This window comes from Ursus maritimus, unplaced genomic scaffold (assembly GCF_017311325.1).
Source record: "Ursus maritimus isolate PB19 unplaced genomic scaffold, ASM1731132v1 scaffold_7, whole genome shotgun sequence".
NCBI lineage: Eukaryota > Metazoa > Chordata > Mammalia > Carnivora > Ursidae > Ursus > Ursus maritimus.
This window is the reverse complement of record NW_024426885.1, coordinates 67,367,361-67,437,564: the sequence shown is the minus strand read 5'-3', so window position 1 is coordinate 67,437,564 and position 70,204 is coordinate 67,367,361. Positions and strand designations below refer to the sequence as shown.

General features: G+C 50.5%; 2 protein-coding genes across 5 annotated transcripts in view; one reads left to right on the top strand and one right to left on the bottom strand.

The window, feature by feature from the left end:
- The window catches only part of CUNH1orf198 (chromosome unknown C1orf198 homolog), a 61,679-nt gene extending 49,524 nt beyond the window's left edge, over nucleotides 1–12,155 (top strand). Inside the window, exon 5 of one of the 2 annotated variants that reach the window (XM_040624136.1) lies at nucleotides 11,677–12,155. In XM_040624136.1, coding sequence (XP_040480070.1) covers nucleotides 11,677–11,773 — 97 coding nt within the window. In that variant the 3' untranslated portion in view covers nucleotides 11,774–12,155. Of the gene's footprint in view, nucleotides 1–5,959; nucleotides 6,093–11,676 lie in introns of those variants that run through there. The other variant, XM_040624135.1, reaches the window with a different exon arrangement.
- An 11,839-nt stretch (nucleotides 12,156–23,994) lies between these two features.
- CAPN9 (calpain 9) lies at nucleotides 23,995–65,641 on the bottom strand. 3 transcript variants are annotated; one of them, XM_008689538.2, is made up of 20 exons: nucleotides 64,282–65,641; nucleotides 58,585–58,654; nucleotides 54,891–55,009; nucleotides 53,125–53,258; nucleotides 50,071–50,239; nucleotides 48,997–49,080; nucleotides 46,487–46,572; nucleotides 44,426–44,503; nucleotides 42,914–43,074; nucleotides 41,791–41,948; nucleotides 41,414–41,622; nucleotides 38,581–38,617; nucleotides 37,494–37,574; nucleotides 35,488–35,545; nucleotides 33,872–33,936; nucleotides 33,368–33,436; nucleotides 33,007–33,085; nucleotides 31,169–31,285; nucleotides 28,488–28,552; nucleotides 23,995–25,613 (listed from the first exon to the last, which is right to left on the bottom strand). In XM_008689538.2, the coding sequence occupies exons 1-20, from the start codon at nucleotides 64,492–64,494 to the stop codon at nucleotides 25,587–25,589; spliced, it is 2,079 nt and encodes a 692-aa protein (XP_008687760.2). In that variant the 5' UTR covers nucleotides 64,495–65,641; the 3' UTR covers nucleotides 23,995–25,586. The 3 variants fall into 3 exon arrangements, with proteins under 3 accessions (XP_008687760.2, XP_008687761.2, XP_040480068.1); XM_008689539.2 differs by lacking the exon at nucleotides 44,426–44,503; XM_040624134.1 differs by lacking the exons at nucleotides 54,891–55,009; nucleotides 58,585–58,654.
- Between the last annotated feature and the right edge of the window lie 4,563 nt (nucleotides 65,642–70,204).

Sequence of the window (70,204 nt, the reverse complement as noted above, 5' to 3'; positions counted from 1 at the left end):
TGAAAGCATCCCTGAGCGCTCAGGGCTGGGTGGGGAAGAGTCACACAGACCGAGACTGCTTTCCAGCTGCGTGACCTGGTGGGTTACGGGCCCTTTCTTATACAAAGGTCGCTCTGTGGACCTGAGAGGATGGAGGAGAAGTGTGGTTAATGTGATGCCTGGCACGTAGTCAACGTTCTGCACACGGCAATTCCGTAGCGGTTGCTCAATGGCTCGGGCAAGCAGTGGGAGAAGGGGCCCAAGGGGGTGGCTGCCCCTCCTGGTGCCGGGAAAGACTTCCACACAGCTAGCCATCTTCCTGTCCCAGTCCTGGCCACCACCTCCAAGGCAACGCCCATTCCCTCTAGAGGGCATGACATCACTTTGTGACTCGGTTGCCCTTTGCAGGCTGCTCTGTGGGCGCTTTCCTCAGCTTTCTCCTGCACGCCTCCTTGCTGGGCAGGCTCCCTGCAGTGGGACTGGCAGCCTGCCCTGCCATTTTCCTGACTCCCAAGCGCTGCCTCTATAGACGGGGTGTCAGGTGCCTGCTTGGGGCCATGCTGAGTGTCCCAAAATGTGTCAGCTCCCACCCTCCAGCTGCCTGTCTGCTCAGCTCCTCCCCAGGTGCATTCCGTGCCTGGCAGGGGCCGGAGCTGGGGGCGGGGCCCAGCATTGGTCCCAGTGGACTGGACCCACGGACTCTGGTTTCTGTCTTCCAGCTCTGGCACACTGGCTCTGCTCACCCCAAGCCTCGGCTCTCTTTTACCTTGGGGTCTGCTTGAGGTCTGCTGCTCCACGGGCAGCAGGCAGAACAACGATGGCTTATGGAATCACTCACCTTGCATACCCTGCTGCCCAAACCCAGCCGGGTCCATGCAGGGGTCCTGGGGACAAGTGGCAGCTTCTCCGTTCTTCCTCTCATTGCCAGCACCCCAAGTCCCATGGGACCCTTGGCCATGCAGTGCCATTTAGGAGACTGTGCTATTCCACGAACGACTTGCTTTCTAGAACCAGACCACTCACCACATGCCCTTCATGCCTTCACTTATTTCCCCTGTCAGGGGTGCAGTTGTGAATTGCTTCCATGACCTACAGCCAGCAAATTTGGGTCTCTAAGTGCCGTCTTACTAGTAAATCACATGGGACACATTACTTAACTTTTCTGTTCTCCAGGTCCCTCCTGCAGAATATGGGTAAAACCATAGGTCTGGGAGAACTGAGTGAAAATGCGAAGCCAGCAGGGCCTGGTGCCTGGCAACTGCCTCACACGAGCTAGTGCTGTGAGTGAGTTCGTGTGGAAGCAGCCCAAGAGCGAGCCTCCTGAAACTTCCTTCCCGCTTTGCGACATCTGTATTCACAGCTTAGATTGCCGCTCACAGTTTCGCTGTATCAGGATTTATCTTATGGAGCAAATGCAAACCCAGACCACAGACGGCTCTTGGATACACTGCGGTGTAAGGTTTGTAAGGTGTCCCTTTTTCCCCTAAGGGCCTGCTGTTCTTCGCTCAGCCACCTGTTGTCTGCCCTGAAAAGCAGTTCTGAGAGGTGGTGACTCCTTGAATGGTCTGGATTCAACTTCAGTAAACCTTGGCATAGGTGGGACTCTCTGCTCTCTGTGGTCTTAATAATCATGTCATATCACAAAGGAAATTCCTCTTCCCGCTACCAGTTAAAAGCATCCTTTGCTGGTGTGTCCCCAAGACTCTAAGCTCCTTAGAGGCAGGAACTCTGTCAGGCTTGCAGAACCTGTGGCCTCCAGGGCTGTGTCTGCGTGTCGCTGGTGTCCGTTGTGCCTGCCTCTCTGCTGACAGGCCACTCCAGATCTTCCCTTCCTCTCCCCGCTCGTCCATCAGTCCCCAGAATGGCGGCAGGCTGACTGGCATGGTCTCTGAGGCAGAACAGAAAAGTGCAGGGAGAGGGAGCAGCCTGCACTTCCGTTCCCTGGAGAGCAACGGGGTTTCCCTGGGCCATGTGTGCACTCAGACAGGAGCTCAGCTTGAGCTGGGGATTAGTGCCACAAAGTGAGTCACTGTCCCTAAGCAGGCCTTCGGATATGTGGGAGACATTGTCCATGGAAGGGAAGAGCGATTTGACATAAGTGGCATACCGTTTCCTTGTGACTTCCTTGGGTCTCTTATGGCCAGCTGGAGATGAGGCCTCACGGGGGAGACCTGCTGCACGCTGAGCCCAGCTCCTTCATGGAGGCAGGGGTTCCTAGACGAGCCTGCTGACGTCTGAGCCCCAGCCGACCCTGAGCTGCCTACCTAGGGGCTTGGGACCTCAAGCCATTAATGCAAGCCATAAAGATGGGAGGGGTGGCAGGGCCAGACAGGAGTTCTTGAGACAGGTGTGGAAGAGGCCAAGGTTAGCATGGAGCCAGGGAAGCTCCAGTCCCCCAAGGAAGGGCTTGGGACCTCTGAAGGCTCTCAAATCCAGCAGGCAGATGGATGCAGTGGAAAAGAAAAGAAGGCTCTGGGTTGGGTTACTGAGTCCAGTCCTGCTCCACAAATAATCAGCCATATCTCAGGCTACAGCTACAACCCAACGAAACCAGAGAGGGAGGCCTTTAGCCTGCAGTCCCTCGTCAGTCTTCAGAGAACCTGTGAACTCTAAAACTATAGGCCTTTTTTGTAGGCTCATAATCTTTTCAGATTCTCAAAGGTGTTCCTGACCCCCCAAAAGAAGAATCACTATACAGTGTGATCACTGGGGTTCTTTCCATCACATACATTCTAGATATGTGAATTGTAGGTGCTTGGTCCTGTCCACAGGTTTCTAACATTGATAGAGGTACTGGCTGAATCTGGCCCCAGGCGATATGACTCTCAAGGGACCCTGGGGGTGTGACTCTGAAGGGCCTTGGGGGTGTGATTCTGAAGGGCCTGGGGTGTGATCTGAGGGGACCTGGTGGTGTGACTCTGAGGGGCCCTAGAGGTGTGATTCTGAAGGGCCTGGGGTGTGATCTGAGGGGACCTAGGGGCGTGACTGTGAGGGAACCTAGGAGGTGTGACCCTGAAGGATCCTGGGGGTGTGACTCTGAGGGGGCCCATGTGATAGATTTGACCCCAAGAGGAAGCTGGAAGGGAGGATCTGTTGGACTGCACTTGTATTTCTTCCTTGGGTTGTGGAAGAAAACGCACTCTCCAAAGTGCTGTGCTCTTCCGGAGTAATTGGACACAGATGCTCCTGTTAGAGCCATTTCCTTTTGTTCCTTGGCCACAGGCTCTGGGCGTCTCCTTGGGCAGCAGTGGGGCCCAGCTCTCATCTCCATCATCCTGTTTGCTGGATGTGATCTGGTGTGGTTCTTGTACCACATGGGGGGGGGGGGCTGCCACCTGAGCCCAGGACCCATTGCTAGAGAAGCAAACGCTGCCCATGGTCCTCCCAGCACCCAAGCCACCCTAGCTTCTAGACGCACTGAAATAGCTTTGTCAGTTTTCTCCCTCAAACCTTATTTTTCCCTGCTGTCTTTAGAACAGGGCAGAAATTCATAAACAGGGATAGTTTGGGGCCTGGGGGATTCAGCCTCACCAGCTGGATGAAGTGAGGAACCAGTCTCTGCGGGTGTCACACTTCCTGGGTGGACTCTTTTGTCCCACAGCTCCAACCTTTCGGGGGCAAGACCCTTGGCCAGGCCTCAGTTCCAGGTCAGCCACCAAGATGTGGAGGCAAAAAAGAGAGATACTTAAACCTCCAAAGGCAAATGATCTGAAATGAGTTCCCCAGTCTTTTGGGGAGAAAAGGTCTCCACTTACAGGCATCCCTATAGGCTGTTTCTGGAAATCCAGGCCAGACCAGCCCGTGGGCTGCGAGACTGCCGGCACCCGGCCCTCCCCTGGACCTGCTGCTCCCGGATTCGTGCTCTTGGGCAGCTCATTTTTCTGTATACATTTTGTTTTTCCCCACAACTCTCAGCCCCCACTGAGAACAGGCCTGCCAGTTTGAATATCCTTTTGGCAGGAGAGGTGGAGAGTTTTATGTTTCCACCCAAAGGCCTCACAACTAATACCCTGCCAGACGCTGGGCGGCCTCACCAGCCAGCCGGGACCTAGCTCTCCCGGAGGGCGGAGGCAATATTTTCCCTGGACAAGATGAGAAGAAGGGCTCTTCCGGTGAAGCCCAAGCCTCTGAGCCCTGCGCCATGAACTCCCCCCGCATCACTGACACTGGCCTTTCCGTCGGCCAGACCCAGGCCCGGCCCCGTCACCGGGGAACGAGGAGGAGCCAGGCCTCACAGGAGAATCAGAGAAGAGCGATGGATTCTGCCCTACCTCATGGACAGCATTAGATATATTTTTTAAAGATTTTATTCGTGAGAGAGAGTGAGAGAGAGAGAGCACACACACGAGGAGGGGGAGGGGCAGAGGGAGAAGCAGACCCCCCACTGAGCAGGGAGCCAGATGCAGGGCTCGATCCCAGAACCCCAGGACCACGACCTGAGCTGAAGGCAGACTCTTCACCGACTGAGGACCCAGGCGCCCGGACATCATTAGATCCCAGGTGTCAGGATGCTAGCGATTCCTCTCTTCAAGATCTTTATCAGATCTTTCGCAATGAGGGAGAAAAGAAAATCCACCCAAGATCTCATGATGCCGGGTGGATTTTCTTGTCCCCCTCATTGCGAAAGATCTGGTAAAGATCTTGAAGACATGAATCTCTAGCGTCCTGGCGCCTGGGGCCACCTGACCCAGGGGAGTAATCGTCCCCGATCTCTGTCCAGGGCCTCACAGTTTGCCAGGACAGTGTTTCCTGAGACCTGGACAGAGCTGACGGCAGGCGGGGGGCTTCTACCTGCTCCACGGTGCTGACGGCCCCTCTGGTCACACCCTGCTTATCCGGGAGCTCTTCCCTCCTCACCCACACACGGTCCGCTCTGCGTGGGACCTTCTCGTTTGCCTTCTTTCAATTTGCCGGGTCCTCGGCCTTCCGCTGAATTCCCTGGCTTCTTTCCCTCCATATATGTATTTCCCCCTACTTGAAATTCCTTGGCTGTGGGATCTCCTGCTAAAGCCCTTGGCCCCAAATATCCCCCATGATCTCCTTTTTCCTGCCTCTGGGCTGCTGGGCACAGCGGACCCTTGTCCCTCTCCGTCTTTTTCTTCTCAGGGAAGCCTCGCCTCCCTTCTCATGGCAGCTGGGTCACTGCAGAGTCCCTTCCTCAGCCCCTTGTCCTTCTGTACCCTTCCCTCCACAGGACCTTCCTCTGGCCTTTCTGGAAAGGGAGGCCGCTGCCTGGCCTCAGCTCTCCTCTCCTCCCCCCACTCTCACGGCCACCTGCGGTGTGGTACGGCCAAGCTGTCCAGCTCCTTCAGGAAAGACAAGCCTTCCTCCTCTGTGAGCGCTCCTGTGAGAACCGAATAGCGTGCCACGGGGAAGGGCCTGGCCCCGCAGTAATGGCTGTGTGAGTGACAGCTGCTTTATTCTGGCGACTTCGGAGACGACATTGTCTGTTCAAAGCTTGTCCTGCACATAGTCCCTTAGCTTAACCCTCCCACCCGGGAGGACAGGCTTCTCCTCGTCTCCACACAACCAACCAAATCCAAGCTTCTGGAGAGTGGCTTCGGGCCCCTCCCAGGCAGGCGTGCTTCCCCCGCCCCAGGCCTGAGCTCTGCCCCCACCAACCCACTGCCCACCTTCCACTCCAGGTACTTCAGTCTCCTTATGATCTTACTTGTGTGGCTTTGCATACTTTCCTTTTTTTTTTTTTTTTTGTCATTCCTGCCACCCCAAAGTAAACCAAAACAATGCTCCCTTTTTTCTATTTGAATGTGTAACAGTTATCTACGGCCACAAAACACGGCAGAAAATATCACAATTCGGGGACTTAGAGCAAGAGGCACTCATTTGGCTGATCGTTCTGTGGGTTAAGGTTTGGGGGTCCCAGCAGGCAGTTCTTATCTTGGACCTCCTCACATGTCTACAGTCAGGTGGCATTGGGACATCAGGGTGACCCAGCCACGTGTCTCTCCTCTACCCCCAGGCTAGCCCAGAACGTTCTTTTGGTGGAGAAGAAGCCCAAATGCGTGAGCCCTCTCAAGCCTCCAGATGTGTCCCACTGGCCAACGCAGAGCAAGTCCTATGACGGTCCCGGAGTCTAAGGGGAGGCACTCCAGGTGACAGTGAGAGGAGGGTGAAGGGGGGGCCAGGAGGCAATCAGCCCTCCCCAGACAGCATGTTTTGCAAGTGGCTGGGAGCACCTTCATCTCTCTGTGTTACATGGGTCTGCCTTTCTCACTTGCCTCAGGCTCCAGCTCCTGGGGGGGGGGGGGGTGTGTTTTATTCACCGTCATGTCACCACTGCCGGCCGCCAAGGTCCTCACTGGTGGCTGACTGAATTGAATGTGTTCTCCCATCTCAATCTCAGTCTCAAAGAGCTCATTATGCTCTGCTTTTAAACAGATGTGCTCTCTCACCTGTAGTCAAATGCCTTCCCTTGTCCCCGCTGCCACTCTGAGTTCCCCACTGACCAATGTCACATCTTCATGGTCAAGTCACTGGACTATGTGGTCTGGAACCACCCTTCCTCCTCACCCCCTTGTCCAGACGTAACTGGACTTTTGAAAGCTATTGGGCGCCTTTTACCACATTCAAACCATTCATCAGCATCTCGAAGCCTCTCAGTTGTTAGTAATGAATGGTCGTCTCCTTCTCAAAAGTTTCTCCTTCTGGCAGCCTAGGACTGCGGACAGAGCCTGGCCTTCGGCCTCAGAGAGACCCATCTTGAATCCCAGCTTACTGCCTCCCGGGTCTGTGACTCTTGACCAGGAAAAATGCAGAGTCTGCTCTCCTCTGAGCCTGAACTGCTGTCTCACTCCCACCGCTCACTGGTTCAGCCAGACTCTTGCTAAAGACCCAGAGGTTTTCTGCACTTCTAGAAGACTCTGGACCCCAAGAAGAGGGAAGGGTTGAGTTGAGTGATTGCATTTTTGTTCTGGAAGTAGCGGTAGGAAAAGCAGACTTTAGATTTAAACAGACCAGGATTCAATTCAGATCTCTCTCTTCTCCACCCGACAAAACCCTGGGCCACAGGATATTTCTCATTTCTCTCTGCACAAGTCCTTCTCAATCTCTCGCTCTCTTTTGAAGTTTTTCCTTCCTTCTGTGTCTTAAATTAGGTTCCTTTAAGGTTCTAGCCCCTTTGATGTTCTCTTTTTATGCTCATTTTCTTGTGAAAGTTCGACTTTTCAATAACTTATCTGAATTGGTACCTTCCAAATTCAAATGACCAGCTCTAAAATTCCACTAAGGATCCACTCCTTCATTCCCACATTCTGTCAGAATGATTTCACATTGATATAACGAGCTCAAATCTCAAATGGAAACAGGCTCCCCATCCTGATTTACCCATTTCTGTTAGTGCACCATTTCCCTGCCCTTCCTATGTCCACTTTTCTCTCATGGGCCATCTTGGTTTCCTCCTCTCTGTGATGACTGCTCCTATTTTCCCTCTTCCATCAAGCTTCTGATGGGCATGCCACTTCTACTCTAGAAGGTTGTGGAAACACTAATAAGGAATTCTTTCTGGGTACATTTCTTACCCTCTTCCAGAAACATCACAACTTCCGGATTTATGGAATGAGGAAGTGTGGTACCAATTGTTTTTTTATTTCTCTGGGCTATCTTGTCAGCAAGACTGTGGGCAGGGCCCAGAGAGTTAAGAGGTAAGGGGGTCAGAATTCTCACTTCTCTTTCTTCTCTTTCTTCCTCCTCGAGAATGAAAAGTGGTACCAACCCCACACCCTTTGTGAATGCACAGAGGAAGCCTTGGCCTCTGGCCTTTTGACATCCTCACATGTGTGAAGGAGGGTGGGAATTTTTCCACTCCTGGCCGAGTTCTTTCCAAGAAAATGATCTCATTTATCTTGCTGAAAGGCTTATTTTCACAGTGCACATTTCATTTTCCATTATTTAATAGGCACATAATGTCCTGCAGCTTCCTTCTAAGTGATCTCATGCATGGGGATTATATGTATTGTTCCAATTCATATAGGCACCTCAATAAATCTCCATATATTTCTTTCAGCACTGGTGGTGATGAAAATACGTTGGGCAATGTGTGCCTGTAGTTTGGTTTGTTTGAGGAAAAGTTTTAGTCTGGAAAATAAATACCGTTGACTTAGGAGTGGGGGCTGAGAGGTAGGGCTGGGCAGCAGAAGGTCAGGCACCCCCACTTCAGGCAGGGCTTGACATGGATGGGAGGAGTTGGGGGGAAGACAAGATGTCCACGGAAAGTTATTCGTGGTGCTTGGCAAAGGTGGTAGGGCAGTGTGATGGGTGTAGGGACCGTGCAGCAGGGTTTGCAGCTGGGGAGAGCAATGGGGCCAACTCTGAATAGGACAGAGGAAAGTGGGAACTTACAGGCAGGGAGCAGGGCAGGGAGGGGAGGCCAGTGGATGGAAAATGAAGAGGAAACATCAGGGCAAGGAAGGATTCTGGCTAACCTGACCTAACAGGGTTCTTGCTGAGGGCTGGACGGGCGGTCACCCATCACTCAGTGGGGGTGGAGGAGCCCCATCAGATATCAAGGGTGGGGGATGCTGGAGAAGCTGACCAAGCAGGATTCTTGCTAAAATTGGACAATGCAGAGATGAACACAGAAGTCCAAAAGCCAAGGCCTCGTTGGGAAGAAGATTCTGAAGAAGCTGATTGAGTTTGGTCAAGGAGAGAATCTTTGTCAAAAAGGAAAGTTAGACTCTACAGCTTTGCTATTTACATTGAGAAAGTGATTTTTACCAAAGCTTTCAGAAGCGAGGTCCAAGATCAGAGACAGATGTGTAAGACACCCTGGGAGGCCTTCGGTGCCCTGGATTTGGGGAAGAATATTGACAAATCACGGAAGGAGTCTAAAAATTCAACCTCAGCGGAGTCTGGAATAAAGCTTTACCCAGTCTTGGTCTTGATTGCCAAAGGTTTGCAAATCCAGTGAAGTTCTTGTTCAAGTGCAACTAGCTGGAGGCTACAGCTGTGTTTAAGCAAAATGCACCTGAGAGGTGACAGCCCCTCAGTCTCAGAAATTACCCAGTGAGGGTCTCGTGCACCTTTGTGAACCAAGGGAGGTAAGAGCTTTCTGGAGAATCCAGATCATAATGCCATGATAAGAAATCAAAAACTCCAGGAAACAGTGGTGGCAATTTTTCAGGAAATGGATTTCAACTTTAAAAGCAATAGGAAATGGACTCTGAGAAACAAACTGAGGGCTTCAGAGGGGAGGGGGTTGGGGGAATAGGATAGGCTGGTGATGGGTAGTAAGGAGTGCATGTATTGCATGGTGCACTGGGTGTTATACACAACTAATGAATCATCGAACTTTACATCAAAAACCAGGGATGTACTGTATGGTGACTAACATAATAAAAAAAATATTATTATAAAAAAAAAGCAATAGGAAAAAAAGTTGCAAGTAAGCTCTTATAAACAGGAGAAAAAATTATTAATTAATCAAATTCCCTTGACTCAGTTTCTTGGAAATTGGCCCTAAATCTTCCCAAGAAAGATATTTTTCAAAATCCCCGTCCCCCCACCCCCACCCAAGTGTTCTTCGGAATTGACCCTGACTAAAGTGTTCTTTTACAGTCTGAGTATTTTAAATTTTTTAAAAGGTTTTATTTATTTTTTTAGGGGCTCCTGGGTGGCTCAGTTGTTACGTGTCTGACTTCGGCTCAGGGCGTGATCCCAGAGTCCTGAGATCAAGCCCCGCATTGGGCTCCCTGCTGTGCTGGGAGCCTGCTTCTTCCTCTCCCACTCCCCCTGCTTGTGTTCCCTCTCTCACTGGCTGCCTCTCTCTCTGTCAAATAAATAAATAAAATCTTAAAAAATATATATATTTATTTTTTTATTTGAGAGCACACATAAGGCGGGGGAGGGGCAGAGGGAGAGAGAGAATCTCAAGTAGGCTCCCCACTCAGATCCCTCGACCCTGGGATCGTGACCTGACCTGAAATCAGGAGTTGGCTACTTAACTGACTGAGCCACTGAGGCACCCCACAGTCTGAGTATTTTAACCAACTTTATTTTTTAGAGCACTTTTAGGGTTACAGAAACATTGAGCAGAAAGTACAGAGATTCCCATATATCCTGTCCACCCCCTGACTTTCCCTATTATTAACATCTTGCATTATTATGGTACATTTGTTACAATTGGTGAACCAATGTTGATACATGGTTATGAACTAAAGTCCGTAGTTTACATTAGGGTTCACTCTTGGTGTTGTACAACTCTGTAGGTACCTTCTGATGTTTGTGGAAAAAAGGCAAGAATTAATTCAGAGTAAACTCCTCACACTTAGGAAAATGTCTGAGGCCTGAGGTGATTGACTATTCATCTGAGTTACACGTTCCTGAGAAATGTTTATCCTGTGCAGTGCAGGGCATAGAATTTGCATTACATCTGGTCTTTCTTATAATTGTTGTATTATAAGAAATTCTCTCAGAGAGAATTGCATCATCAGAATGAGCAGTTGTGTGCATATATACATATCTGATGGGGAATTAAAATTCAATATTTGTATTTTTCACAGAAGACGCCTTTGGTCATGTGACCTCCAGACAGCCCACATTCATGACACAAGTTGTATCTTTACTCAGAGTGGGAAAGGTCCTTGTGTACACAACTCCCGTGTCACCATGCTTGAGCCAGTGCCACTGGGGAGGGCGGGAGGGCTCTGCTCCTCCTCTCCTGTTGCAGCCTTGGCTCAGTGGCGGAGGACTTCCACACTCTCTCCCCACTGGAGGCATGCTAGAGAGGGCTCTCCCGCTCTCCCTGCATCCCGGGCCCCCTCTTTTCCTGGAAGAGTGGCTAATAGGATCGCTCAGGGACTGACATGCACAAGCCGGTGTCTGCAGGGCCACTGCACTGAGAGTTCATGGGCATCACCTCCGCACTTCCAGGATGACCCATGTGCCAGGCGTGCCAGTTACTAGGCTCTCATCCTTCAGCTGCACGCTCACTCTTTCACACCCGGCTCTGCGATGCTGAGGCTGGTTCTCTGCAAAACCCACTTCTGCTTTGCCCGCTGCTCCCCATTGGACCCTGCCAATAGGGGACCTACACGGAGCCTGCAAAGTGTGTGGAGGAAGAGGGGACTCTCTGCTTCCTGCCCACTTCCTGTCCACTTGCTGTTCCTGTGAGCATCACCCCACAAAGCTTCTCCACCCTGAAACAGGAAGCCTTCCTGTCTGCAGTTTCCCCAACTCTTGCAGAGCCAGCCTAATGGCACCCTCTTCAATGCCACACTACCTTCAGGCCTCAGCCACCACAGTCCGGATTTTTTTTTTTTAAAGATTTTATTTATTTATTCGACAGAGATAGAGACAGCCAGCGAGAGAGGGAACACAAGCAGGGGGAGTGGGAGAGGAAGAAGCAGGCTCATAGCAGAGGAGCCTGATGTGGGGCTCGATCCCATAACGCCGGGATCACGCCCTGAGCCGAAGGCAGACGCCTAACCACTGTGCCACGCAGGCGCCCCCACAGTCTGGATTTTAGCAACGCTCCAGGGAGGGTTTGCCCACTGCTCACTATATCTGGTTCTTCGTTCACACCTCGGCTCTTGCTCTTGGTGCATTGGTCCCACTGGCTATAATCTGATGGAAGAGGAGAGGTGAGTGCAGCCAGACCCACCTAGCCCCACACTCATCTTTGTAGACTGTGTGACTGCCTGGCTACATTCGTGACTGTAAACTATTTCCTACTGTCAATAGGGAAGAGGCCCGGGAGAGATCAGAACTCGGAAGGAAGATCTTGGAAGGAGAGATCAGAATTCTGGTTTTGACAGTGTGGTATTCCTGGCGTCTGTAAGAGTGGAAGAGTGGAGGAGTGCTGGAGCAGAGGTGAGGCTGCTCTGGACTCTGGGAGGCCGGGCGGAGGTAGCACCTGTTCGGCGTTTCCAGTCTTTGTGATGTCTTTGATGGTCAGCAGCGGGGGAAGGCTCATGGACTCCTGTATATTCTGTGTGTGGACAGACATGAATCTGGGGGAAGGGGCTGTAGAAGGTGAGTTGTATAAGGCCTAATGACAACCCCTCAAAGATGTTCATGCCCTAATCCCAGAAAATGGTGACTATGTTATATTACCTAGCAAAAGGGATTCTGTAAGTGTAATTAAGGTCAGAGACTTTTAAGTAGGCATTTATTCTTGATTTTCTGCATAGTTTGGAATAAAAACCTTCGGTTAAATGCTATTGTGGTTCCACCTAATAAAGCTTAAAAGCAAGACTTAGAAACATAGGATTACCGTGTGACCCAACAATTCCACTCCTAGGCATGTGCCCCCAAAGAACCAAAAGCACAGATTCAATCAGATATTTGTACATGCACGTTCATAGAAGCATTCTTTACCATAGCTAAAATACGAGGGGCACCTGGGTGGCTCAGTTGTCAAGCATCCGAGTCTAGACTTCAGCTGAGGTCATGATCTCAGGGTGGCAAGATTGAGCCCTGTGTCACGCTCTGTGCTGGGCACAGAGCCTGCTTAAGATTCTCCCTCTCCCTTTGCTCCCCCCCACCTCCTCTAGCATTCACATGCACTCTCTCTCTCTCTCTAAACAAAACAAAACAAAACAAAACAAAACAAAACAAAAAAACAATAGCCAAAATATGGAAACAACCTAAATCTTTGTCAACAGATGAATGGGTAAACAAAACGTGCTCTATGCATAACTATGAAATATTGAGCCACAGAAAGGAAGGGAATTCTGACACATGCCACAACTTGATTGAAACGTGAAAACATAATGTTAAGTGAAATAAGCCAGCTGCAAAAGGACAAAAATTGTATTATCCCACTTATTGGACATACCCAGAATAAGCAGACTCATAGAGAGAGAAAGTAGAATAGAGGCTCCCAGGGGCTGGGTGTAGAGGGAAAGGGAGTGTTTGTGTGTTTAATGACTCCAGAGATGAAGAAAGAGTTCTGGAAATGGATGGTGGTGATGGTTGTGCAACACTGAGAATGTACTAAATGCCACTGAATTGTGCACTTAAAAATGGCTAATGTGGTAGAATCGGATGTCACATACATTTACCACAATAAAATAAAGTAAAAAAAATATTTTTATCTGGATGATACTATTTGGGAGGATTTTTTTCAACCTCATTCATGTACATATGGTGCCCTCCGCTCCTCACCTGTGTTTGCCATGGACGCCATCAGACTGGAGCCTTGGTGGCCTGTCCTGTTTCTTTATCCTCTGATTGTAGGCATTTGCCCAGACGTCTGAGAATCATCCCATGGCATCAGGTCATCCTGCCCTGGACTTGGTCACCTCCTTCATCCTGCCTGTGTCCTCTGGTCAAGCACAGTTCGAAATCCATGTATCACTGTGTAGACTTATGGAAGCATGTTTCTCATTAGTGTTTAGGGGGAATTCTACCTCCTGTGAACCCTGGCTCTGAGTTTATACTTAGGCTGAGTCAAACCAGGGCTTCTGCTTCCTCCGTAGGAGGCAATGGGATCCGTTGACATTGTACTGCAGTTCTATGTTTCCTTGACCTTTCTCTCTCAGGTCAGCTTCGTGCCAAGATGGTGACGTGCCCCTCCTCGTTTTTAAGTGTGTGGCCTCAACTGGACTACTTTCAAAGGCCTGGTTTCCTGACTCAGAGATGCCACACCATTTCTGCTGTTTTTCATTCCATTTCTGTCCACTTATGGAAGTGCTAGAATTTGATTTCTGAATTTTATGGGAGAAAACTTACCAAAGAGAATGATCAAAGCAGCTTATTTACCAATAACAGGGAAATTAAGACTGGCTCCTACATTTCATTTCAGCTGTTACTCCTCTTCCATGTTACTCAATTTCTTTGCTTTTATGTAGGTCCATTTTGCTTCGAGACCTGTTGCTATCGTTGAGAAGAATAATTGCATTTTGTTTGTTCATGATTTCTCCAGCCTAGCACAGTTCCTGAGAATGGAGGAGGACATAGGTTATAGTGGCTAAGAGCTGTTGGAGACAAACTTGGGTTTTGTTTCGATGCATGGCATCTATTCTCCCCTTTCTCCATCAGAACCCTGAGATTTCTTTATGGGAATTAGAATGGCCAAAATTGATACAATCTGGCAGGATCGTCATGCATTGTGCTAAAGGTGTGGGTGTAGGACCCAAGCCAGGTCCTTCATACACTCTTTCCTTGCATTTCAGAGATGAAGCAAGACAAAAACAAAAACAGCCCTGAAATCTGTTGGTGGCGATTGGTCAGAGAGGCAGCTCCCAGCAGGGGCAGATGTCTACCAGTCACCACCCCCTTTCCTAAAAATTCTAGTGAGGTGAAATTCACATAATATACAATCAACCCTTGAAAAGTGTATAATTCAGGGGCATTCAGTGCAATCACAGCACCATGTGACCACCACCACTCTCAAGTTTCAAAGCTTTTTCCTCACCCCAGAAGACAGCTCTGTACCGGTGAAGCACACATTCCCTATTATACCAGTTCTTGCCACCAAGATACCTGTCGTTATTTCTGGTCCTTCAGCGTTCTCTCCAATTCTGTGGGCTACTTTGCATCCTTATGATAATCCTTTTTCTTTCTTTTCTTTTCTTTTCTTTTCTTTTTTAGAATTTATTTGTCGGAGAGGGAGAGAAAGAGAGAGCACAAGTGGGGGAATGGAATGCAGAGGGAGAAGCAGGCTCCTCGCTGAGCAGGGAGCCTGACATGGAACTTGATCCCAGAACCCCGGGATCATGATCTGAGCTGAAGGCAGACACGCAACCAAATGAGCCACCCAGGCATCCCGATAATTCTTTTCCTACTTAAGTTACTCAAAGTCACATTCTCTTGCTTGCAACCCAATCATTCCAACTAACACAAAGCTAAGAGTTTTGGAATCAGAGAGTTTTAACCTCAAGTGGAAATTGTAATTGTCACGATTATTTTTTTAAAAGTCTGTTTATTTATTTATTTATTTGAGAGAGAGAGAGAAAGCATGAGCAGGGAAGAGGAACAGAGGGAGAGGGACAAGCAACTCCCTGCTGAGCGGGGAGCCCAATATGGGGCTCAATCCCAGGACCCTGGGATCATGACCTGAGCCAAAGGCAGACGCCCAACAGACTGAGCCACCCAGGCATCCCTGTAATTGTCAAGATTAAATGAGATAATTCATGTAAAGCAGTTATGGGATCTTTTTTCAGTGAATGCAGTAAATCAATTGTAGGTATTGTTATTATAAATGTTATAATCATTACTTATTAGATGAACATTTATTTATTTACTTATTTTAAAAGATTTATTTATTCGAGAGAGAGAGAATACATGAGCAGGAGGGGCAGAGAGAATCTAAAGCAGACTCCATGCTGAGTGTGAAGCCCGATGTGGGGCTCAATCTCATGACCCTGAGATCATAACCTGAGCCAAAACCAAGAGTCGGATGCTCAACTGACGGAGCCACCCAGGCCCCTAGGTATTAGATGAACATTTAATAAGCAAGTGACTATTCCCTGCAATATCTCATTTCTCCCATGATGTGCTTGTAGGCTTGAACTGGGTCAAGTCTAGATTTGGTTAGGTAGGATGAACAGGTTCAAAGACATGGACATATGCACACTTGGCAGGAGAGATGAAGAAAGGGATTAATAAATACTCAAAATTATTGGCAAGTGTGGAGTCATTCTTTGTATTTTTTATCAGTTAAACCCTTTATAATAAATATATAAAATAACAAAACATAAAGTGACTTAAGAAATATTGGGATGGATTTTAGAAATGTCAGGACCTTGGAGCTGTATTGCAAGAGCCCCAAGCATTATTACTGTGTTTAATGCTCTGTGATCTGATGCCATCCACGGCCACGTATATCTCTGTGATTTTGGCAAAAGAACATTCTGTAGATACAGTGACCAAAAGAAATACCAGCTTTGCAAAACCAGACTGACTTTTATATATTTCTGCCAAATGCAATAATAGAGATAAACATGATATAGGGTTTCTGTGGGAATCTCAACCCTACATTTTCTGACTTTCCAGGGACTTTCAACCAACTGAATGCTGTTCAGATAGGGTAATTTTTCTAAACACTTGCAATTATTGAATACAGCAGGCATGTTCTGTGAGCAACACCATGATTCTTTTGTTTAGAAAAAGGGACCTGCATCTGTTTCCTATCAAAGGTTTTTATCATAGTGTTCCTTGCTTCAATGAAGGCCACCCTGTATGCTTGAAATTTCTTGTATCTGGAAGGCATAATGCCATCTCCGGAGCAGAACACCCTGTGTGCTTTTTGAGCAAAGCAGAGCCAGTATTGCATGCTAGCAAACAGATGTTCAGTGGGCGCCCTTCACGTATCCACAAAAGCCAAGGCTATTCTGATGGAGCAAAGGGATCAAAGGGTTTAGGAATACATACTCCGGGTCCAATTTCCTATCCTCCATGCTTGTGGTCCATGAACATTAGAGACAGAGGTCCCAACCATTAATGTGGACCAGAAGCGGTGCTGGGCACATGGGATGCACAGAGGTGGGTATGACTCAACCCCATCCCTGACAGCAAGTCGTTCCTGGTCTACAGGGGACACCTAGAGTGGGCAGGAGTGAGTGCACAGTTGAGGCAGTGCCACAATCCAGCAAGGCTAAGGGCATGGTTTCGAATGGGAGGACAGCCAACCCAGCTCTGGTCTGCATCCTGCGAACATGCTTAGCGGTAAGCAGTGGCATACTAATTTCTGAGCATTTCCCTCGGAACAAGGAGGAGGCCTGACTGTGTCTTAAGTAGGAGGGCCACACAACACCCATCACAGTGCTGGCTGAGTATCCAATATTTGTAGAATGCAGAATGGAGGTACCTGCAGGAGTCCTTCCGGAGCTGGGTAGAAGCGCATGTAGATACGATTCTCTTCCACAGTGCGCTGTCAAGGAGCTCGGGAGGGGCCAGAAGGGAGACACGGGGTTCGAGCCAGTGGTGTAGAAATGGTAACTGAATCCACAAGCACACAGACATGTGCACACTGGGATGAAAGCGCTGACGGCTGAATCCCAAAGACACCAATACTCAAGTCTGAACAGAGGGGAAAAGCATGGGGATGGGACTGGCAGGAGTGGTCGGGAAGGCAGGGGGAAGCCAGGGAGTAACAGTGCCCAGAGCAAACGCGTGGGTTCATAAAGGAGGGCATGGCCAGGATCATCCATGCTGCAGAGATCTCTCACAGGAGGAGGCCCTCATTGTCCCCGGGAGCTGGCACTATCCCAACAGAGGTGCCAGCACAGGGGTGAGGGGAGGAAGTCTGTTCCAGCGGAGTGTTGAGAAGTGACCACGGGGGAGACCGTCTGGGTGGATGACTGTCTTTTTAGAACCTAGAAGTTCAACTGTGAGGGACTAGAGAGGAAGCTCAACCCACATGGTGGGTTTGGAAGATGCAGGAGCATGGGGAGCTGCTGAAAGGAGGGAGGAGGGCCGAGAATGTCCTAGAAGCCAGGTCCTGATGTGGCCTGGACAGACTCCTCTGGACAGTCTCATTCTTCTCAGAACACTGAGATTTGTCAGGGACTCAGGTAAGTGAATTCTAGGCTGGCTGGCCCCACCTCTGCTACCTCCTACCTGTCTCTCCATCTCTCCCACGGGACCAGGACTGAGCTACACTTGATTCGCCTTCAAAGCCCCAGAATTAGAGAAGGAATCATAGAATGGCACAGTGCAGAGCAGCCCAGAGAAGTTAAGTGATATGCCTCAAGTCCCACAGCTACTGGGGGTCAATTCCAGACTAGACTGCAAGTCTCTGGACTCTGAATCCAATGCCATTTGCGTCATGTGATCCTGCATTCGTTCCGCGTGGTGTGACTGCCTGACTATGGAAAGAGACAGACTTTTCCTCCTAGCAGGGTTCAACGGGTAACGCACCGATAAATGTCCCCCTCAAGAACACTGGGCTATGTTCTTCCATCCAGAGGCAGCTTTCAGGGATCGAGAAAGAGTCTCTCTCCCTCTCCCATCGGCATTTTTCTCTCCGTCCCCCTCTCTCATCCGCCAGCCCCTTGCCCCCATTCAGAAAGGCGCTGCGGGGCTGGGAAAATGCCCCAGGCGAGCATCAGTAGCAAGCTGGCACAACCTACTGTTGATTCGCAGCTGTGGTGCCTGCGCAGCCCACACTGGTCCTTGGCAGGCGGCCTTGGCTCCCAGTAGAATGGCGCTTTGTTACCATGAATGAGCCAGTGCGCTGAGCGGAGCTGGCACCACTGACCCCAGGACTCCTGCCAATCAGGTCCCCTGCTCTGCTGCTTTCTGAAGCCCTGGCACCTCGGTGCATGGCGTGACTGTGCATAGGGCAGGGCAGGACAGAGCCTGCGGCATTCCAGAAAAAGAGGGTGTCAGGGGCCTGGGGCTCCCTCCTGGCAGGGCCTGAGGGGTTTGGTCTAAGGATCTACAGAAAAGATTTCCACTCCCTGGGTTGGGTGCAGCTCTTTCCATGTGACCACAGGGCTGCAGGTGATGTGAGGGCTGGGGGCAGCCCCGCGGGGAGAGATACCGGGGAGGTAGGTCATCTCTGTGATCTGAAGGAATGGGGTGGAGGCAGGACCCTCCTTGCGATGGTCCACCGGCCTATCTCAGAGAGCCCATGGGAGTCTTTATTTAGAGAATTTGTCCCCTTACACGGTCCTTCATCGAGGGCTTACAGTGTTACAGTGTGTCAAACACTGCGATCACATTTGGGAATTTCAATCTATCAGCCATTGTAGAGTTTGCAGCCCGCAGAGTTAGGTCACATGAAAGTTAAGACACTCCGTGAGCGCTCGGCCACCCTCCGTGTGGGAAGCTGGCCCAGGTGAGCAGGCAGCTCCTTGGGGGAGGGGGGATGTCCACCCTGCAAAATAACAGGTATCCTCCCCTCAACCTGAAATCCCACCGAGGAACGTCACTCCCTGGGCTTAGAGGTTTCATCGTGCTTCAAAATGTCAGTAAGAGAGGACGTTTTCTTTTTAAATATCATTAGTCACTTACACTGTGGTAAGAATAATTTTCAGGTTACTTGAGAGCATCACAGAATCTCAAGATGGAGAAGGACACCACCTCCTCCAGTAGAGGCTTGAACATCTTTATCTAAATTTTGCTCAAACAGGAGGCAGTTAGCATTGCCTTCAAATGGCTTTTGGCTGCTTCATGAGCCCCTCTGAGCCTCAGTCTGGGTTGTTTAGAAATCTGTTTTATGGGGATGAGAACACCAAACTTGTAAGATCGTCTGAGTATTAAATTACTTATTTATAAAGTATGACTTTTATATTTTCAAAAGATTTATCTATTTATTTTAGAGAGAGAGCACGAGCGGGAGAGGCAGAGGGGGAGAGAGAGAATCTCAAGCTGACTCCACACTGAGCTCTGAGCTGGATGCAGGGCTTGATCCCACGACCCTGAGATCATGACCCGAACTGAAATCAAGGGTCGGAGGCCTAACCTCATTATTCTTGAAACTAAGGGAAACAATGATAACATGGATTATCATTTTGAGTAATTTAACAGAAAGCAGTCACTGAGATAGACAGCAATTAATTCAATATTACATATCTGCTTACACTCTCATGTCTCTGTCTCTTATCTCACAGATCATGTACTTTTTATTAAAGGCTTTATCAAGGTATAATGTAAATACTACAGGACACACCCACTGTAAGTGTACAAACAAATGCTTCTTAGTAAATGTGTAGGGTTTGCAACCATCACCATGATCCAGGTTCCGAATATTTCCATCACCCCACACAGTCCTCATGCTGGCTCACTTAATCCCCACTTCCATTTCCAGCCCCAGACAACAGCAGATCTGTTTTTGTCTCTATGGATTTACCTTCTAAAAAAGGTTTATGCAAATGGAAAGTAGAATAAGCATATATCAGCAGCTTATTTTACAATATTTACAATAATTCCATTGTAAGGAATTTTGTTAATCTTTTCTCCAGTTGTGAATTGTTTTCATTTCCTTGGCTTTATAAATAAAGCTGCTATTAGTAGCCACATACAAGTCTTTGTGTATACATCGTATCTTTTCATTTTTCTTAGGTAGGTACTTAAGAGTGGATTTGCTAATTTACGTGGTAAGTATATGTTTAACTTTTAAAGGAAACACTACTGCTCTTCAAAGGAATGGTACATTTTACATTCCTACCAGCAATGGATGAGGGGTGCAGTTTCTGCATATTTTCACCAGCCCTTGGTATTGTCAGTCTTTTTCGTTATAACCATTATGGTGGGTCTGTGTGGCATCTCACTGTGGCTTCAATGGGTAGGAGTGTGCATTTCACTAATGGCTGATGATTTTGAGCATTTTTTCATGTGCTTATTACCATTTGCATATCTTCTTTGGAGAAACGTCTATTGAAATCTTTGTTCATTTAGAAAATAGCTCATTTAGAAAAGTTGTTAGTTTTCCTGAGTTTGTTTCCTGAGTTGTAGTTCCTTAAATATTCTAGAAACAAATCATTTGCCATTTCCATATGATTTGGAAATATTTTCTTCCAGTTTGTGGCTTTTCTTTTTATTGTTTGTATACCTATTGCAATAGGGACACTGTTATTGGTATCTTTTGAAAAGCAAATATTGTAATTTCAATGAAGTTTAATTTATCAGAAGTTTCTTTTATGAATTGTGTTTCTGGTACCATAGCTAAGAAATTCTTTGGCTAATTCAAGATCACAAAGAATTACTTCTATGTTTTATTTTAGAAGATGGATAACTTCAGCTCTTACATTTAGGTATGATATATTTTGAGTTGATTTTTGAATATGGGATAACAGTCTACATTTGTTTTTGTTTTTGTTTTTGCATGTGGTTATATGGATGGTCAATCTTTCCAACACCATTTGTTGAAAAGACTATCCTTTCCTTCATTGAATTGACTTGGCACTTTAGTAAAAAATCAGTTCTCTATAAATGGAAGGATTTATTTCTGGACTTCCATTCTGTTCAGTGTATCTACATGTTTGTCCTTAAGCAAAACCACACTCTCTTGATTACTGTCACCTTATAGTAAGTTTTGAAATCAAGCAGAGTAAGTATTCTTTCTTTGTTGTTTATGTAGATTTTATGTTCAATCCTCAGGATTTTCTGTGTACAGATTCATATCATCTGTGAATCTGTGAACAGGTTCACTCCTTCCTTTACAATCTGTATATTTAATTGCTTTTACTTGTCCCTATTACACTGGGTAGAACCTCCAGTGTAATGTTAAACAGAAGTGGTGAGCACTGGTATGTTTGCCTTATTCCTGATCTTTGGGGGCAAGGATTCAGTCTTTTACCATGTCTCTTACCATTACATATGATACTGTGGGTTTCTTATAGATACTTTTTATAAAGTTGAGAAAGTTTCCCTGTATTTTCAGTTGTTTGAGAGGGTTTGTTTGTTTTTTTAAAAGATGTATTTATTTATTTAAGAGAGAGAGAAAGAGTGAGCATAAGCAGGGGGAGGGGCAGAGGGGAAGACCCTCAAGCAGACTCCTGGCCAAGCACAGAGCCTGAGACAGGGCTTGATCCCATGACTCCAAGATCATGACCTGAGCCAAAACCAGGAGTCAGATGCCAAACCGACTGAGCCACTCTGATGCCCCTGTTTTTTAAGACTTTAAATCAAAGGCACCTGGGTGGCTCAGTTGGTTAAGTGTTTAACTCTTGATCTCAGCTCATGTCTTGATCTCAGGGTTGTGAGTTCAAGCCTTGCATTGGGCTCTACGCTGGGTGTGGAGCCTACTTAAAAAAAAAAAAATTTTAGTCATGAATGATGTTGGATTTTGTTGGACGTTTTTCTGCATCTGTTAAAATGATCATGAAGCTTTTGTTCTTTATTCTCTTAGTATGGAGTATTACATGCATTGACTTTTGGGTGTTAAACCAATTTGCATTTCTAGGGTAAATCCTATGTAGTCATGGTGTATAAACTTTTTAGGGGCGCCTGGGTGGCACAGCGGTTAAGCGTCTGCCTTCGGCTCAGGGCGTGATCCTAGCGTTATGGGATCGAGCCCCACGTCAGGCTCTTCCGCTATGAGCCTGCTTCTTCCTCTCCCACTCCCCCTGCTTGTGTTCCCTCTCTCGCTGGCTATCTCTATCTCTGTCAAATAAATAAATAAAATCTTTAAAAAAAAAACTTTTTAATGTGCTGCTGGATTTGGTTTGCTAATATTTTGTTACAATTTCTGCACCTATTGTGATAGGGACGCTGGGCTATAGTTTCTTTGATGTCTTTGTCTGGCTTTGAATGAGTTATAGAATGAGTTGGGAAGTCGTCCCTCTTCCTCTGTATTCACAAGAAGTTGTGGAAGATTGCTATTATTTCATCTTTATTTTTATTTATTATTTGTTTATTTTTAATTTCTTTAAATATTAGATAGATTCACCAGTAAAGTTACCTGGGCCTGGACTTTTTTTCATGGGAAGATTTTTAACCATTATTTCAATTTCTTTACTTGTTATAGATCTGGTCAGCCCTTCCAGTTTCCTCTAAGTGCATTTTGGCAATTTCTTTCTCTCTAGAAATTTTTCCATGTCATCTAAGTTGTCTAATTTGTTGGCATACTGTTGTTCATACTATCCACTTATAATCCTTTTTATTTTTGTAGGGTCAGCAGTGATGCCCCCTTTTACACTTCTGATTTTGTTAATATGTGTCTTTTTTCTTGGTCAGTTTAGCTAAAAGTGTATCAATATCGTTGAACCTTTTCTTTTTATTGTTGATCTTTTCTAAGAACCGATTTTTTATTTCTTTGAGTTTCTCTATTTTTCAGCTTTCTAGTTCATTAATTTATGCTCTGATCTTTATTTCTTTCTTATTGCTTTCTCTGGATTTAATTTACCTCTTTCTCTCTCTTGTTTTTTGGTCTCTCGTGTTTTTTTAAGATGGAAGCTTGAATTGATGTGAGAACTTTCTGCCTTCCCAAGTCCTAATTTAGTCATATCCCATTTTGATAACGTTGTATCCTTGTTTAATTCAGCTTAAACTGTTTCTCATTTCCATTGTGATTTTTCTTTGACTCATGGATTATTTCTAAATGTGTTTAATTTATAAAAACTGAGATTTCCCAAATTTCTGTCTGTGATTTCTAATTCAATTCCCTTGTGGCTGGAGAACATACTCTGAATGATGTAAATCATTTTTAAATATATTGAAATTTGTTTTGTGGCCTGGTATATGATATAACCTGGAGAACATTCTATCTGCTTTTGAAAAAAATGTGTATTTATTTTAAGTAGAGTTCTCTAAAAATGTCTATTTGGTTGACAAGTGTCATTCAAGTCTTCTGCATCTTTGCTGATTTTCTATTATTTGCTCTATCAGTTACTGAAGTGAGGTATTGAGCTAATTGTTCAACTATTTCTTTCAATTCTATGCATTTTTGCTTCATAAATTTTGAGGCTCTACTATTAGACAGTATTACATTTATAATTGTTATATGTTCCTAATGTATTTTCCCTTTATCTTCATGTAATTACCTTTCTTGTCTTTAATAATATTTTTTATCTGGAAGGTAAATCTGGCTCACTTATTGCTGCTATTGGCACGGTATGCCCTTTTCATCATTTTACTTCCAACCTATTTTTGTCTTTTTGTGTGAAGTGTCTCGTGTAGACTGTAGCCATTGAATCATGCTTTTTAAATCCATTCTGATAATCACTGCCTTTTGATTATAGTGTTTATCCATTTATATTTAATATAATTATTGATGTGCTTAGATTGAGGTCTACCATTTTGTTTTCTGTGTCTCATTTTGAAAATGTATTCCCCCTTTACTGCTTTTGTGCTAAACAATTCTTTCTAGGTATACCATTTTGGATTCCTCTGTTGCTTTACTACATTTTTGTTATTTTCTTAGAGGTTGCTTTACAGATTACAATATGCAAATTAATTTATATCATCTACTTCAGATTAATACTTGCTCAATTTCAGTAAAATATAGCAATATTGCTTCAATATATCTCAATATCTTCCCTTTCCTTTGTGCTATTATTATTATATATCTCTACATATGTTACAAACCTAAGAACACAGTTTTATAATTATTGCTTTATATAATCTTATGTCTTTTAACAAAATTAGAAGAAAAGAGAAAAATCATTTATAGTCTTTTATATTTACCCACAGATACCATTTGTAGTGCTGTTCATTTCTTGCAAATTCAAGTTATTATCCAGTGAGACCAACAGATCAGGAGACAATTGCTATTGAAAAGGTAACTTATTATATTCACCAATCCCAGAAGGAGGGGCATGCCATGCCATACAGAGAGGCACCAGGGTTGGTCAGGAAGCAGAAGGAGCAAGGGGAAAGTGTGGGCAAGGTCTTTATTGCGGTTTCCATGGGAAGGAATGGGTGAAGCAGGGTAAGCAATCTGAGGATTGGCTAGTTTGAATAATTTCAGCAGGCTCTGGGGCATGGAAGTGTCCCTAGTTGTGTGAAACCTGGCCCTGTGGTGGTTAGGGCAGGTGGATTGTGGCCTGGAGTGTGAAAGTCCCATAGAGGAGGTGGTTGGGGTGTGGGCTCTGGATTGGTTGGCTTGTATACGAAAGGCACACTTATAGGCAAGTTGTTTGCTATCTCTTGGAATTGACTAGCGCTGGGAAGGGCAACCCCTCCAGGGTCAGCAAGGCCTCAAGATATCAAATATCAAATACAGAAACTAGAAAACATTGTTATTGCACGATGCTCCTATCCTGCTTCCATTGCTAGGTGAGCTCAGGGAAGTGTTGGGAAGGGAGAGGAGACCATGTTGCCCTGGCATCTTTAGCCAGGAGACAGGAATCTGTTGAAGCTTCACTTCTCACCTGATCTTCATCCCAACCATTGTCCCCCTTCTCTCTCTGCACACCCCTCCATTCCACCTCACCTGCCACAAGTATATAAATAAGAAAGTGAGACCTAGCATTTACTGAGGCAATATCATGTTATTTCCCATTATTACAATTTGGTGGGATTTTCCTATTCAGAGTCGGGGAGCTAAAACAAGCCTGGTCTACTCTGTTCTTCCCCATCAAGGTAGAAATAAATGCAATCCAGTCTGACCTGAATCTGGACTACTGAGAAGAAATAACATTGCACCTGGCCTTCTGACCCAAAGCTTTAGACACAAAGGATGTCTGCACTGGACAGAGACTGTCTTAGTTACCACCTCTTGGAGGAGGAAATAGGGATTTTCATGTTGTTCCATTCTTACAAGTAAGCATCCAGAATTCCCCAAGGTTTGCCCCCAACAAGGAAACACACCTAGGATGAAGAAAATGCTTAATTATGACATCACACCTTTCCGTTCTCATCTCAGGCCCCAATACATATATAAAAACATTGTCCTGTATAGGATGTTTGAGTATAATGATTGACAGTCCACTGAAGTCAGGGCTCTGTGCACTGAGTTACACTGGAAAATTAGTACTGGGAAGAGGTGGGGAAGGTGGGAAAGAAATTGCTAACAATGCCTGAACCTGAGGGTTAGGGCACAGGTGGTGGCATCAGCCCCTCTTAGTGCAGTGATTGTACAAAGTAGCATAAAATCAGAGATCATAGCTGAGTCCACTTCATTCTTCCAAGATCAGGATGGTGGGGCAGCAGGAGGGAGGAGAAGGCTGGATAATGGGAGGAGAGTTCTACACCAAGAAACTTTCACGGTCCAAAAGTCAAGACTCAGCTGGACAGACTGCATCCTTGTCAGGGAAGCCTCAGATGTTCATTGTCAAGTTGATGAACTGGGAACAAAAAGACAGAGCGAGAGAAGAGTTGGTTACCCCTCAACTCCCCTACCAGCCCTGGTTTGTTTATGTCATAGCAGTTCTGCCATCCGATTTGCCTGTGAATATGGACTTCTGCTTCAACAAGAAATATATTTTTAAAAAATGAATTCCCAGCACTTTCAGTTTTCCAGAGGTCCTGAGATGTTTCTGAGTTATCTCAAGTCAAGTGCAGATGGTGAGAGAGACAGAATGAGAGAGAGAGAGAGAGAGAGAGAGATGTGCTTTCTCCCCAGCAGAGAAGAGAGCCTTCCTGAGGCACCTTGGGCAGGACAATATGAAGTGCCTTTTCCTCTTTGATGAGGAGTCTCCTGAGAGTGAGGACAGAACTGGTCCTTCAGGAAGAGGCTGCAGACTTAGCATCCAGGGCTCTTTACAAGTGAACTGGTGGAGAAGTTACATGCAGTTCCTTCTCTATCCTGAGGCCATCCTGCCTCTTCCTCCCCCTGCCCCCAGCTTTCTTATCACAGCATGGTCATGGGGGAACACGATTATGTGGGATGGTTTCTTCTCTCCTCTCTGCCCTACTTCCTGGACACAGCGTAGGCCAAGGCCATGGTCAGGGAAGACAGCTGGGTGAAGGAAGACACACAGGCTCTTTTAGCAGAGTAATGGTAGGTGGGGCAAGGATCCGATTGTTACCTAGGTGGATGGGAGGGGGCTCTTGAACTTCACTGCATACTGGACTCATGGGGGAATTTTTTTACAATATCACTGCTTGGGTCCCACCCAGAGAGATTTGGACTTAATTGGTCTGGGTCATGGCCAGGCCATTAGGATTTTAAAATCTCCACAGGTGATTTGAGGATGGCCGGCTTGAAGGGAGAGAGAAGACTCAAAGATTTGTCCTATTGTCTTGGAAATGGACAACGTGGGTGGGGGCAGGAGCTTCCACCAGATGACTTGGATCTGTTGAGGGGAGGCGGACAGGATAGAGAGCTCTTTCAGCCCCCACACCTGTGGACACTTGGTTTGGAAGTGACACCTTGACTCTGAGGCAATGGAACGCTTCCTCCATGCTTCTAGTACTCTGAAGACTTTGGCTAGAGGGTGTTGAGTACCAAGCCTGCCCACTCTCCCCCTGCACTCTGAATAGGCTGCCACTATCCTTTCTTCATGCTTAATAGTGGCCAAATCTTGATGAAATCGAGAAATCTGGGTCTAGGGGGTCCCTCTTGTATTCATAAGGGCCCAGTTTGAGTATGCACATCTTTCTTTGGAATCCCTCCAGTGTTTTATACAGTTATTGGTCAGAGGAGTTATATTCATTGAGTGTGTTGTGTGCATTGAAGTTTAGAGAGAATACTAGAAAAGGAAAATGCCCAGTGTCTGTCCTCAGGGAAATTACAGTGTATCCAGGGATCTGTGATACACACATGAGAACATTGGTGATGAGCCGACATAATAAATGGCCAAATTATATGATAGTTTTAGAAACCAAAATTTGGTGTAAGATTAAGGCCTTGATCTCTCTGCAGATGGGGAAACTGAGGCACAGAGCAACCGAATTGACTAAAATCAAAGAATGGGGGGGGGAGTTTCAGTCCCATCTAATACACACTGTCATCAACCTCTTTATCTTGATAGTCAATAAAGTGGAGCCCAAATCCAAAGTTCCTACTGAATTTGGAAATGAGCTATTATTTTTGGTGTGAATGTGGAAGAGGGTGGGGAGGGAAAAGAGCTCAGAGATGGGAAAGAGACACGGGCTGCCAGCTTTGCTACTGGTAGGTTCAGGGAAAGCAGAGCTGGACAGGAAGACATGGGGAGTGAAAAGGGAAAAATGGGCAATAGAAATCACGGGAGCCAGTGAAGGGAAGCATTCCATATTTTCCTCCCTGCCTTTGGGCAGGAGAATGTCTAACCAGCATTCTCAAACTTCTGTATGTGTAGGAATCATTGGGGATCCTCCTGAAACAAGATCTGATTCAGCAGGTCTAGGGTGGGGCTTGGTACTTTGCATCTCTTGTTTGTTTGTGTGATTTTTTATTGTACTGATTTTATTGACATATAACTGACATATAACACTGTAAGTATAAAGCGTATAATGTGTTGACTTGATACATTTATATATTGCTCTGTGACTAGCTAACACCTCTTGCAGGTCTCATGATTATCATTTCTTTTTTTTGTGGTGAGAATAATTAAGATGTAATCTCTTAGCAACTCTGAAGGTTATAATAGTCTTGTGGGCTGTAATCACCATGTGGAACTCTGCATTTCCAACAACTCTCCTTGGTGATGTGCATGCCGCCGGTCTGCGGACCACACCCTGGGCAGCCGGGAGGGATGGTCCACACCTGGGACTCCTTCTCCAAGCCTCTAAAACTCTGATCCATGCTCTTCCCCCCATACTTTTGCTGTGGTTAGCCCTGTAACTGGCAAAAGTTGTGTCTTTCTCAGGGTTTTTGAGGTGTGTGCCTATGTGTGCATACACGCACGCACGTGTGTGTGTGCACCCCCCCCCAAGAATCATGAGACCCACAGGACAACATGAGCAAGGGGAGCGAACAAATCGGAAGCTAGAAGGCCGGCAGGCTGAGGAACCCATATGGCAGAAGGAAGAGAAGAAGAAGGCAGGGTTTGCTTGCTCACTCTGTTTCAGACGATTAATCACTATGTGCCTCAGTTTCCACTTCTGCCAAATGGGGCTTCTGTTAATCCTTAGCTCACAGGACTATTGTATGATTGCACTGACAGCTAACTGACTGGTATCTAAAAAATATCAGCAGTTCATTGTGGTTATTACCCCCATGGCTACGTGCAAACTTCGCGTGCATTCGGCAAACGTTTGTAGAGCGGGGGCTCCGCCTAGCCCTGGCTGGATCATACCTCGTTTATGTTGAGATGAATGAACTCCTTGTCCTCGTTCTTCGTACTGAGAGCCTGGAACACCCCTGATAGGAGAGACACGAGAAATGCATCATTGTGGGAACAGTTCCTTCAACAGATTTCTTTCTTTCCCAGGGACTTCGGAGCCTGCAGGGCCTCCCGTGGAGGAGCTGCTCCATCTGGTGGTAAGGAGGGATCTTCTAGAATGGCCGGCCAGACTCAGGCTGACTACACGGGGATTTCTGTTGCATGGTGGAGGCTCCTGAATTCCTGGGATGGCACAGCTGGTGGCCTTGGCATTGGGTGGCACGTGCTGTCCTCTACCATATGCCAGTCAGCTGGCCAGTCCTGGACCCCAAACATCTCCCCTATGCTAACTTTTTGGGGCTCTGTAGCTCCACGGGCCTTCTCCCCAGAGAAAAAGCACGCGTACGTGAAGTTTTGCATGAGTCTTGGAAGCCATTCAATCTCTACGAGTCCCTAATGAGAAGGTGAGCACTGTAGGTGCCCCCACACATAGGAGGAGCAGGGGGAGGACGGGGAGCTGGCTGAGCTGGACTCCGCAGCTAACACACTGAATAACCTGAAACCTGCTTTCCTCTCTGGGCCTCGGGCTCCCCATTTAGTCAATGTGGTCAAGCCAGTCAAGTCTGGCTTCCCCTACGAGTCTCCCAGGAGCTTCAAAAATACAACAGAAAGGGGGAGGGGGCTGTCCTAGAACAAAAGAGACAGAACCCAACAGCCAAGTGCAGCGAGCAGATCCTGAGACAAGCGAGCACACGTGGAAAGACGGCCTGGGGAAGTTCAGCACCGGCCAGGTCTTACGTGACGGTGAGGGCTTACTGAGAAGTGTGTTGGGGTACAGACGGCACGAGGGCTGTGCTGAAAACAAGCCTGCCTGTTAGAAATATTTACAGAGGAAAGGACTGAATTTCTGAGCTCTGTTATCAAATGATTTGAAGAAAGTATACGTTAGAAGAACACACGAGAGGTCAGCAGGACGATCATTGCTAAAGCTGGTGCAAGGCGCCGGAACCATCTGGGGGATTTTTATAAACAGAGATGCTGCGTGCCACCCCCTTGATTCTAATCAATTGGCCTCCTGTGCAGCCCGGTCATCACAAAACATGTTTTCCTTTGAATCCCCTTCCCCTATTTTGCCCATCCCCCACCCCCAGGTCATAGAAATTTTTTAAAGCTCCTGGAGGGGTTGTAATGTGTGGCCAAGTTTGGGAACACTGGTGTGGGGCCGATGGGGACTGATTGTTATTCTTTATACCCAGTGTATGATTAAAATTTTCGAGAATAACAAGTTTAAATAAACCTGGGGTAAAGCCGTAGCTTTGGTATTCTAAAAAGTTCTCCAGGTGGTGGATCTAACGAGAGGATCCCAGAGTAGGACGGTGTGAAGTCTAAAGTGCCTTCTCCCTAATATTCCTTGATTTAGTAAGAACAAGCTGGGAACCCCCTGTCAGGAAGGATCGGGCTGAGGGGATTTGGAAAGAACAGGGGCAGCTGAGAGAAGAGAAGCTACCAAATTTCATTCCTTTTAGGTCTAGTGACTACCTTTCAGGGGGGCCTCTAAAATGCACCTCTTACTAGCCAGTGGTAACTACGCAGAGAACGCCCAGGCTCCTGGCTTGGTGTGCAAGGCCCTTCAGCACCTGCTTCTCAAATCATCACGATCAGCCCACACATGCGCCTTACTTGTCCACAAGTGCGGCTCTCCCCGTGGGAGACAGGCTGGTGGGGACAGGCCTCAACCGGTAATCATGTGTGTTCTAAGTGTCATAAAAGAAGCAGAGGGGGCTCTGGCACGGTAGACCCGAGCAGCACAGACCCTGCTTTGCTTTAGCGGGTGTTTTGAGGTCACCTAGCACACACCCTTTAGAAAATGCCAAGCAGGACGGGTCCGTGATTCATGGGGCCCAGTGCAAACAGGGAATGTGGGACCCCTTGCTAAAAAATGATGATTCAAGATGGTGACACCTAACTGTGAAACCAAGCACGGGCCTCTTCAGGGGAGCAGGGCCCTGGGCACTGACACATTTCGCTCCCCCGCCCCAGCCATGGCCGCCACCCCGGTGCTGGGTTCCAGGCCCCTGGATGCTCTTCCGTCAGCTTCAACTTAGTGACAGTGTGACAACAAACTGTAAATTCTAAGGACCCCCTACACATAATCTCTCTCTTTTCTTGGGGTAACACACCTTGTTTGGGAAAATCTGGTCAGCATCTAGGGCTTACAAAGCACAAAGGTAGGGTGGAGGGAGGGGGACGGAGGGGGAAGGAGAAGAAGAGGAAGAGAGGAAGAGAGAGACTCCTCTGCTTCTATGCATGGATTTGACCCCAGATTGGACCTTCCCTCAGGTGGGAGTTGGGAGCCCCCCCATCCCATCCTCCCTCAAGGACACTGCAGGGGTACCCGTGGAGAATGACTCTTAGCAAGCTGAGTGGCCCTAACGCAGAGGCCGTGAACGAGAAGATTCTTAAGGACGGCGCTGCAGAGAAGACTCCCACGCCCCCCACCCCTCAGCCGACCATGCACAGCGATCACACGACAGAGCCTGTCATCCCAGGATTTGTCACTGTCTGTCTGTCACCCACTCCTGGAAAGGAACGGGGGACACAGGGACGCCCCCACCCCCTGGGGCCCAGGGGGCGCAGCCCCGCCAGCCACTCACGGCTCGCGTTCTCCAGCCGGACCAGGCAGTTGAGGAAGTCATCGAAGCCCAGCTGCAGCCCCTCGTCCGCGTACCGGAGGACCACCAGCTGCAGGAGGTGATGGCTCAGCTGGAAGCCTGCGGGGGAGGGGAGGAGACACGGCCCGTCCTGGCGGGGCCCCATGGGGCGTGCCTTGGGGCGCCCCCAGTCAGTGCTCTGTCAGCAGCGGGCTCCCTGTGCTCAGCGTGGGCGCGGCGTGACAGCGTGCCATCTCCCTCAGGCGCTGGTGGACTCGGGAGGTCACGCTCTTGGTTTTGACATGCACTTGCCCCTTGTATCTTGCTGACTTCTCAGGAAGCCTCACTTGGGGGAACTTTGCACTGGACAGTGTCTGAGCCCCTCTCCCACCCTCCCTACCCCGCCTCCCTTCCTGGAGAGCACTTTAACCCAAAGGTGTGGAGGGCTGTAGAAATCATGTTTCTAGAAGAGATGCTGCTGCCCCCAGAGTGCCGCCGGGGCAGGGGCTCGTTCACACACCCAGGCCGAGCCAGGGGCGGTTTCTTAGTTTCTCCAGGATTCCTGTCCTTATTGGTTGAATGAGGGCTTTAGATAGGTAAAGTCACTTCAGATCCAGCATTAATGCTTCAGTGTCTAACCTACACCCTAGGCAATCGCCCCCCTTGACTTCAGTCTACACTCACTTTCCACGGAGTGTTCAATGTACTGCTTAGCCGTCTACCGGGGTCTTCTCTGCTCCTCAGCCCCAATCCTGGACAGAGGAGGCCAGTCGGACACCGAGAGCAGTTTCTGGAGCCAGCCAGCAGGGTCGGTTGCTGGCAACGCCCCAGATCCTAGCATCTGCTCTTCATGGGGCTGGAGGAGGGGAGAGCGGGGGCACCCTCCTGCCCCCCACGTCAGGCTCGGAAAGACTCGGTCACACCCCTCCTCGCTGCTCTGCCCTCCTCCCCTAGAAACAGGGTCACCAGCCCCTAAGAAAATCAGGCCCTCCTCATCCATGGTATTTTCCACCATATAACTAACCTTGTTGTTTTTCCTCCCTTACATAGGACCCAAGACATTCCCGATTTTGGACATTCTGTCCCTTAATCAGACCGTGAAGCTGACAGTGCTTCCAGATGTTTGGCTCACCTGGGAGGCAGCCTGATTCTAAGCTCTGGCAGGGCCCAGGGCGCACATCTGTGAGGCGTGCTTGGAACTTGGCAGGGGCTGGGGGCTGCCGTGGCCTCAGAACCATGGCTGCGAGCAAAGGAGGGCCGGGCCCCAGAGACTAGGGCTGCCGTGGTGGTGATGGCCAGAGGGTGAGGGACACCACCCGGCTCCCACCCTCCATGTACAGAGCTGATATGAAGTGTGACTGCACTATCTGGTTGGGATTCCGTCTGCTGGGGGCAAAGCCAGGGACGGGGCTGCTGGTGGCAGAGGAGCCCCATGAGCTCCCCCGTGACCCTGAATCATGGGCTTGGGCACGCCCTGCCTCATCCGTGATCATCACCATCCGAAAGCAGCAATTAGACGTTTGGAGGCACTGCGGCTTACCACCGAAGGGTCAGGCCAGGGCAGAAAACGTGGCCAGAGGTTGGGGAGGAGGTCAGGCTAAGGTCACCCTTACTGGATCCATTTTAAAGATTCCTGCCAATATCACACGGTGGTTTAAAACACGGGCCCTGAGCGAGTCCTGAGCCCGAGGCCTGGCTCTGGCATTCACCGGGCTGGGCCCTCAAGAAGCATGAACTCGGCGCAAGACCGGCCAACTCTAGGGCACGAGAAGCAAGGGGCCGTCCACAAACAGTCCCTGGCCATGCGCAGCCCACGCCTGACCTTCCAGGCTCTGCTTTACCTGCAGCTTTCAGGACGGTCCGCAGCTCGTAGGAGGACATGGTGCCCGACTTGTCAGCATCGAACTGAAGGAAAAGGTTCTGTGGGGAGGACAGAGGCACTGAGAAGCAGAGGGAGGGCACCCGAGGGCCGCCCTTGGCAGTAAGTACATCACAGCCTGCCCAGGAGGAGCGGCTCCTCCACCTTCTGCTTCCCTCTTTCTGCAGGCGCCGAGCCCTGCGGTGCTTCTGTTCGCGTGAGACCAGAACTGGGGGATCCCGTCACGGTTCCCCCCCCTCGGCCCTTTCCCTTGGCCACTGAAAACCCCCTCCTGCTCCAGGCTGGTGCGGTCCCCAGAGGCCATGGCCGGCGGGGTCACATACTGTCCACGTCTTCAGCTTGTCCCAGAATGCTTTGAACTCCCCGAACTCTAGCTTCCCATTGCCACTGGTCTGTGCCGAGCACATTAAGGAAGGAAGGAAGACGGGTTTCAACCCAGGGTGCCTCGCGGGACTTCAGGGATGGAGGGGCAACCGGCCGGCCTGGGGGACCGGTGACCCGGAGTCGGGGCTCCTAGGGAGGTGGCTAATTATCAAGCCACGCATCCCTGAAGACAGGACATGGCAGGGGTGAGCACCAGCTGGTTCGAGAAAGCACATCACAAAAACACATTTTATTCCCTTAGCTGGGTCCCCGAAGTGGCAAGAAGACCCCCAGGTCCCTTCAAAAGGTCTACGCCTCTTGATTCCGTTCTAGTTCAAGGGGCTGCCCCGTCGTGGGATGTGCTCCGAGAAGAAGACTATCCTACTGGTGAAGGGGCCCCATTCTAGGAGGGTCTGCACGACAGCAAAACACAGCCATTTCTGCCCACGGACTTGGAAGGATACATCCATTAGAGAAATGATGTTTTTACAGGAAATCAGGCTTAGCTTCTTGAATTGGAGGTCCTTTTCTGAAATCACACATGACACAGAGTCACTGGACATGTGATAAGATAAACCTATTCCCTGCTGTTGCGGTCGGATCCGGGGCTGCTGAGGGGGAGACGAACTCGTTCTCAGACCGCTGGTGAGAGTAGAGACGGACATGGACTCTGGGCAGGAAAAGCTGCACGATATAAAAGACGGGAATATCTTTCCATTCATTTATCCTGGTTTTAAGAATCCCAAGCAAAGAATGACAAATTCAGATCTTTATCATTGGGTTGTTTATAATGGCAAAAATGTAGAAAGGACAGAAATGACCGACGGGAGGATAGGAGCAGAAAAGGTTATGTGCACAGGATGGATTGTTACACGGTCCTTAAGAACCATGTTTTTGAAGCACATTTAATGACCTGGGGGAAATGCTCATAAAAAGTTAGTTTAAAAGGCGGGATTTGAAATTATTGAAGAAATCTGAATACTCGGATGCCGCTCGTCAAACAGTCACTTTGGAAAACAGCTGGGCGTTTCCTCAAAATAGGAAGTACAGAGTTACCATGTAAGGCAGCAACTGGCTGAGGTGATACCCAAGAGAAGGGTCCACACAAATGACTCGTCCACGAACGTTCACAGCAACATTATTCATAACAGCCAGAGAGTGGCAACGACCCACGTGTCCATCGTGAGGAATGGAGAAAGAAAACCCAGCATACTCCTTCAATGAAATGTTATCCAGCCACGAAAAGGAGTGAAGAAGTCCTGGCAAATACTACAATGTGGGTAATTCTTGAAGACATTATGCTAAGCGAAAGAAGCCAGTGGAAAGAGAGCACAAGAGGGAGGAGAGGGAGAAGCAGGCTCCCAGTGAGCAGGCAGACTGACGCGGGGCTCAATCCCAGGGTCCTGGGATCATGACTTGAGCTGAAGGCAGATGCGTAACTGACTGAGCCACTCAGGCGCCCCAACTGATTTTTTTTTATCTGAAACGTCCAGAATAGGTAATTCTATGGAGACAGGAAGTAGATCAGTGGTTTCAGGGGCTGGGGGAGGGGGGGAGTGACTGCTACTGGGTACAGTTTTTGGAGTGATGGAAGGTTCTAAAATTGGTTGTGGTGATGATTGCACAATGTTACAAACACACTGAAAGCATGGTGGGTGAATTGTACAGTATGTGAATTATATCTCAAAGCTGTTACATTAACAAAATTGTATCCATAATTTAATGACAATTAGTGTGTGCACGTATACACACACACTGAGAGACACGCACCGACGACACATGCTACACACACACACACGTGAAGACACACACGTGTATCTTAAGAGTGGTTAGAGTGGTGGTTTTTGTCTTTGTCTTTAGGCTTTTTTGCATTTTTATGGCATTTTCTACCATAGCTGGCATCATTTCTGTAATCAGGAAATAAGCAACAGAAGCTATTTTGAAAGTCTACCTAAAGTCAGCCCTGGAGAGCAGGGAGCCCGGGGGAGCTGGAGGAGAGCTGGGCAGCAAAGTCACAGGTCACACGTCCCCTCCAAAGGAGCCCTGGGCTCCCTGATGGGGGGGCGGGGTTGACACTTACTCTTTGACAGCACGGCATTTAAAACATATTCTAGTTCCTCCGCTGTCACCTCCATGTCCTGTGGAAGGAAAGACGATTGTTTTTCATTGGCCCTTAGTGCCCTCTTTGCTACTTGCTTCCAGTTCTGAGCTGGATTTGGCTCAAGTGACAAGCCCGGCCCTCAGGGACCCTGCTGCGGGCCCATATGCCCGTGTCCCATGACTGCAGCCCACTGAACTTCTGGGGGACTCGTGCACCCAGCCCAGAAAGGATGGACAAACTGGGCCGGGAGAGGCGAGCATCCCCACCCCCTGAGCTAAAGCTCCCCTCGTGGCACCTCTGTTGGAGGACCTTCATGTCTGGGTCTCCAAGTCCCTGCACAGCAGAGCTGCCCAGAGGGTAGTAAAAATGCCCGTGCTGGGGGCTCACTCCAGGGACCATTTCAATCGGAAGACTGGGAGGATGTCCCATGGATTATTTTCAAAACCTCTAGGGTGAATTCAGAACCACTGATCTCGGGCGTCCACCAAGTCCACGAGATCTCAGCATTCACGCCCTAGAAGCTCGTCAGAACTGTGGAGTTTCAGGCCCTGCTGCAGAGCTCCTGGCGAGGAAATCTGCATTGTGCCAGGCTGCTCCGGTGAGTGTTAGGTGCGTGACTGTTTGAGTAGCACGGACTCAGAACTCTGGTCCAGGGTTTTGGGCTAGGGGTGCAAAGCAGTCGCCTGTGAAGTTATTTCCGTATGCGCCTGCCCAGGTTCCACCCCGAGCTTCCGAGGCCTGGGGGATGGGGTTTGGGGTGTTCAGCCCTAGAGGACAATCACTGATGCAGCCCAGGACAGAGGAGGCCAGAGATGAGGAGCCACACGGCCGAGTCATGGGCCCCTCCCAAGAGAGCAGAACTGGAACCAGCTAGCTGATTCTACAGGTGCTTTTTGGTTGTTAATAAAGTTGGAAAGAATCTCCCGCAACATTCTATCGCTTCCCTTCCAAACCCGGGTCTCCATTTCTGGCAACTTCTGTCCCTCCTCAGCCGTGAGGAGGAGCTCACCCAGGCGCATCCTCCAGCCAGCACCCAAAGCTGGACGTTTACGGCTCCTGTCCCACCCGGCCCCACTCTGTCCTGCCCGGGGCTGCCAGTGGTCCTGGGAAGAGCAGATGGCCACTTTGCCTGCTGTGGCTTACACAAAGCCACACGAGTCCCCATTTTTCTCCACCCAGACTGCTGTCCCCAAGTCTCCCTGCCCCCGTTTCTTACACTGCCTGAAATCCCACCATCAGGGCTCCCCACCCCGAAACACACCTCTTTTATGATTTAGGAGACCTGGCAGGGGAAGGAAGTGAATGTAGTCATTAGCTCCTGCCATGAAATGGTCAATCAGGCTAATTTTATTTATGGCTACGAGGGAGCACAGGTGGGGTAGTTTCTAGGAGAATGGAACCTGGGGTGAGAGATACCCAGGGCCCCCAAGAGTGGCCAGGGCCCCCAACAGACAACCTGACAACAGAAGGGGCAAGAATGGAGTAGGGGTCGGAGAGCGGGAGGTGAGGGACAGATCCTCTCCTTCCCCAGTGTCTGGCCGTGGCCAGAACTGCCAAACAAAGCCATACCGCTGATGTTACCGGACAAAAATCACGTTTGCAATTTCGTGAGGACATCCCCGAACAATACCACCTTCTACCAGAGCAAAGAGAACATTCTAAAGGCAGCGCTTTGTGGGTAGAGTGCAATGAGCCACCTCTTCAAAGCTTCCTCTAGCCTTCCACAGAAAGCCCCTGGGCCGGGCTGAGCTCCTTTGGGGGCCATTGCCCCATCAATGGTGGCAGACCCTTGTGAGGGGCACGGTGCGGGAGGTGGTCTTTAGAGCCTCCCTAATGACCAGGCCTGGCCTCGTGTTGGCTGTAGCTCCACCAGGCCTCCGGGAAGGGCTGCTGACAAACACCTTACATCATCCCTGGGCAGTGGAGGAAACCAGGCCCCTCAGCACTGCAGGGGGTCAAGGCCAAGGCAGCGCGGCCAGCCCTACCTCACCGGCAACTTGTTCAAACAGGGCGCGGAACTGCGGCTCCTCCTCTGTCTCCTGGCCAGCTGGAGTCGGCTTCAGAGGCTACAAAGCAACCAGAGGGACTTGCATTGGATCCACAGACGCCACTTGGCGTTTGCTATCCCAAAGAAATAACACGAAAAAAGAGGCGTGCACTGCAGATGGTCTGGTCCTGTGGGAGAGGCTGGGACCTCACTGCTGTGAGGAGGGCCCGGGGCGGGGGCGGGGGAACTGCCTGGAGCGTTAGGAATGGCTGTTGGATTCCTTGTGAAGGCTCTTTAGAGGGAGACTCCGAGGGACGAATCAGGGGGATTTCTGCAGATAAGAGCGCTAAGGGAGGGCGGAGTCCTGACCGAGTTGGGGTCCCAGCCAAGGTGGTCACGGCTCCCTGCACTTCCTCTATCTGCCCCCCATCACTCTCAGCTGTAATTACTTGCTGAGCCATCTGTCTCGACAGCTGGTGAAATCTTTGAGGGCAGGAGTCTGTCTCTCACAGGCAGCCCTGGGTCTAGCGTACGGAAAGAGCTCGGCAAATGCGTTGGGTGTTTTAGTTTTGATTTGTGCAGATCAGTGCTGACTTTGGAAGTGTCAGACTGTGCCAGTTTCGCCTCAGCACCTCTTCAAAGACTTACAGCCGCCGCTGCCCCCGCCCAACACACATATTGTAGGGAGGAAGTCACGTGTTCCTCCAAGTCCACTGTCAGAGAATCTACCAGCCACTCTCATTTTCTTCTTGATTATTTTTCTTAAACTGAAAGCATTTTAAAGACACCCCATCCCTTTCGGTGGCAGCAGCCGCCTCTCAGGGAACAGGGAGAGTTGGTAGCACAGAGAAACATCGCTCCAAACAGAGTTTTCTTCAGAACACCTACGTCGTTCCCACGCCCGGTGAGACATGAGAAACTAGAAGGTGCAAGGCTTGTCCTCCACGCGGTTGGGATCAAGGTACTCACCGGATCGCAGATGAACCATTCCCAGAACTTCAAAGTTCTGAATGACACTGTGAGTGAAGGAAGCTCTGGGGACAGTCACTGAATCCCACCCTCCAGAGTAAAATGTGAGGGCTCACCTCCGGAAGGTCAATGTCCACGTCTCCATCCATGTCCCTGGGGGCAGAAACACGCTGGCTCACTTGTGGATTAACTTCCTCTCTAGGGTCTGCAGCACTCACGGGCCCAGAGGTAGTGGAAGTTTCTGGGCCACTGAAGCCCTTCTTTTTCCACGATGGTTTACATTTCATAAGGCCCGCAGACCCCCTGCATTGCCCTCCCTCTCTCCCCCCATCACTCAGACCCTGCCCAGCATGATAATAAGTGGGAGGCAGTTGAGCCATCAGCCAAGGAGAACTTGTAAGTTCTGGACTTCTAGAAGTGAAAGAAATTGAACCAGCTGCCATCCCCTGTTTCCTGGATGCCCTTTAACAAGGGATATTTATAAGTGTTACATAGGATAGCGGAGCCCAAGAGGACCCACAAGTGAGGCAGATTCATTATGCACACCCCATGAGCCCTACATCCCCAAAGGAGATTCAGTTCCTTGACACGGTCATTCAGTCTAGGAAGGATGAATTCTTTCTGGGGGAATTGGAAAGATCATAGGGCTAGTTGAGTCAGAACTTCATATTCCCCCCAAAGCTCCTCCTTTATCCCTGCCCTCCAACACTGTGGGTGTTGGAGGGGTGGGGAGGCTGTGTGTGTGTGTGTCTGTGTGTGTGTGTGCACGCTTACGTCTGGGGAGAAGGGGACAAATAATAGAAATGTTTATTTTCCTGTTCACATATTTAGGGGAATCTACAGTGTTTGGGAAGCAGTGATATTAAGAGGAGGAGCAGGTTTCAGCCTTGGGTGATGCTAGAACATTTGGAAGAATCTAATCTTACAGAGGAAACGGGAAGCACTCCCCGAGAAAAACTGCTAAAACTTCAAAGGAGATACCAGTGAGCAAATATTAAGATGGAACGAGGCTAGTTCTCCTTTCTTCCTCATCCCCTGGGCACGCACAGCAACGCTTTTCAGAGCTTTTATTCTTGTTGTTAGGATCCTCTCCTGAGAGTGTAGCCAATGGAAATAGGGTTCCATGTGGTTCTTCAGTCACTGAGCTACAGAGCCAGTGCTCTCGATCCAGATCACAGCAGATTAAAGGACCTCATGGGGGGGCAAGCGTGAGTATGGACTTAGTTTTGCCATGTTGAGCCATCTCCCAATGCCCAGGACTCTGAGCGCACCCCGCTCGGTCAGGGAGTACAGGGGTGGGGCAGGCACAGCCTGGCTTCCCCTCTCTTGTTCTTGCCGCCCACCAGAGCTGCCCATCTGCACGCCTCTCGTGTGGGTGCTTTTGTGTGAATAGATCCTGGGAAATCATCCTCAGCTTGTACCAGTATCCAGGAGAAGACTGGAGAACAACTCTCCAGCAGAATTTTCCAAAATCAAAGAAAGATCTTTGATTGCTTCTATTTAGCTGAGGAGAAGGAACCACGCCTTTTCTAATCAGCTTGGAAAACCCAACCAGGCTGGACAACGGGGGTATTCTCAGTGCCTGCCACTGATCCAATCCTATCCCACCAAACAAAAAATAGAACCGCAGGCTACGAACTCACAGCGGGCGCCATCTTGTTGTCTAAGGCTGGTCCCTAGTTGGGGCTTGATCTAGCTCCAATGCAGAATTAGCCAACTTTGCCATTCTGTGCCATCTCTAGAATGTCTCTACTGGGAAAAGAAGTGAAGGCTTGTATCTCGAACTGTTTTTTTTTTCCTCTGCCACAGAGCAACCGATAGCAAAAGGGTAGTAACGGGAAACTTTTTGTACAAATATCTAACACAAAATAATTTTGCTAAGGCGCTGTGAAGGGGAGGGGGCAGAATGTCGGGTGTGAAAAATGGAAGGCAGGCTTGTGCAGTGTAAGCACTTGACAATTAGCATTTTTGACTGTAGTGTAAGTGCCTGGCATTAAGTTTTTGACGGTCGAGGCATCCATCTCAAATAAACACACTGCTGCTACACAGCTAGATACAAAGCCCGGCCACCCACGAAGTCCCCTCTTTTTTTTAGAAAGCTCTGGTAGACCATTTGACCCACTGCTTGCTTTTCCTTTGAGCACTTTAATTCCTGCTTTTATGTTTGAAGTTCACCAATAGTGAACCTGCGAAACCCTAGGCCCCCACCCTTGACCCCAATAAAGGCAGAATCCCAGGCCTGGGTGCATCTCTCTCTCTCTCTACTCAGGACATCACTGTGTGGCCCCAGGGTTGCCGTGTACTCTCCAGAACCTGTAAGTAATGAACCCTGCCTTTTCAAAGTTCCTCGGGATGCATTTGCAATCACGAAAAGATCCACAGGGGTCAGTCTGGCCCCAACGTTGACTCCGGTTGGGAAATATTTCTGGGGGCCCACCATGGTACAGACCCAGGTGAATGCTCTTGGGCATTCCTAGCTGATAGCATCGCTGTCCATAGGCTGAGACCAACCCCAAACAATCTGGCAACATTTATTTAAACTGAAGCTGAAAGAACAGGTCATTCAGGAAACCTGTAATAGTCACCACCTTCACTGTATTCAAAAATGAGTCTAGCACTTTTAAATGTAGGTCCCACTCCAGAAATTTATTGAGAATAGGGTCTGGAAAATGAAGAGCTCCACCCGAGAGGGTTTGGCAAACATGATTCTGGGAGTGGTTGGAAAAAGCAACTTTTCAATGGCTTGTTTGAGGGAAGGAAGGAGCAGAACTAAAATGGAAACATATCCTGCTTTGCAAATGGCAACCCATTTGCAAAGAAACCCTCCTGCCTGGTTTCTCAGGTGGATCGTGGAGAAGGGAAGAAAAGTGTCATGGCCCCAACAGTCCCCTGTGACTTCCCAGGGACTGAGCCACTAAATAAAGAGGAATTCTTGAGCCTGTTACTCACTGGGTGATGGCTTTCTTCTCCGAAAAGATCCTCAGGCAGAAATCGGCTTCCTGATGGGGCTCAAAAGTGCTGGGAATCAGAATGTACTCCCCAGGGGGCAGCTTGAAGCGGTCAGAGACTTCTCTCAGGTTGATGAAGGTTTTGCTTCTGGCCTGGGAAGCGTGGTACCTGAAGAAGTCTTTGTTCAGGTGTTCGTCTTTGCCAGGGCTCTGCAGTGGGAACGTAAGGGCCTTGGTTCTATAAGGAGGGCCGTTGGTCTTGGGTATTTGGACAGAGTTGGGGGACTGACCATTGAGTCTTGGGCACGTGACCGAGGAGGAGCTGAGAGTCCAGCACTTAGACGGCGGGCTCTGAAGAGCCACTTGGTTCCTACCCACCTGGTAAATGGCGTAGCCAATGGTCAGCATGTCGGCTCCAAACCTCTTGAGTTTCCTTCGATCTTTCTGCATCAGAGCTACGAGGAAAGTGCAGTCCTCCTGCCCCTCATCTTTCTCAGTCAGGGACAATTTTATTTGTGGATTGGTCCAGAAGGTATCTGCCATTTGAAAGAAATGAATTGTTTCATCTTCCTTTAAACACACACCCACACACACATACACTGCATCCACCCCCACCACATCCTCCCATACCTGAGAAAGTCATTCATTCATTTCTTCTTCCCTGTTGCAATGGTCCTTGCGCCCTACTTCCTGTAACCCCAGTGAGAAGGCCAAGTACTCCCCTTCCATCTCCACCTTCTCTCAAGCCATTTCCCATGCAGCTTTTTAAAGACATTCTTCTGGGTCTACGGTTTGCTCCATCTTATTTTTCCCATTTCAGAGGAGAGTGAGGTGCCCCTGTGGTTGTACAAGGGGGGCAGAATCCACCCCACCCACAGCTCCAAGGGTGAACGCTGATTGGTTCATCCTAGTCCCTCTTGCTGCGGAGAGTTCAAACAAAACCAATCAGCCCTCAGCATCACCAGGCAATATGGGTTCAAGGAATTCCCAGTTAGAGGGAAGTTGAGGACTTTCGTTGGATGAGCCTCAGGAGCTCTGGCTGTGCACAAGTGAGGGCTCAGGAAGCCCCGGATGCTGCTGGCAGCCCGCCTGTGACTCTAAAGAAATTCACACTGAGGAAGAAGTCAGCAGAGGAAGGAGGGCAGAGCAGAGAATTCCAGACCAATGGGTTGATTAAACTATGCCTGAAGCCCACCCTGCTTCTCCTCTGAACTTTACAGTCATGCAAGGAAAAAATCCTTTTTGTTGCTAAACTAGCATGAGTTGTGTTTTCTATTACTTGTCATGGAAAATAACTCAAGTGGCCAAACAAGTTTCCCTGAGCAATTCTTATCCGACTTCCTGCTATGTCTCGTCTCTGCAGCCCTCACCAGCCATTCCAGAAATCCTACTAACTCCACACTCAGGTTTTCTCTAGGGTCCTGGCGCTGACCCCCCGACATCCCCCAGGCTGGACTGGGCACTTGGCAATGACAGAGAGAGTGACAGGCGGACTACCAACCCAGGAAATTGCGACAGCCCCCGGCCGTGGAGCCCCGCACCCAGCTTCCTTGATGGACCGTCACCTCCCACTTGTGGAGAGCATCTTCCTCCAGGGCGTCAGGAGTAAGGTTGCAGATTTCCACTTTGTCAAAGTGGGCCTTGAAGTCCCTAAACGCCATCCTGCAACAAAGTGGAGAGACACTGGGCATAGGAGGTGATGGTGATGCCATGATCCATTCATTTGCTTAATTATCTAACCGACCGGTAGTGAGTGCCCACACCTGTCCTAGAGGATGGGGAGAACTCAGGTGTGGGCAGACAGAAAATACATAAGCAAAGCTAAGGAAAATCCAGGTTCAGGGACAGCAGCCCACCCCTTGCATCTAGAGTGGGATGAAAGTGGCGATGTGCGGGTCAAGGCTCTTAGGAAGTGGGGATGTCTCATCCAAACTTTCCTGTCTTTCCTCTTCTGCTGGCTTCCTGCAGATGGCTGGGTGACCCTGGGGGATGGTGGAGCCACACAGAGGGAGGGTCTTGGGTCCCTGAATCACTGCCTGGAGAGAGCCACCACAGAATAGGGATGTCCTCCTGGACTGTTACAATGAGTGAGAAATAAACCTTATTGCATTTGCATCTTTATACATTTTGAATCTACTTCTTACAGCAGCTGGTGTTACCCTAAGTCACTGATGCCTTGAAGTATGGCCCCACCATGACAGAATTCTAACCTATGTGGTATCAGCTTAGCACTTAGCCAGGTTTCAAGGAAATATTGGAGCTGGAAAATAGATATCCACATTACAAATGGCAATATACTTGTTAAAACTATAAAAATATGGAAGACAGAGGCTGTGCCTAAGGGGAAGAGGATGGAAAAAGCTAGAATATTAGTGTGTGCTGGTTTTTGCTTGCTGTGTTTAATAAGGAGTATTAAAGAAAAAAAAAAGTGAGCTCAGGCAAGAATTGGCTGGTTTGCTCCAGGGAAGAAAGCTGGACATCAGCGATGTTTGGTCTTGCAAGGTTGGAAGACCCGACTGTTTTTTGGACCCCACAGGAAGAAATAAGATCAAAAGAAGCTTTTAGAGAGGAAGGCCCATTAAAAACTCCTAGTTAAGCAAAGAGATTCCACCCTGCAGAAAGTCCAGATTAGGACTATTTCTTGCCCACTGAGGTCTATATTTTTGGATCCTCTCAAGGTTGCTGCCTTCAGGGGCCCTTGTCATCAAGTGGGACAGGGGAGTAGCCCCTGGGAGCACTGGGGCTGCCTGTCTGTCTTCAAACACACCATGCAAACTTGGGTGATGGGTAGTTCAGAGGAGGGGTGCTGGGCTGGCATCCAGGCTCAGCCCCACGTTCATATCAGAATCTCTGCCAACCTGAGTGAACATAAGTGGCTTGAGGCCAATGTGTTTGATTCACTAAAGAAACTGAACAAAAATAGACAGAAAGGCAGCAAGCCAAGGGCTATAGGGCACTGCGCTCATACCCATTATGCAGCTAATACGGAAAGGAAAACAGACGAGCACTGTACCAGAACTCGCCGTCATCCAGAGCCGTGTGACACAGGCGCTTCTGCTCAGCTGGGCCCACGGAACGCCACTCGGAGGAGCTAGGAGGGGTAAGCAAAGTCGGCTGAAACAACACTGGCCTTGGCGGGGCGGGGTGTCCCTCCTGAGGAGCCAGGGTGGTGGCTATGTGGGGAACGATCCTGGTTAGCCCGGAAACACCCCAGGGGAAAGTGCGCGTGCAAGAGCAGCCGATGGTAAAAGGTCCTCGGGATCACGTGCAGCCCCTCGGTAGGGGATTATCATGGGACCATCATAGGATGCTGGACACTAGCAAGGTAGCAGAAACTTCCAGCTGGAAGCCAGAAAGGGACTGACGTGTGCCCCGGAGCGTCTCCTGATCTCTCCTCTTTATTTGTAACTGACATTTCGAAAAGTGAGAATAATATCTTATGTTTGCTGGGGCTTGACATGTCACATGCTGAACGCTTTCTTTAGGTGAGATCACCAGGAAGCCTCCAAATTCACTGTGTCTCTGTGACCCCCACAGCTGCCTCCAGAGAGTTTCGGCTGAGTAACCAGCGCCGTGGTACCCACCTGACGTGGCCACCACCTGACGTGGCCACCTCATCCACAGCCTGCAGAGCTCATCCCGGGAAGGACCCAGAAGCCCCTCTCCAGGTCCTGCCTGGCAGGGGCAGAACAGCAGCACCAAGAGCCGTGACCTTCTGAGTGGCTCACCCCCCATCCCGGGCCTGCCCGACTACAGTGCTTCCAGTACTTCCCTCGTCACTGGCAGGGTCAGGAGCAGGGATCAGGATGGGGGCCTGCCCTCCGTCACCCCGAGGCTCAGTGGGAGCGGGAGGCAAGCTCGCTTCCAGGCTTGACCCCAGTAAAGGCGCTTCCCTTATTTCTCCCTCTGCATGTTTCCCAGAAGGAAAAAGTGGCCCACACGTCTACACACTATGTTCTCTGAATGCAAGGACACTGTAACAGCCTATGTGTGATATGCAGCGGTCTCATTAATTCGATTTCAGTATTACTGTTCTTTCCATTTCTGCCAGGAGAGGGAGGCCCATCTCTTCCCTCCTGTGACCTGCTCTGGTGTGAATCCAGTTCTGCCAAAGGCCCTGGGCTCTGAGAAGGCAAAGCAGGGGGAAGGTGGTGGGACAAGAGCCGTGATGGGACCACAAGCCCCCGCAGGGGTGTGCGCTGCGCTCTCAGGCTGGAGTCAGCTTAACAGCAACACAGACACACCGACGGTTGGTGACAAGGTGGCCTCGTTGTGATCTGAGGACAAACGCGGCTCAGTTTCCTTTACTTAGGCTCTAGACGTGCTGCGGGTCTCCCTGGAGTCCCACAGGCTGTGAGTGGACAGGGGTGGGACAGCAGCGCCCCGAGATGGCAGAGTCCTGGCTGAGGGAGGAGGCAGCTCAGGATGGCCCTGCCCAAGCACATCGAAACGTTCCCGGGTCCTAGCCACCTGGGCCGCTTCCCAAGGGATGAGGAGGGGACACACACCCGCGAGGGAGAACTTTCTCTATGATTGGGGGGCCGAGGAGATAACCCTGGTTGCTTGCTCTGTCAGGGACGCATTTCCTGTTCCGCTTTCTCTGTCTCTCTACTGGGCCGCCGGGCCTCTGGTCGATGGCCAGTGACCAATCAGAGAGAACCCTCTAGTGACCTTCTTGGCCATATTTCAGGGATTCTCACACCTCAAACACTCACGGCCACCCCCACCCCCACACGTACGCTCATGCACACATACACCCTGCCTATTGGGCTACTCGTCACTGGAGATAAAGCCTCTCACCACGTCAGGGGGAGAGGACATCTCCCCACGGGAGGGAAAGTATCCACTGACATAAATACAATAACTGGAAAGGTAAAAAAGCCATTATAAGGTGTCGCATTTTGACTGCATGGTGGGCCAGAGGGCTGAGGGAGGAAGTAGGGCAACCCCAGCAGCAGGACCGCCCCTGGAACGAGAGCCAGGAGGGAACTGTGGACACGGTGCCCCTTCTTCATAGGCCTGCAGAAGCCAGCCACGGGGCTCTGCACCCCAGGAACGCAGAGGTGGGACTGACCTGTCACTCCAGGACCCGGTCCACTCAACCTGGCCCCAAGGGTTCCGGACCCTGATGAGCTCCATTTTCTGGCCTTGGAAGTTTACCTAGAGGGGAGAAGTATCAGGGCCATGTGGAATGAGAAATTCATGCGTGAGCTCTGGAGCGCTTCACCTCCAGCCACGGCTGGCTCTCCCCAAATCCTCTTGACTATGACACACAAAAGCCATGTCAAAACTCCTCAGTTCTTAACTAGCCCTCGGAACTTTCTAACTCCTGGTGAGCACAGCGGCCAGCATCACCAACAATGTTATATTATTCATCACCCCAGAATGGGTACGTTGCGTCTGGGAAATAAAGTAGAATTATAAATGATAAGAAATTAGTCCATGGGAATCTTCCAATGAATGCGTTTTCTCTCTGGACCAGAATTGCCCTAAAGGAAGGGGCCGAGTCTTGTTTATCAATGTATCGTCAGCATCTAGCGCAGACAGAGGTAAAGAGCGGTTTGTCCAAAGTGCTCAGGGACCTAGGAGTGAGTTTTCTTCATCCTTAATATCTTACTCACAGATGAATGAACAGTATACAGGCACACTCCGGGATTAAACAATGATAAACAAAAACCACTTCCCAGTCTTCTGAATCCAATATTCTCCCTTTTCAGGTGTCACATGAGGATTTCTGCTGTCCGTATGGACAGTAAAGAAAAAGACTCAGCCCTGCCCCTCAGGCCCTGCCCCGGACCAGCAGAAAGGACCAGCGCATTTTAGAAAGATTTTGGAGGAAAGAGAGTAGAAGTAAAAGACTTTTATTCATCAACGAACCAGAAATTTGAGCTCAAAACTCTTTATCCTCATGCATTGGGCACAAATCATACTTTTGATGTGTAAAGATTAATTTAGTATAACCTCTCCAGGGCCCGGGAAGTAGCTGGCAGCTCAGCATTCAAGATGCTCGTTAAGTGAAATGTGCAAGGAAGGTGGAGAGAAAGGAAGAGCAATTGAGTAGGTGCGACGAAGGTTTCTATTACTGGAAATAATATTTGGAAGATGTAACATCAAAAATCACATGCCTACTGGGGCCCCGGGTGGCTCACTCTGTTAAGCGTCAGCCTTCGACTCAGGTCATGATCTTGGGGTCCCAGGATTGAGCCCCGCATCAGGCTCCCTGCTCAGTGGGGAGCCTGCTTCTCCTTTCCCTCTGCCCCCCACCCCGCTTGTGTTCTCTATCTCACTCGCTCACTCTCTCTCTCTCTCTCTCAAATGAATAAATACTCTTTAAAAAAAATCACATGCCTACTCAAGTGAGTGATTGGCAAGGCATTATGGACAGGGAAGGAGGGGAAAGGAGCCTATGCAAATAGCTCAATTCTAGAGAATCCCCACCCTGAATGCTCTGCTCACAATCCCCTGGTGGGGAGAGAGGACAGGCTTCCTTCTGCACTCCTCACCCCCACTCCTCTGGACTGGGTTACTCAAAGCGTGGGCAGCAACAGGAGAGACCAGAGGAGCTGCATTTGCTACAGACCGGGTTTGAGACTTGTCCAGTAGGAGCACGAAGTGGGCCTTTGGACTTGACTGAATTTGACCCTGAAAGAATGTGGCCCCTGTCTCCTTGTCCTCCTCTTCCATGTCATCCCCTTCCTTTCTCTTTCCCACATGTCCCTTCAGGAGCTCTTGTCCAAACCAGGCACTCCCTAGAAGTCAGAGGGGTGCTGTGTGGGGTCTAGTAGCCCCTGAGAATCAGTTCTACCCTGAACTATGGCTGCAGAGAATGGGACTTTTGATGGTTATTTTTATGTGTCAATTTGACTTGGCCACTGGTGCCCAGATATTTGCTTATACATCATTTTGGGTGTGTCTGTGAGGGCGTTTCTGGATGAGATTAGCATTTGGATTGGGAGACTGAGCAAAGCAGGGGCCCCTCCCCCATGTGGGTGGGCCTCATCTAATCAGTTGAAGGTTGACTAGCATTATAGAAGGTGGAGGAGGGGCGAATTCACTCTCTGTGTCTGACTGCTGAGCTTGGACTTTGGTCCTCTTCTGCTCTTAACATTGGTTCTCCTGGTTCTCAGGCTTTTGGACTTGGACTGGAACATCCCCACCTGATTTCCTGGATTTACAGCTTACAGATGGCAGATCATAGGACTTCCCAGTCTCTACAATCATGGGAGCCAATTCCTCATTCCCCATCTATTTATCTATATCTATTTATCATCTTTTGATATCTTATTGGTTCTGTTTCTCTAGAGAACTCTAACTACTACAAGAATTAGGGAAGAAAAAAAAAAGGAAAAGAAAAAACAAAGCCCAGACTCTCACACCAGCTAAACCAGGTTGGTACTGTGGTGGAATCACATGTTTCTCTCGCTCTCTCTCTCCTGTTTTGCTCTTTTGGAGTCCAACCTGTCTCCTTTAGATTGAGACCTTCTCTAAAATGTCGGAAGGTCTGTGATGCACTTAATCAGTATAAGGGACTAGCAGGGCTGAGTCTATTCCTGGACCCTGTCCACAGGGGTTCACGCTGCTTACCTGGTCAATTCCTGTCACACTGTAGGCATGGCCCTTAATGAGACCAAAAGGCGTCCGGGCTTCAGATTCTGCAGCATTTCTGATCTAAAACGTGAAAAAAAAAAAAAAAAGCAGCGTTGGACCCATTGGGTAAGCCAAGCCTTCCCTCCCTGCCCAGACCCAGCTCCGTGCCTGGCTCAGCCCCTTCCGCTCCCCCAGGTGAGAGCCATGTGCCTAACACATAGCAGGTAAGTACACAGGACACCCCTAAGATGGTTAGCAGTAACATACAGCAATTCCTAATCTCTCCCCAGGGTGAGGAGATCCTCCTTCCCAGCTCAGCCCCCAGGGAAAAGTTCACTTTTTTGCCCCAACACAGAGCAACTTGACCCCATCCCCCATCACGTAGCCCAGTACAAGATAGAAGTATGATCCCGTACACCATAAGAAGCATTCAACAGTCTCACACACAACTCTATGTCACAAACTTGGAAACACAGAGGAAAGGGATAATTTGGTAGTGAAGAAGATATTCCCGAGGTGAACCCAAGAAGAAACAGAACTTGAATGGGTTCTAAAAACTGGATGAGATAAAATTATACGTGTGCGTGTTTGCATGCATAAGGACATTAGAGAAAATACTGTTAGATTCCTATCTACTGATGTGACTGTTTTAATGTTAGAGTAAGTAGGAAAAAAAACAAGTTTCAGAAAAGTGTAGAGTAAGACTCCGTTTAGTAAAATCAAACCAAAATTCTCCTATGGTTGTGTATACAGGCGAGTATACACAATGCCTTTGTCCGAGTAAGGAGAGGGCGTTTGAAGGGCACACACCAGGTGTCCCAGGGTGGGACCTGGGCAGGGACATTGAAGTTTGCCTTTGTACATCTCGGGATTGTTCTGCCTGATATAGTAAGTGTGCCCTAACTTTGTAATTTGGAAAACATTAAAACTTTAACGAAAATAAATAAACATTGTCACCCCCCACCCCCACCCCCCGAAAGTTATACTCCTCCCCTCGCTGGGCCAGGGCACCTGCTGGTCTGCAGCCCCAGGACAGTGCCGGGAATGTGAACAAGCAAGTGAACGACTTACATCAATGGAGCAGCCCACAAGAGAGCCCCTCTTCAGGGCCTTCTCTAGAATCTCATAGAAGTTCTCTGGAGCCTCTTTAGTTGCAAAGGTCTCTGCTACACCCCCGGTGAAGTCTTCCATGGCCTCGATGGTGCTGCCCCCCTTCAGAGCCTCATAGCTGCCGTTCAGCCTGTCAGGGTGGCAAGGAAGGCGCAGAGACCGCTGCAGAGAACAAGGAAGGCCACCAGGTGGCGCCCCTTGGCCAGAGTTTTTCTAATGCTTCTAAGAATCCTTGTCTCTCCTGGCCTTGCTTATTTTATTGCTCAAACTGTTCCAGCTCTGGCTACTTTCAGCCTCTCCAGCTGGCTCCTGCGTCCCTTTGACATAACCCTATCAGTGTGTGTGTGATCTCCAAGGATCTTTTATTGGATTCCTTTTATTGGAAAAACGGTGTTAGAGACCAAGACCCGTGAAGTAGGGGTGCTTGTTCCTGTGGGGTTGCCATTCTTTCTAGGCCCCCTCTGCTGACAAAGTGAGGAGATGATGTATGTACACTGACCCAGGGTATATACGTGTATCCACCTGGAACCATCTCTATTAAAGAAAACATGATAGCAGCCTGAGTCTCCAGCCTTAACTCACAACCATAGGCATCATTCTAAGCCTCCTGCTTTCACTTCTCTGTACCCTCCTCTCCAACAGTGAGAAACCTAGCTCCACCACCTGCCATCCACCTCCTTAATTGTTCAACTCACTGCATACATATCAGAATTGTATACACGTATCGTATACATATTGTATATATGTATCAGAATTGTTGTCCTAGCCTCTATGAGAAATCAGCCTGAGTAGAAGGCTCAAGCATGATTCCTTTTGCTTTTAATCTTACAGACCCCGTTCATGCCCACAGTTGCTCAGGTCAGCTCCTTTTTCTCCTACCCCTGCAGCAAGTTTGCTGCATAAATTTGCAATACAGTTAGATGAAATGCACCGTCTGCATTTCATCCTGGGATTCCTCATCCTTCTTGATGATTCTTAAATCTTCATGCATTAAGCTTCATTCTTTGTGCCATAAAGTTTTATGGGTTTGATAGATGAATGGTGTCATGTATTCACTATTACTGTATCTACAGAATAGTTTCACCACCCTAAAAAGATCCCTTGTGCTCCACATATTCATCCCTACCTCTGTCCTTCCCTCCCCCTGAACCCCTGGCAACCACGGATCTTTTTACCGACTCCATAGTTTTGCCTTTTCCAGAATGGCATATAATTGGGATCCTACGGTAGGTATACAGCCTTTTCAGTTGGGCTTCTTCCGCTAAGCAGTATGCATTTAAGATTCATCCGTGTCTTTTCGTGGCTTGATAGCTCATTGTTTTCAACACTAAATAATGTCCCACTGCCTGGGCGTACCTCCATTTGTGGATCCGTTCATCTTGAAGGACATCTTGGTTGCTTCCGGTTTGGGGCAATTATGAATAATGGCACAATAAACATTTGTGTGCAGGTGTTTATGTGGACATAGTTTTTATCCAACTCATTGGGGTAAAAATGACTTTTTACCAGACTCATTTACCAAGGAGTATGACTATGTTTAGTTTTGTAAGAAACTGCCAAATTGTCTTCCGACATGGCTGGACCATTGCTTTGTCAGCAATCGGTGCTGTAAGTAGGCAGTGGTATTTCGCTATTGTTTTCATTTGCAATTTCCTAATGACAAATAATGTTGAGCTTTCCATGCGCTTATTTGCCATCTGGACACCTTTTTTTTTTTTTTTTTTGGTGAGGTCTAGCACAATCATTTTTGGCTTGTTTTAATGACCAAAAATTAAAGATTTTCTTTTTCTAGGAAGCTCATTCTTCACTCTTTGAGTGAATACCCTTCACCTTGCACTGGATCCTGCTAGCTGGAATTCCTGACTCAAGCCTTTTTCACAGCTGCAGGGGGAAGATTTCCCTGGGTTGGGCTCACCAAGAATGAAGCCATGCCTGGCCAGCCCCGGAGAGCACAGGTGTCAGCCCTGGAGAGGATCCTGCCGAGGTCTCCTGGTGGGGGACTCCCCATGGGGTAGAGCTGGGGCTGGGTTTCCCAGCTGTCCTGTGCCCCTTTGCCCACCTAAAGCCTGTCCAGCGGCTCTGAGGAGGGTGTGGATAGACCTAGGTGATGCAGATGGGCACGGGGGGGTAGCATACCTTTGGTTCTTTAATTCTGAACCACTGATTTCAGGATTAATTAAACCTCTAGTTACCTTCACTTAATTTTGCCACTTGCCAAAGTTAGAAGCACAACTATTCTTCCCAGTTCCCATCTCTGAAGACAGGTTTCCCATGGCCTGAAGATCCAGGATGAGCCCAAGAGGGCCTCCCAGGGGAGCACTGCTGTCAGCTGAGCACAGAACTCAGGCCACTGTGGCCTTTTGCTGACAAGCTGATGGGCTGGAAATCGAGAGTGCTGGAGGGAACCGAGGTCATCTGGTACATGATTAAAAATGACTGTTTGAATTCTACTTACCTTGAGCTTCCTCAGCTCACAGCTCCTTAAACCCACAGAGACAGAAATCAGCCTGCCAGGGGCTGGGCGTGGGGGATGGGGAGCTGGAGTTTAGTGGGTTCAGAGCTTCCGTTTCGCAAGTTCTAGAGGTGGGTGCTGGTGAGGGTTGCACAGCAATGTGAATGTACTTAATGCGTCTGAGCTGTACGCATAAAAATGATGAAAATGATACATTTACCGCAGCCCAGATGTGTGAGCTATGACGGTGCTTGGTGGGAAGTTGGGAGAGCCAATTCTGCTAACACATTCAGATTTTCCTCCGCCTACCCTCCCGGCTCTTCGGAAGGCCATAGGGGGGACGTGTGTCACCACCATGCCCAAGGATGGGCACAGCGAGGCCATGACAGGATAGCTGTCCGGGCTCCCTTTCCACCCCCGACCCTGATGGAGCCTCGGGCAGGTCGGCCTCCCCCGGGCCACACCTGTCAACCTGTGTCCCTGCTCCTGGAAACTCTCTGAAAAGGCCCTGGGGGTGGAAACCTGCTTCCTGGACAGGGCCCACCTGTGCAGGGGGCACTCACTTGGCGTAGGCTTTTTCCAGCAAGGCGCTCCAGAACTCGCTGTGGTCGGCGGAGTGGAGGAAGATCAGGCGGTCCTTGAAGGTGGGCAGCCGGTCATCGATGACCACATCCAGCCACTCGCTGTGCTGCCAGAACTTTGGCCGGGGCGGAGAGGCGGTCACGGGGTGGCCCCAGGGGAGTCCAGCCCCATCTGTGAATGTGCATCACCTGCCTCTTTCTCCCTCAGACCAGACTGCCCTTATGGTCTTGAGGAAAATCACATGTGGGTTCCATGATGGAGCCCCCCGGACTGTGTCCACCGAGCCACAGGCTGGTCATCCCACCCTTCCATGGACATCCGCCTGAAGACCCAGTGTGGACCCATCAAAGCCAGGAGCCAGCAGGACAGGGTCACATGTGGACACTGCAGGGGGGCTGAGTTTGCTCTTCTCTCTCCCGAGGGAGGGGCATAGTATGGGGTTTGCTCTGCTCTTGGAACAGCGTGGGTCTCTCTGCCCTTCCATCAACCGGCTGCAAGGTGTCTTACATATTCCTCCCAGTGTCTCCTGAGGCTTTCTTGGGGGCATTTGTGACGTCAGGTTCCACGGAGGCGCTGCTGGGGCAGGCCATTAATGGCCAGGCCTGGGCCTCGGGGCTTCCTGAAGCAGGGGCAGGGTTGGGGGCAGTTCCGGGCTGGCCTTCTAGGGGAGTGTTGGCTCAGGGGATCTTACAGGACGGCACGGGCAGGCCCCACCAGCTGCGTTGACCTCCCTGCACCCTCACACCTGCACTGTGGCTGCCGACAGGAGAGGAGCAGGAAGGGGGCCTCGCTTCCAACGCCCTACTTCCCAGGTGTCGGCATGTGACTGACAGGCCCCCGACAGGGCCAGCCCCCCCCCCGCCCCCCGGTCAGAGGCAGGGCAGCAGAGCACAACAGGGCACCAGAGTGAGTACCCAGATGGCCGGCCTCAGGAACGGACGGGACGGGGCTGGCCCAAGCGTGGTGGCCTGGGAGGGGAAGGAGGCCGTGCGGGGGCAGAAGTGCATGCGGGTCCCATGCTGCCTCCTTCATAGGATCCCTTTTAGTTGTGCAACCCCCACAGGGTAGCTATCAGTCCTTTTTCCAGACAGCATGTGAAACCTGCCCGAGGTCACCTGCAGACGTACGGGGCAGGGCAGGTGTCAGTGCAAGCTCGGGCCCTATGCAGGGACTGTCGGGGAGGAGAGCACAGAGAACAGGGCTGTGAGCAAACTGGAAACCAGCTCCCAGGCAGGCTGTGCCCCGAGGGTGGCTCTGCGGGGGTCCCAGAGGGGCGATGATGTGTGCCCCCCACCCCCTGCCCCAGGGCTCCCAGCTCATGACACTTCTGTGCTTCTGTCCATTTCTACTTCTTACACTCACTCATGTCTCCCAATCTGTATTTCTTCAATAAGGAGGATCTCCCAGTTTATGAGAAATAATCCAGTCCCTGGGAGGTAGAATTGTTTTAGGCCATTTATGCTAAAAGCACGAGCTATTCTGAAGACTAAAACCCGTCAGCATGGACCTCCAGACTTGCCACAATCGTGCTTGAAGTCTTACTTTGTATTTTCCACAAGGGTTCACCACGGGATGCCTATGCTGCCCTTCTCATGCGTTTAGAGGCGACCCCGTGGGGCAGGTTTGGGGTGCAGCTTTCACACAGATAAGGGCACATTCCCTCCAGGATCACCAAGCAGCTGAAGAGGCTCATGGTGTCATGCTGGGCCCCAAAGAGCTAACGCCCCTGGCCAAGTCTCCCTCTTACCTGGAAGTGGAATATTCCAGCATAACCGGCTCCAAAGCTTTGGTCCTGGGGGATGACTCTAGCCAGAGCTTTCTCATTCAGCGTCAGGGACGCAATGGCAGCTAATAGCCAGCAGTCGCCTGCAAAAGGAAAGCCATCCATCACGGTTTTCATTGTCAATTCACAGTGAGTGGGAAAACTCTATGCCAGAAGCAGGGGGTGCGTTTCAGATGTGGCCACGTCTTTTCTGCATTTAGGAAAATGGACAGAATACCAACAAATACCTCTGTCCTCCCCTTCTGCCTCCCTTCCTGGCTCTTCCTGTGCCCGGTTTACGATGCACAGCTGTTGTCTGGACGATGTCATTGGATATGATTACTTGGCTTTCAGACATATGCTCCATCGTGCTCAGCCCTGTGCAGTTCCAGAGGCTTCCCCGCCAGCGCGCCAAGGCTGCGGGCGTTAGCGTCAGCGGAGCTGGGTGGGTAGGCATTTCGTAGCTGCAGCCCAAGAAATGGGGGTCCTCAGAAATAGCCCCTCGTGGTGCCTGGGGAGGGCGTTTCTGGGACTGAGGCCTCCCCACAGCACAGACTCGGCTGAGCTAGAGATGAGAACAGCTCCCGTTATGTTTCATTTTCCAGATCTGCTGACTGGTCTACTGATTCCTGCCGCTGTGACTTCACGTGGACACACACAGAGGACAGGTCCTAAGGGAAGCCAGACAGCAGACAGCATTTATCTGTGCTGTGCCAGACTCTTGGAAACAGCCACTCGCCTGGCCTGCGACTGGGACAAGTGCCCCTCGTCATGGCTCCCACGACCTACGTGTGTGAGCGGATACTTGCAAGTTTCCATTTCTCCAACAGGACCTCTCTGTGTTACCCCAGATCTCTTTGTTGGCAGTAGGTGACACCACCGTCATTGGAATTCAAGACCCTGGCACACTCAGCTCGGCTTCCTCGGGGTTCACATTTCTGGAAAATACCATACAGCCCATGACCCCTTCGTGATTGTTGTGCACAGACAGGAGCGACTCGCAGAGAGTGTAGCATCAGGAAAGCTCCTTGCAGAGCCGCCCTGCTTCTGGCTTTCCCTGGGGTGTCGTCAGTGGGGCCCATGCCACTGGCTCCTCAGCAGCAACAGCTTTTTGCAGCCCGGGGTCTGGCTTTGGGGGAGATGCTAATGAGAAGGGACACAGAATCTTCCAGGATTTGTTCAGCAGACATCCCTGAGTGCCTCCTGGGTGGAGGGCGGGGGAGGGGCGGTCCCTGCTCTCAGCTCTGGGGTGGAGGGGCCCCCTGCTATGTGCTGACCTCCTCCCCACTTTTCTTCAAGTTACAGCTTTGCCCAATGCAGGAAAATGCATTCCCTTTCTCTTTCTTTCTTTCTTTCTTTCTTTCTTTCTTTTTTTTTAAGATTTTATTTATTTATTTGACAGAGAGATAGAGAAAGAGCACAAGCAGGCAGAGCGGCAGGCAGAGGGAGAGGGAGAAGCAGGCTCCCCACTGAGCAAGGAGCCCAATGCGGGGCTCGATCCCAGGACCCTGGGATCATGACCTGAGCTGAAGGCAGGCGCTTCACCGACTGAGCCACCCAGGAGCCCTGGAAAAATGCACTTCTTTTCCTAGAGTGCGGCAGCTCGTGTCTACTCAGCAGGGAAGGCCCTGAGCTTTTGAAGGGGTGGGGGATTCAGAAGCCAGTGCTACTCATACAATTTAAAGCAAAGGAAAAAACTCAACAACAAAGCAATATTGCTTTATCTCTCTGCTGGGCTGTGTCGATGCATGGCATTGTCATAGCAACGCTCTGCCCAGGAGAGGACACCCTCTGAAAGTCGGTTCGTCGGGCAGCTGGGTGCACAATGGCGTGCAGGGAGGGCAGGCGACAGTGGTGGTGTTCTAGCTCTTATTTTGGGTGTCAGGCTCACAGCTGTTCAGTTTATTGTTATCCCTCCTGGCTTATACAGATGTTATGTACAGTATTTGGAAGTAATAAAGGTGTTACAAAATGGGGGCTCAGATGGTCGAATGTCTGCCTTTGGCTCAGGTCATGATCCTGGAGTCCTGGGATCGAGCCCCATGTTGGGCTCCCTGCTCAGCGGGAAGTCTGCTTCTCCTTCTCCCTCTCCTCCTCCCCCAACTCGTGTTCTCTGCCTTTCAAATAAATAAATAAAATCTTTTACAAAAAAGTGTTACAACATAATAGTTATAATCAACACCAACTAAGGTTAAATATGCAGTTGTAATTCCAAATAGATGTTTGCACTCATGCCACAAACCAAAACTTTGAAATGCAAAAGAGCCTGTACGATACCTCTCTACTGGATAGCAACATAGGGATGGGGGCGGGGGCCGGGAAGGGAGGCAGAGGAAGAGTCTGGAGGGAGAGACGAGAGAGGAGTTGAGGACGGGGCAGACAGTGTCCCAGAGAAGGCTTACCCCCATCAAATGAAGATGAATCCAGATGTAATTTTTTTCAAAAGATCAAAGTCCTAGCTAGGATGTGTAATTCTATTATCTGTACAGTTAACCCTTGAACAACACGGGCGAAGGGGCACTGACCCCCCACGCAGTCTGAAATCCATGCATAACTTTGACTCTCCCAAAACTTAACAGCCAGTAGCTTGCTGTTGACCAGAGCCCTTACCAATAACACAGTCAGTCAACATGCGTTCTGTATGTTTTGGGTATTCTGTACCGCATTCTTACAACAGGAATGCAGCGAAAGAAAACGTTAGCAAGAAAATCATAAGGAAGAGGAAATCCATTGACAGTAAGATACTGTGTTATCCAAAAACAAACCCACGTATAAGTGGACCCCTGTTGTTCAAGGGTCACCTGTGTCATGGATCGATCTATCGATCTATCATCAACTGTCGTCACTCTAGGTCCGCGGCTCTGGGTTCTGTGTTTGGGGTAGCTGGCTGGCGAGCACGAAGGCTGCGGCATGACCCGCGGCAACCATTAGACCCTCGTGCTAATTCGCTGTAGGCCGGGCCTCGTAAGCTTGTCGCTCCACTGGTGGTTTTTTCTTTTCTAGGAGTTTTTGTTGTTGTTTGTTCGTTTTTCATAGATAGAATAAAGGTAAACCCAGTCCAATTTTGAACTAAATCCTGAAAAGCAATTTAACAGACTTAGGGGTACTCTTAGGTCAATTTTTAGGAAGGAGACTGTAAAGCTCCTTGGGGAACCCCACAAAGCCTGAGTCCCTGGGGGGCAGTGTGGCGTAATGGTTAAGAGCAAGTTCAGATCCTGACTGCCTCGCCATCCCCTCTGTGACTTATGATGCTCAGCCTCCCTCAGCTTCAGTGTCCCATCTGTAAAAAGGGTGACTGGGAAGATGACCCGGGACCGAGTTACTGCTTGCAAGTACTAGCCGTGTCACGTGCAGGGAGCCAGACCGGCGCCGCGGCTCTCTCTGTTCTCTGTGAACTGAGCCCCACGCTGGAGGCACATCCGTCCCCAGGGGCACGAGAGTGCGAGGAGCCTGGAATCCATGAGGCTCCCTCTGGGGAAGCAGACTGGCAGACTGGGAGGGAGGAGGGGAGGAAGTAGCAGGTGGTAGCAGAGATGTTCCCCCAGACCCTGTGCCCTTCGGGTTTCCAGGGGTCCCTTGATGCTCTTGCCATGGTGGCAGCTCAGAGACCCCGTCCTGCTGGCCCCCCGGGGTGCTCGCTCCAACCCCCCTCTCTCCGTGCTCCATGCCTCACACTTACCAAGCTCCCCCTGGCAGATATCTGTCCTGGTGGCCCCTCCAAGAATGAATTCTGGGTTTTTCACTATTTCCTGGAAGAACAAAGGCGTTACTGGGCCAGTGTGATTGGAGCGGGCTCAGGGTCTCTCTCCTTTCTGGGAGCAGAGGGTTTTTTCCTCTATTTGATTCTTTTCCCGTGGAGGGGTGCCACAAACTTGGGCCTGTCTCTGGTAGACGGCAGCCCCTGGGGAGACAGCCTGCCTTCTGGGCAGCCCGTCAGTGCCAAACAAGCAACTCCGGCCATGCTTGGCTGCAAAGCAGGACCATGAATTGAAGATTCCCATTGCCACTCAGGCCCTGGGCTAGCAGTTGGGGCAGGGTGGGGGGGACATGAGTTCAAATCCTGTCTCCACTCACGGGCATTATACCCTCTGTGGGCTTCAAACTCTTCATCTTAAAATGAGGTAATACATACACCACAGACCAGTGCCTGGGATTAAATACAAATTCATGCTCACCCACCCAGCTTCTTTCTTTGTTAAAATACGCATCGTGCGCGTATATATATATATATGCATATATATGTCTACACATATATACACTATACAGTGGGAGATACGTGCATATATCTCTCACGTGACTTTACCTCAGTGCATTACATAGATTTCATTCTATATTACACATAATTGTATTATTATGTGTACATAATTTCTTATATATACATATGTGTAGAAAGAGATACGTATAAAGCATTAACAGAAAGTGTTTGAAAGCAATTATATAACGTTCATATATTCTTTGCATTTTGCTGAGGCAGGAGTCTCCATTCCTGACAGGGACCATGGCAAAGAACAGGAGAGAGAAAGGCCCTGCCCTCCTCAGCTGCTGAGTGACTGGGGACCAGTCACAAACCGGTGCACGGACATCCACGTTCTGGAGTGGCAAGGACCAGGATGGAAGGTGTTGGTGCGGGACGGGGCTGTGTGAGCTGGAGCAGTCAGGGAGGGCCTCTCAGGGACCAGACAGTTGAGTAGGGAGTCATGTGAGAGTCTAGGGAGAGGAAACAACAAATCCTCAGGCATAGAGGAAAGCTGTGGCACACAGCAGATGCTCGGTCATTTTAACAGGATCTGAATGCAGGCTGAGGAAGGGGTTTTTCCCACCCCGTTCCAGAAACAGGACTGGAGGCAGAAGTCCTGACCAATACGTGGGTGGATGCCCTGGGGGACAGCTCTGCCCTGAACGGTCTTCCTCAAGCTCCCCAGGACCCTACTTCTCCTCTGATCCGTGTCCCTGCTCATAGCAGGAGGATGGCAATCTCTTTGTAGGAAGGGGCATTTCTTAAGACAAAGAGCCAAAGTGTAAAATGAGGCACTTGTTGTGCAGCCGCCAGGATGGGCCGCCTCGTGGGGGGTTGGACACCCCCAGCATCTGCCCAGAGAGCACCGCGTGGGCTTGTTTTTCCAATATCTCAGTAAACGGGTCAGGAGAATTGCTGAACCCTGTGCCGTCAGCTCACCACAAACCCAGGTGTGGCAGAGGTCCCACCGACACCCCAACCCCGCCCTTAGCTCCCGCCCGTAGCCCGGAGACAGGAGACTCGTCACTGGATGACCCTTGTCTCCCGAGTGGCAGGCAGGGCCGTGGATGGGGGAGGGGGCAGCTCCTCCAGGCCAGTCTCCTGGCCCGTGCAGACCCTTCACATGCTCTCTCCCTGCTCCTCTGCCCAGGTGTTTGCAGGTGGCTCTGGGCCACACCAGTGGGAAGGTGCAAACCAGCCCGGGAAAGTGCGCTCCCCGCCGGAGCCCACCCCGATCAGCACAGGGGCTCAGGGCGCGCCATCTAGCTTCTCCAGGCTTTGTCTCCCTCTTTCAAGTGAGGCACAGACCACCTTCCTCCGTCTTAGACGTTTGGGGCTGGGTGCACATGTGTATTGGAGCCCCTGCCCCGAAGGGCGGCCCAGGAGTTCCCATGGCAGCCAGCCCCTATGAGGGGAGCAGGGCTCTAGCCGGCCAGACTCCCACCGCCATGGCCCTCATCCCCATCGCGGATGGAAAATGGGCTCTGAAGGCTGGCAGATCCTGCCCCGCAGGCTGTGGCAGATGCTGGGCCTCCCAGAGGCCAGATGGGCTGTGGGCGAGGAGCCCCACCCCCTACTTGCGACCCTCCCCTTCCCTGTCTTCGGCTGGCCCACCCTGCCAACTGTGCCAACTGTGCCCAAAGCTGCCACTGCCTCTCGGCTCCATCTTGCAGCTCGTCGTTTTTGTCCAGGAGAGTTTTATCAAATTGCATCAAACTGTGGATGGATGGAGAAAAATACAAAAGGAGAAAACGCAGACACTCTCACCAAGTGAACAGAAATTAGCCATCCGGTGTGAAGTGGTGAGATCCCCAATGTCCCCGGCTGCGTGGCTGATACAGGGGTCTGTCCAGTGCTCCTGGGAGCCAGTGAATCCGCGCGCCATCCCGGGGTTTCCTGAAGGGGTCACCCGAAGGGGCGGCCGCGAGGCCACCGGCCATGTGGCCATGTATGCTGACAGATGTGGGCCTCACGTGCAAGGCATGTGTGGCTTGCGTCTGTATGGTCCGTGCGTCCGTCTCACGTGCACATTGGTTCTGTGCATACTCTGAGGCATTGCATTCGTGCCTGGGCAGCCCGCGTGTGTGGACGGCCCAGGGGTACATTTGTTCTTAAGGAATGCTATTTGGGGGCTTGAGGAGGAGGGCTGCCTGTCATGGTCCTGTGACAGGAAGATCAGAGGAGTCTCGACCAACCTGAAGTGAACCCAGCCTGAGGACCAGGTGTCCTGGAATGTTCCCTCTTGGGGCCTGATCAGTTCACTTTGTGTGTCATCAGGGGCTCAGCCACGCACACAGACGTTACTTAGCCATTAAGTTGAAAAGGGAAAAGCCGCATTTCTAACGAATTTGGAGAGGCTGGGCCCTGTGATTGACAGCTGTGTGCTACCCAGGGCTGTGAAGGCCTGGGGGTGTCCCTGGAGGCACAGAGGGAGCAGCAGGCCCAGTGCGCAGGGCAGTCGTGGCCACGGGCCGCCGTGTACACAGGCCGCCAGGGGGCCCTCAGCCTGGGCTAGAGGGGTACGAGCATCTTCAGCAAAGGTGTCCTGGGTTTAGGCTGAGAAGTTAGGGAGGGCATTGCATAGAAGAAAGGAGAAGGATGCAGACAGACAGGGAGTCGAGGAGAACAAGGCCGAAGGAAGTGCTTGTGAGCTGAGAAAGTCAGACTGTGGCCCAGGAAGCCAGGCCCTTGGCTGCCTGGTGGCTCTCTGTACCCCAGACACGCTCCTCCCTTCTCTGACACACAGTCCTTTCCAAGAGGCCCACTGGAGGGGATTTCACCTTCTCTCCCAGCAGAGCCTGTCGCCCCACCCCCACTGCAGGGCCCCAGGTGATCCCCCTCAGTGCTGAGCTCATGGCTCCCTGGAGGGCGAGCCTGGATGGCCGCTGCCCTCTGCTGTCCCCTTGACTGTTCTGATCCCGGCTGCGCTGGTGCTCACTCCCCCGCCTGCGAGCACAGCTGTGTTTGACAAGAAGGTGGTACTGGGGAGGGCACCGCACCCCACGGTCCCACAGGGCAGCTCTGCACTTTCTCCCCGACCATGTACCACTTACGTGCGGAGCAGACATGCAAACCGCGCCCAGACCATAAAGGCCTTCTTGAGGGACACGGGCAACGCTTAGCATTTCCTTCCTGCCACCCGCCCACCCACTTACCAGGGACCCTGGCCCTCCGTCATGCAAAAGGAATCTCAACCCTCACCCCCACCCAGCCCTTTGTCTGCTGATTTCACACTGGTCTGTAAGAAGTCTGCAAAACCCCTGGCCCCTTGGATTGCAAACAGATAGGTGTGTTTCTGGGAATGAGGACAGGAGGGACAGTCTCAGTGTCATGCAAAGTGAATGGCAGAACAGATGCTGGGAACAAATCCATAGGAAGGACAGCAGCAGTAGATCTGAGTTAGAAATCGGTCTGCCCTTGGCTGGGGGTGGAGGGGCCCGAGGGCACAGCGATTGCGAACAAAAGCATCCTCCACGCTGGCCTGTGTGCATCCAGCTTTTATGTTGGAGAAATTCCAACTTTGGCAAAGAGAGGGTGAGTTGTACGAGACAGCAGAATTACACATTAAGCCAGGGGGTGGCAGTGCAGACCGCAAGCCAGGGCGCCGTCCTCCACTGGGGAGCGGCTGGTGTCTGGTTACAATGACAGTAGTAGCGACCACAGTCCCGGACACTCATTTATGGGCTCTTTTCTGCCTCCTCTACACGTTAACACGGTAATCCCTGCGACAGGCCTGCAGGGCCAGCAGCGTTATGACCCCCCCTTTTGTGGAAGAGGAAAGGCTCTGTGTGGCGCACAGCTCAGACCCCCCAGCAGCGGGGAAGGGTCGGCTCGTTCCCTGAGAAAGCTACCTCTTCCAAGGTCATGGCTTTCCGTGAGGGGCACAGACACAGGTGACGCTGTCACCCCTACACAAGGCAACTCTGAGGGTCCATCCCAGCTCTGGGGTGCCCCATGCAGCTGGCTGAGGCCTTTATGGGGCCATTTATGGGGCCACATCACAGCCCAGAGGCTCGTCTGCCCACTCCTGCTCCCTGTCCTTCCGCAGGGGTTGATCCTGAGAGGGCGCGGGTGATAAACTGATAAACGTCCTGCGGGCACTGTTTGTGTGGGGTCTGGAGAGGAGGTCCTGTAGCCGTCGGTGGCACTGCTCTGGGGGGACACCCGTAATAGCAATCATGGCATCTGCTGCCACTGGCTGCAGACTGTTGGGGGACATCGGATCTACACTGCCCGTTCCTGCATCACAGGTGAGGGGACTGAGGCTCGGAGACGTTAGTGCCAGGACCACAGTCGTGGGACAAATCAGTGGGAGGGTGGGACCAGCACTCAGGGTCTCACCTTTTGTCCAGCCCTCTTTGCGCCCCCCTTGTCCATAGCAACCTGTCCCCACAGGAGCCGCCCCCGGGCTGGTTCCCACCGGGAAGGAATGACAGCCGGCATCTCCGGCATCGTTCGGGCAGAGGTCAAGGCTGGACTAACCCAGCACAGCAAATATTGACTCCTTGTTCGAGGCACCAGCTGGCGCCCCTGGGGACCATCCCCTCCAGACTGTCGAGGGTGGGGCAGCTCGGACACCGTCTCCCCTCTGGGAAGGGACATGCATGGTTTGGGAAGAGAGACCCTGCTTCCCGAGTGTTCCATCCATCACGTGTGTGCTGAGCGCTTGCTGCGTGAGTGTCCATCCACACTGAGCATCCGGGGCTGCAGCCAGAAACTCCCTGGCACCCCACATGCCTCCCAGCAGCCTCAGCACACGGGGCCAGACTGCAGCCCACCCAGCTCTCATGTTTGCCTTTGGGTTCCCATAGAACGTGTCATCTGAGACTTGTCTCCCACTCACCACTTAATGACAAGCCCCTCTCTGGCTCAGGGTCCCAGTCCCGGGCTCACCTCAGTGGGAGTCCGAGAGCTGGGGGTGGGGTGCAGCCAGACACGCTGGGCATGGCCCCGGAGCATCCCTGGCCTGCTGGTGAAGCCCCCTGCATGTCACTCCCTCTGCAAACCGCACAGCATCTCAAGGGTAGATTTGGCAGATGAGTCTGTGTGTAGCGCACGCCCCCCGCCCTCCTTCTCTTTGCTCGCCTCTGCAGCACCCACACCCTGCCTGCCACCCCCACCACTTCCTCTTGCACTCACCCCGGGCCGTTTCCACACAAAGGGGATCTGGGGCCTCTCGCTATAGAAGAGAGAGGAGTTGTTGGCTGGGAAGTCTGGATCCTCAAACAGGACGCCCTTCTGTGCGCACTCCTGCCTCAGTTGCTCGAAGCTCTGGCCTGAGGAGTGGGTGATGCGGGCATCCTTGGGAACTGGGTGCTTCTGGGGCCCTGGGGCCCGATAGAGGTAAGGCATGGCCGCTCCCCTGCTGGTGGGCTCGGTCCGCAAGATGAGCGTGCTGGTCAAGAAGGAGCCAGCTCAGGGAAACTGGGGCTCGGTGGCCCTTGGCCTCTTCCTGTTTGCCTGGGAACCTCCCTGCAAAGACTGATATGAGGCACACCCTGATGGCAAACTGTAGAGAGAGCTCTCTGCCCTCCCAGGGGCTCCTGCAGACCCAGAGGGAGCAGTGAGCCTGGGCCGGTTCCAGGCAGAGGCAGCAAACTCTGCTCAATGCACTGGGCAGACTCCGTGGGAGAGAGAGGATGGCTTCATGGGAAAAGAGAGCAAGAAAGCACATCAGTCTGGGAGGCGGCAGGCAGCATTTGCTTTGCGGGAGGAGCGATTACTGTGTGGTCTTGGATCACATCTGAGGTCAGAGAGCTGCAGGGTTTTGTAGTTGGAAGGGAGCTTGGTGAACCGTCATGGCACCTATTACAGGGACAGGGCTTACCCAGCTCGCTCTTGGACCGCCTCACTTTGATTTACAGCAGAGGTCCACAAACTTGTTCTGTAAAGAGCCAGTTGGTCAATATTTTCGGCTTTGTGGGCCATACGGTCTGTGTTGCAACTACTCAACTTTTCGGGTCGTAGCGCAAGAGCGGCCGGGGACGCTGTGTGATGAAGCAGCATGGCCGTGTGCCAATAAAACTTTATTTACAAAACAGATGGGCTGGCGGATGTCGTCCAGCCAGAATTTGGTGACTGACCCCTGATACGGGTGTGCTCATAGAGGACGTCAGCTCCTGCTCTAGGGTACAGGCGCCTCTGTTCTCCAACATTCCTGGCAGTAGGTGTTGGGAAACATTTGCAAAAGCAGATATCGTATTAGTAAAATTCTGTGTCCTGTAAAACTTTACAAACAGGATTTCACATTTGAGAAGAAATGAGGTCCAGAGGTTGGAGGCAGTTTAATAGAGTATTAGCCCCCGTGTGAAGCCCCTGGTCTTCTAAGCACTTTACAACGATATCGCTGCGATTCTCGAACTAGTCACAGTGGCTGTTGGAGTCATGGGGTCTTGAGTTAGTGGGTGTAGTTAAAAGACATGAGTTTTGGGGCGCCTGGGTGGCACAGCGGTTAAGCGTCTGCCTTCAGCTCAGGGCGTGATACCGGCGTTACAGGATCGAGCCGCACATCAGGCTCCTCCGCTATGAGCCTGCTTCTTCCTCTCCCACTCCCCCTGCTTGTGTTCCCTCTCTATCTCTGTCAAATAAAATAATAAAATAAAATAAAATAAAATAAAATAAAATAAAATAAAATAAAATCTTTAAAAAAAAAAAAGACATGAGTTTTTATAGGGCCTCCCAGTTCCCGGGAATGTTCTTAGTTTCACACTTCCTGTCGAGTGTATCCTGCACACGGTTTTACAGAGAATGTGTAGACATCGAAGTTGGTGACATCTGGGTTGAATTCCCAGTTTTGCCTGGGGTGCTTTGGGCAAACAGTCTGTGTGTGCTTTCTTGGTGTGAGTCAGGACAGCGGGTCTCCTAGGGCTGCAGGGGGACTATGGGATCAAAGCAGCTTGTGGAGTCCAGCATATACAGGGTCGGGAGCTGAGGATTCCTCCCACCCCTGTCCTCTCTGTCCCCCGCCCCATCCCACAGACACAGCTCTCATGACCCTACTGCTAAGCCTCTTTTGTTGTGCCTCTTTGTTTGCACAATAAAGGATTCTGGAATGATTCTGTGCTAGAAACAGTGGAGTCCTGTGTCCCGCTGCCCTACAGACAGCTCTGTTTACAAGTGATTAAGGACAAGAGCCAGGCAGACAGGTGTGACAGCAGGAGGGCCATCCATTTCTGGATCATTTCAAGAAAATGATTAGCAGCCCAGGTTTCTGAGGATTTCCCCCTCAGATGCCCCAGTGAGAGGGAAATGGAACTTGAAGTGAAATTCAACACCGTGGAGAGTCATGAAGGGTCCACTTCATGCCGGACCTTCCCGAAGCTCCAGGAACGTGTGTCCTTATTCTGTTCCCATTACAAACCCCTCTCTGGGTAGGAGTCTCTCCACCTGGTCTCTCCTGTGGACTGGAAGAACCAGCCTTGTTCCTGAAAGCGTATTCTAGTTACCAGGAAATCGGAGACTGCATTGCCATTTGTGACTACTGTGAAAATTCCTCTGAGTGGGAAATGCACTGAAAGCATTTAGCAATCTGCAGCCTACTGGGGTTCACCTTGCACCCTGCTCCCCAGGCCCTGTACAGCTCCTCCACGAAGTCCCCCTCACACACCCTAGGAAACGCTCTGAACACCTCGGAGGGGAAGGTCCATGGGTTTGCCGGCGGGAATGGGTGCATTTCCTGTAATGAGGTCTGTCTGCTTGTCACAAGCCTAGAGAGAGACATGGGTGGCTTCCAGCCCTGTGAGCCTCACGGGGACCATGCATCATTAGAGCTGTATTTCCTTCCCCTTGACAGAACAAAGTGAATTCTAGATTAATTGATCCTTACCACGGCCTCATGGGGCCTACTAGTCCTTCCCCTCCCCATCCTGGCCTGCACAGAATATGTCTTGTTTTCCTTTCTCCGCAGTAAGCCCAGGTGGGTTTGTGCGCAGGGCAGAGGGATGCGAGGATCAAGCCTGGGTGGGTCTGTGACACCTGGGGGCAAAACTCGAGAACCAACCATCTGGACCCTCACCCAGGTGCAGCCACTTTGCCCGAGGACTCCAGTGGGCTTGGATGTCACAGCAGGGCAGACGGACTCTCCCTCAGGAGGACCTGCCAAGCACAGACCAGACCCAATCCTGCAAGGGGAATTGTTCTGTGTTCTGTGCCTGGCTCAGCGGCGCTGGGTGCTGCTGGAGAACGGCTGGGGCAGCTGGAGGAAGAGCCCCGAGGGGAGGGGAGCCAGGTCTCGAGCCCAGGTGTCCAGGGGAGAGGGGCCACGGCTTACGGCAGGTGTGATAGGAGAGCGGGAGAAAAGGGGCAGATTCTCTTAGCAAAATTACTGTCAGGGCTTCTTTGTGGGGCGCTAGGATGGGGCTTCCTGCTCCCAGACCTGAGTCCAAGGACAGAGGAGGGACAGACCTGCAAGTTCAAAACTCCGGATATGTTGGGATGAAAATGCCCTCCTGGGGCGCCTGGGTGGCTTAGTCATTAAGCGGCTGCCTTCGCCTCAGGTCGTGATCCCCGAGTCCTGGGATCGAGCCCTGTGTCAGACTCCCTGCTCAGGGGGAGTCTGCTTCTCTTTCTCCAGCTCCCCCCTGCTTGTGTTCCCTCTCTCACTGTGTCTCCCTGTCAAATAAATAAATAATATCTTAAAAAGAAAGAAAGAAAGGAAGAAAAAGACAATGCCCTCCTCATTGCTGGTGGGAGGACAGAGTGTAAACTCTCATAAACTTTTTGGAGAGCAGTTGATTAAAATCTATTAAAATCGCAAATGCCCGGAACCCCCCTCCCAAGCCAGCTCTTTCCTCCTAGCAACTTCTCCTGCAGATAAACCTGCACCCCTGAAAAGTGAACGTTGTACAAGCTTGTTCACTTCATTGCAACACTATTTATACTTTAGAAAACAGTTGAGAAGCACTCAGGGCCCACTCTTATGGGCCAGCATCAAAAATTACGGCCCAGCTAACCGTGACATGGAACACTGTGTGGCCACAGAGGGGAACGAGGAGACTCCATGGTGACACGGATGTTTGACTGAAAGGTCCCCGTGCAGCGTGGCGTGCAGAGTCGGCCACCGTTTGTGAAGTAAGGGGGGAGACAGTATGCATTTCTAGCTGCGTAAGAAGCTCTTAGAAAATACAAAAGGCATTAGCAAGAGGATCCCCTCTTCTGGGGATAGACTGCGTAAGCAGGGGCTAGGGTGTCAGGGAGATGTCTCTATGTGACTTTTGATACTATTTTATACTTGTGACCTTATAGACGTACTCAGATGAATTTCTTTCTAAGTTTGAGATGCCTGGGAGACAGCCAAGGTTGAGGTCCAGGGGGCGGTTAGCCAGCAAGCCGGGCTGCAGACGTGGAGAATGCCCCTGTCCCCCTCTCCCAGCTACTGAGTCCTTCCGGCCGCAGGAACCTGGCGTGGTGCCTCCCATCAGCATGGGATGCTCTCCACTCTCCCCCTCCCAGCTCTCCTAGCAACTCCCTCCCCACACTTGACCCCTGGTCCCCAACACGTGACACTCACAGTGTGTGCAAAGGGGCTTCTACTGTAAGTGCCGGGGCCGGGATGGGGATCTCGGAATTCATGCAGCGCATCCCACGTGTGCAGAAACGGAATTTCCTCTCCTCTGATGCCCATGCCCCCATGGCGCAGGGAGTTCCAGGCCAGTTTTAAGTATTGTTGGCTTAATCACTCTTTAGGCCAAAACTGAGTCCTCTTGAGGTAAGCACTGTCTCCAGTGTCTCTGCCCCCGTCCCCTTTTCTCACCGGGGGGCACAGGGAGATGGGCCTCCAGGGGGCCAGAACCAGACCAGAGGTCCCCAAGTCTCCTGACTTGTGGCGGATCTGTCCTCCACCCCCAGCCCCAGGGGGCTTTCTCTCTAAGTTGGGAATGACTCTCGTGTCACAGTAGACTTTACAAAGTCTAGCTTGAAGCTCAAAGATGTCTTCGTTCTAGAGGGGCTCTGTGTCTCCTCCCTTCATCTCCCCTCCAAGAAGTCTGCGTGCTTGCAAAGGAAGCTCGGGAGTGGTGGTCACGAGTGCCACGCCCATTTCCTAGAAGGTGGGGAGCTAGTGTTCCCTCTATCACCCCCAGGTTCACACTGGGAAGCCTGGGGCCCAGGTGTGACTCCCACTTCCTACCCCAGATGCGTCCTCCCCAGAACAGCCCTCATTCCACCATCCAGCTACCCCCCTCCATCCCCAGTGGGCCACCCACATCGGCATAGCATCACGGGGCAGGAGGTCACCTTCGGGCACCGGGCCCAGATCTTCCCCAGGCGCTCTGCCCAGTCTTTGGCCTCAGCTGTCTGGCTGCAGAGAGCTGGAAGCTTGGAGACGCACACTCATCAGCTACTGATGGTTCCCCTCCGGTTTCCCGGAGCTGCCCAAGCTGCCTATGCTTCCCTCAGCTGCAGGCTCGCTTTCTGGCTCGACTGTGGGATACGGTTTCCCCCAAGGCCCCAAATAAGCACTAGGCTCCTGCCCTATGGCCCAAGGTGACAATTTGAAATTGTCTTTGCATTCCTGAGGGGTTTCACTCTTTAAAAATTTCAGCGTGGGGGTGCCTGGGTGGTGCATTCGGTTAATGGTCCAACTTTTGGTTTTGGCTCAGGTCGTGATCTCAGGGTCGTGAGATCGAGCCCCATGTGGGGCTCCATGCTCAGCATGGAGTCTGCTTAGGACTCTCTCTCCCTCTCCCTCTGCCCCTCCTCCCCACTCTTTCTCTCTCAAATAAATAAATAAATCTTAAAAAATTAAAACAAAATAAAATAAAATTTCAGTGTGGAAGAAAGACCAATATTCCTGGCTTCCTTCTGCTGACCCTCTGGGGCCTCTGTCCCTGCAGTTTGGTCTCATCCCAAGACGACAGCTTCACTGGGCTCCCTTGGGGGCTGCAGGTTGAGGCCGTGCACAGATCCTAGGATGCCTCGAACCCCAGGCACAGCAGAATGGAAATTCACTCTCCGTGGTTTAGCCTGCAAACGTTCTAACTTGACTTTTTAAAAACTACACATCTTGTTGCCTCTTGCTCTGGAGTCCCCATTCCCACCCAGTAGTAACAATGGCATTTAAATT

What these genes read in the sequence shown, in the direction of transcription:
- CAPN9 (XM_008689538.2), bottom strand. Translation starts at nt 64,494, where the DNA reads ATGCCTTACCTCTATCGGGCCCCAGGGCCCCAGAAGCACCCAGTTCCC. An exon ending in TTGAACAAGTTGCCGGTGAG is followed by an intron (nt 35,546 to 37,493) that starts GTAGGGCTGGCC and finishes TTCCTTCCACAG; the next exon opens with GACATGGAGGTGACAGCGGA. An exon ending in ACAAGCTGAAGACGTGGACA is followed by an intron (nt 33,086 to 33,367) that starts GTATGTGACCCC and finishes TCCTCCCCACAG; the next exon opens with AACCTTTTCCTTCAGTTCGA.